We start from the raw sequence: 72089 nt of genomic DNA on the forward strand, positions 1-72089 counted from the left end.
TGATGTAAATTTTTGATGTAATACTGACATATCCTGCACATCCCTTAAGGGTACATCTCAGGAATTTGATGATGATGATATAGTACAAGTTCCATCATTACAGAACACAACCAACTTTTAGAAAAAGTAGAACACTTCCAATACTTAGGCTCAAATATAAATAATACTATAAATGACATAATATTAAGAAAATATAAAGCTCTATATCATCACAGAAATGTAAGAAATATATGGAAATCACCCTTAATCACCTTGTAAACAAACATTAGGTTTCAGAAAGCAATCTCTCAGGCATGGTGGAGAAACATAGAACGTGTCCACCCCCAAAAAAGCAACAAACATCATTAATGACTTTAATACGACCTCCTTAAGACTGTTGCTCTGTTGATCCTGGAAAGATCATATTCGTAATTCCACTATTTTAGAAGAGGAAAACCAAAAACCCTTGATTGCAAGGCAGACGTCAACTTGATTGTGTTAGACATCAACTGAGACATCCTCCTCCATACTTTGAAATCTTAGTTTTATACGCCCCCTCAAATGGACAAAGACGGAGAGGAAGACCAACCAAACAATTCTCGCAGTATATTAACCACCTCATTAGCACAGATACTATATCTCCACAAGAAAGAATTCAACTGACTCAAAACAGAGAAGCCTGGAAAGCTACATATAATGGTTAACCTTTTCTTATTCCTCTTTATTTAGTTCGTTTTCCTATTTACAAATTGTAAATAAACCATGATGATGATGAATCGGGTGATATAAATTTTATATCGTTATTAATTTGTGGAGTATCTCTCTCTCTCTCTCTGTTAGCTTGCGGTATTCTACCAACACGCTTCTCCCTCAGGGCAAATTATAATCCACATTACACACGGGGAAATTTAATGTTGTTCCTGATGTATATTAAGCCGCCCTTAAGGTAAAGTTTACTTTAAAAATATCAAGGATGGTATGACGCTGGATAGGAAGTGAGCATTGCTCTTATTGTTTTGTTTAGGATTCTTTTCAGGGGAAGCATCTGTGATTGTAATAATCTCCACTGCAGAAAGTAATGCTACACTGGAGTAAGAAATTTTCCTACGAGTATTATAGGCATCTAAGGAATCCTGTACTGACAAATTTTAACTAATAGTTTCTGATTATGACATATCTTATTTGGTTTACCAAAACTGTTACACAGGAATTGATGCTGTCAATATTTAGACCTAAGTATCTCATCATCTTATCGAGTTTGTTTCGTTTATTGATTGGCAATGATTTGCTTCCCATAGAAATTTAAGTCGTGCTATCTATCATGTTATTGTTCTGTTAAAGTGCTTATATTTGTCTTATCGAAATTTATTTTGAAGCCAATGTTCGTGAACCCATTTGATAATTTTTTCCGTACCGTGGTCTTTTAATGAGTTGATATTAATTTCGTTGCAAATTAGAAGGGTGTCATCAGTAAAGGAGAGTATTTTGCCAAAGAATTCTGCGGCCACACAGATAATTTACAGAGACTTCAGAAAAAGTACCGGCACTAATCCTTACAGTATTCCATATTTTACAGTTAGTGTTTTCCGAGTTTAGACCGGGTCTAAAACCGTACTGATTGGGTGAAAAAAAAGATATATTGCTTAGATAGGTGTTTAAGCATCTTTAATTAAAATCTCGGTAACAATAGAGAATATCGATAGTATAGCTACAGGTCTATAGTTTTTATTTCTTTATAAAGTGATATTAATTATAACTTAAATTTATTTAAATGTTTCATAAATTTCGCACTTTCGATTCATTTATTGAGGAGTTTGTTAAAAACTTTAACTTGTATTTTGTTATAATTTAACGTTTAACTAATTAATAAGCTCTTTGCTTCTTGCTTGTACACAGCAACCTGAATTTCTTAACAAGGGCAGATTAAGTTAAATTCACTTAAAGAATGGAAAACCATTTAACTGACATCTGTTCCCAATCTGGGTCGCGCAGTGTATAGGGAAATTTATTATATTTTTATTTTCTTTACCCAATGAAAGATATTTCATTGGGTAAACAAACATTGCGTTGTTTATGTCATGCGATATAAACAACGCAATCAAATTTAAAAATTTAATAAATTAAAAAATGTTAAAATTATACACATAATCGATGCCTTCATTCTGCAACGAATCTCATCCCGTGGAGATGCCCCTGCGAGTCTAGCATCACCGTTGTACATTACCGCTATGCAGTGAAGTGCTGAGGAAATGACTTTCGTCATATTAAATAAGCATCACAGAAATGACGAATAAGAAAATAATGATGCCGACGTTACAACGCGTCTGCTCGACGGCTATCCGGTGCTGCCACCTTTAGGGCAAATTCGATTTTCTCCGAGCTCCGTCCTCTCTAAAAATAGCCTCCTCCTTCCTGTGCGCGCGCGGCCCCGAGCTGTAGCGTGAGTCATACGATGTCAGTCGGTTTTCTCGCAGCGGACTGCAGTGTTAAGTAGAGGAGCAGAGAACAATGGCTCTCCGCTGTGTGTTGGTGTACGGGCTGAAGCCGCACTCATCAAAAGAGACAGTGCTGACCCGCCCATGATATTCACCCATGGTAAGTAGTACACTTTATTTAGCAATATTTCTTCGCGAATGTTTTAAGAGTCTTCCCGATGTATCGCGAAGGTTGCTCGGGGTTTAATCAGAGTTCTTAACGGTACTCGTGTCTTCTAATCTGACTCCATATTAGCAGTAACGAAAGGGGAACTCCGATGTCGCTGTCGTAACAGAGGTGTGGTAAGCTTGAAGTACGCCTTGCAAACTGAAGTTTGGGAATTTTGGGCTGCAAAAAGGAGGTTTGTAATGTTGCAATTGCGCGTGACTAAATGACTGTTCAATTCGCTAAATCAACGTGTACTGAACATGCAAATGTGGGCAAGATTAACTATTAATATTCTGGATGATGTGCTGTTTCCGAACATATTTAATAATAGCTGCTTGACCTAGAAAACGAGCTGCACTCGCATACAAACATGTACACCTTGTTTATCCTTGACATTAATAATTTGAAGCCCTTCATAAAATTATAAATATCGTGTGGGTGCTGATGAAGGATACTATTTCGGGTTCTTATACGGGAAATTTTTTCAAGGAGCAGATTTAATCTCTGTAGAAGATAATCTGCATGGAATAATTATAATTCTCTATTAATTTAAATTTATTTAACATAATTTCCATAACAGCTGTTAAGTGACAGATTACTGTAACGTAACAACCATTCAAAGTTCCAACGCGAGTGAATATTATTAAATATCTGAAATTCCTGTTAATTTAATGTTTCAATGAATGCAATTAGAAATAGTAATAATAGTATTACCTAATAGTTTCAGTATACGGAAAGATTTCCTGAAGACAAGTAAAAATTATGTTGACTAACTTTGGTGATCATTAAGCCCATATTTGTGATAAAATATTTTAAAATATACAACGAATATGAATATTTATTTATTCAGTTATTTATAAACAATGTATTAATTTATTGATACGAGTATTTGTTAATCTTTTATTCGCATAAAAATTGATTATTAGTATTTGTTTCCAAATATTTCTGATATAAAATAAATGGTTGATAAAAAGCTAGTATTGCTATGATTTGTCTCTGGGATGTTTCTTTGTTACCATCCTTACAGTCGTTTCAGTCAAATGTGTCAACTTTTCAAGCAAGATTAATGTAAGAGCCACCACACAGCGCTGACCCCAAACTAGAGTATCTTTGTCTTTGTTAGGCCTAAATGATACCAAGCAAATGAGCTATTGAACAATCGCTTATTAGAAAGATAAATACTTGATTTTGGTAGATGCGAAATAAAGCTATGGGTTAGAAATAAAAACATAACATAAGGAGAAAATGATGTTTAAAATTATGCTGATGAATAATGATATGTCTCCAATTTTGGATTATACGTTATAGTCGCAAATATAATATCATCCTTCAATAAGGAATGAAGGATATCTCAATATTTCTCGGATACATCCATAAGTACAAGAGAATAGCGAAGATAACATACAGAGATGGCACCTGATTATACCAGTGTTAATTAACTGTTCCTAAATTAATATGGCTTCTTAAAAACGCACGGGGATGGCAATTGAATAATTTACTCCTACAAAAAACCCGAAGAGCATTCATAAATATCAATAACAAAAAGGAAAAACCTTTTTGTTATTGATTAGACTCGTGGAAGTCAATCCCTGTCATGCAAACACTTGAATGTTAATGATAGACTACGAGCAAAGTGGACGAATGAGAGGGAATCACGAAGCACACATTTCTGTGGTGACACCATCGACCCACCGTTATGTCATGTTGTGCGTCATTTATACTCGGAGATTAATGAGCCAGCAGGACAGCATTTTAATAACGCAATCCTTCTGTGTCCGCCAGCGGTTTTGTAGGATCAACTTGATAAATTGCACCGAGGAAACGGAACTTTAATGACATGCAAGGGGACCCCCCCTCCAGAAAGCTCCGCACATCTCTTTAAGTAATTTAATTAAAATTCCACGCAGATCACGCATTCTCCTTATCTTTTGTTTCGTGTTTGCAGTGCCCTACACCCCCGTGGCCATGTACCCATCACACACCACTTTTCCGTGGAGACCCAAAGAGGAGGTGGAGCCAACCAATTCCAACTACCAGCCCTTCTGGGCAGGTGTTTCTCCTCAGCCCTTTCTGAATATCTACAACTCGAGTGTCTTGCATGAGGCGACTCTGCTGGGGAACGAGACCTACGATGATCTGGAGAGGATCCCTTGTGTCTCCTGGCAACAGCCACAGCATATCCTCTTTCAGCTGGCTAACATTTGCTTCTGCATCTCCTACCTTTCTCCCAACAGTAGATTCGGCATTCTGTTCATGCATGGACTTCTAATCCTGGGTAAGTAATTCCAGGTTGTTCCCATTTCCGAAATATCATTCTTAGGTTATTTGAGATTTTCTTAACAGTGCTATTAAGTGTTAGCACTTTTTTATTAAGGCACACCAGATGTAGATGTTATTCTGGTAAATATGATGGATGTATTCAACAAAACAGTGATTTTGTGTGACCTAACATAGTTAACTGAATTTACCGTTTCTTTGAATAGACTCTAAGGCAGATAGTAACAGGAGTCAAAAGGTCGCAGTTTGAACAAATAACATAAGTGAAAGCCAAAAGGCTAATGTTCTGGCAACCTTAATAATAATGAAGGGGATACAAATCTTTTGATGTTTATCTCTGTCAGTAAGCGAAACTCTAAGAACTAGGACTAAGATATATGAGTTTTATACCGAAAAACTACAAATCCAAGTGTAAGTAACCACTTGGTAGTACAACACCAAGGCAACTCGTATCAAAGGTGGTGCAAGCTCCCTCACTATCCTTGATATTTTCTCATAATGTAAAAACACAAGACAGCCCCTAGGGGATGTAATACTGTAATTACATTATGAGGAGAGGTCACTACCCAGACCGGTTTCAACCTTTTTTGAGGTCTCATCAGTGAGTAGTAGGTAGACCTGGAAGATGGAAGATAACAAGGTTAAGTGAAAAGAACTTACATACCTTCACTATACGAATGCCATAAAGGTGTGTCTGTATATTATATATTATAACATACAATAAAATCCAAAAGGCTATTTTTCTGGCAACCTTAATAATAATGAAGGGGATACAAATCCTTTGATGTTTATCTGCCAGTAAGCGAAACTATAAGAACTAGGACTAAGATCTATGAGTTTGTTTCATACCGAAAAACTATCGTCAAATCCAAGTGTAAGTAACCACTTGGTAGTACAACACCAAGGCAACTCGTATCAAAGGTGGAGCACGCTCCCTCACTATCCTTGATATTGGAAAAATCTATGTTATAATATACAGGCACACCTTTTATGGCATTCGTATAGTGAAGGTATGTAAGTTCTTTTCACTTAACCTTGTTATCTTCCATCTTCCAGGTCTACCTACTACTCACTGATGAGACCTCAAAAAAGGTTGAAACCGGTCTGGGTAGTGACCTCTCCTCATAATGTAATTACAGTATTACATCCCCAAGGGGCTGTGCTTTTACATTATGAGAAAATATCAAGGATAGTGAGGGAGCTTGCACCACCTTTGATACGAGTTGCCTTGGTGTTGTACTACCAAGTGGTTACTTACACTTGGATTTGCCGATAGTTTTTCGGTAGATATGAAACTCATAGATCTCAGTCCTAGTTCTTAGAGTTTCGCTTACTGGCAGGTAACCATCAAAGGATTTGTGTCCCCTTCATTATTAAATAACAGAAGTGTTCAACAGATACGTAAATTATTTATTGAAAATTCTGCTCGATCTTTGGATTTAAGAGTAGAACAATGTAATAGTAAATAGCATAGGAAACCATTACGATGAACAGAGCATCTTAACGAATGAGATCATATGATGTAAAGCCCATTTAACTTCCTTCCAGTCCTTACTTTTGTCCTTAGGCGCGCATATAGTATACAATACAGTATTGGAATAGGAAGCTAATTCAAATAAGAGAATAATTGATCAATTAAAATGGTATGAAAAGGACAGTCGAAAAACAGAACAAAATTCAACTCATTTTATTGAAGGCAACTAAAATAGGATTCTAAAGTGTAAAATTAAAACGAGTTGCCACTTTTGGAAATCTCTTCTAGGGTTTGGGTTAAATTAATTAACAATTTAATGAATTGTTTAATTAAAACAATTAAGTTATAAGTTCTTTTCAAACCTTCCTTAATTTTCATCTAGATCTCAGACTCGAAAACACATTCTTTAGAGAATCTGAGAAACTTCTGAAGAAAAAACTGTTGGGTTTCGTTTCCAGTATAAAAGCTTCCGTTGATAGGTTTCCTATAAGAGTGAATTTTAGCCGAAAAAATGAATGCCATTAGATACATAAAAACCTCATGATAGCAAATAACTCATCTCCAGTTCGGAACGTCGCTTAAATCAAAAACTTTAAGAGTGAATTCGATTTATGGGAGCAATGAATTGATGTTTAGATTTTGAAGAATATCGACTCGCCGGAAATAACTGTTCCTTGTTGGCAACACACCGGAAAGCGATAAGTTAGGATATTATTCCTGGTTCGCTACAATATTAATCACTGAAGAAGTGCCAAAGCGAATATCCCATCATACAGACAGTTCTTGTCTCGCAATTATTTGTTAACGATCATTATTTTGGAGTTGAAAATATCAATTTTATATAAAAAAAACTTGAAATGCTAATTGCAAGCCATTAAGTGAACTGAGCACTCGCTTTTCGTTTCTGCCATCCAGTACAAGGTGATCCGTGAATGAGTGCGTATTGCAGTGGGAGGTTTTTGTTTTAAATAAAGATAATTGAAGGTTGTACAAATTACTTAAGACTAATTCACATACTTGTTTCCTTCCCAATTTGAATTATAAACTCAGTCGTTTTCAAATCATTTTTTCAATGATACAGTTGATGAAGAAAAATAAACTTAAGAATTAAAAAAAAAAAAAAAACAGAAACGCTTCGGACTTTTCAGCAGGTCCTTTGTAAACATATTTGACAAATTCAGCGAATTATTTTACAAAAAAAAATCATAATTCTTAAACAAAAGCATTAAGCTGTATACATCCATCTAAAGTTCTAGAAGTGTCAGCACAGTGGAAGTGCTAACTTACTTTTATCGTGAGTTGCCTTGGTATTGTTCTGTACTTGAGACACGCTTTGTTGGAAAGAAGTGCTTCTTATATTCTCCTGTTTGGAAGAACTTATCAACCTGAAGTAATTGCCCTCGAAAAATATTTTCGATTACGTTGAGATTAATATGCGCTCTTTGCGAATATTAATTGACTCAATATTTGCAAATATTTGAAGTAATTCAACATTTGCGTTCATAAATTATTTCCAAAATAATCTTTATTTTTTCCTTATTGTTCTGCTTGTGCAGTAAGTTGAAAAAAACGATAAACTCGAACTAGGTTGAAGGAGAACAACAAATCCTAAGAAAGTATTGGAGTTTGCTGGAAGGATGAAAACAAGCGGATGATGATGAAGGTAGAGAGAAAGAATGACGAAGAGAAAAATGAAAATGATAAAATGATGAAACAGATATAAATGAAATATGGGTGGTAGACTAAATACGATTAATTAATCTTCAGCTATTAATTTCATTACCAGTTCGGTATCGTTTTAAAATTATTTTATTTTATATAATACGAATAAAAATTAATATTTCGCTGAATTTTTTTCTCCTCTCTCCTTGTTTTCATCCTCTCTGAATCTCTGACGTCGTAAAGTTTCCTTTAATTACGACTTGCCTTTCAGATTAATTAATAAAAAAGACGTATGCGACTTCTCTTCTTCTTATAATTTGATATCGAGTGAGTTTTTGTGGTGTGATTAGGCTACTAATCAAGTCAGCAGGTCATCATGGCTACTGAAAGGTGAATGGAGGATCATCTATAACACGCAATTTTCACTGTAAAATAATAGTGACGCTCCTAAATCATTCTGTGACTTTTGCATTTCCTTGAATTATATTTTATGTAATACGGTTTCAAAAAAAAAAAAACGAGACAGAGAAAGAATGACTATCCACTTGTAAATAAAATTCAAAAACGTACATCAAAATAATAAATGGCATCATAAAAAGGTACACGAGTCTGAGATCTTTTCCTTTGATCAGTGTATTCTAATTTTGATTACACCGGGACATTTCAATCGATAAATAAAACTGAATGGAGAGTATTACTTAATAATGACGTCACTTGTTAGCACTGCAAATTGAATGTAAGGCCGATTTTAGTCAACGAACTCCATAAACGTGTTTTTTTTGTCATTTCAAACAATCCGGATGAAGCGCTACGTAGAGATCCTACAATGTCAAAGCTCTAATTGTGTCCAGAAAAAGGGGATTCATATGAAAGAACAGAAAAAGAATAACCAGATTGTGTTGTCGCGATGTAGTTGCTATGAATATTCGCTTAAAATGCATATTAGATCTTTGTCGATCCGTAGGCAAATATCCACGTGATTCCATTCTGGGTGGATTATAATAAAATATCGTATGTAGGATTTTACAGAACATTGTCGAGAATTTGACATTTCGTTCTGAATCGCCACTATGCTTTAAGAGAATAATTAGGCAACAAGGGAAAAAAGCAACCTGCTGAAGAGGAAATTTGATAGACTTTCCACTAATCTCTCTCTCTGTCTCGTGTTATTGGTTTTAGCCAAACCATTTCAGTGGAAAATGAGTCGAAATAAAAGGATAGTCGCAGAATCGACTCTGATGTCGTGTTGATTTTAGTTTAAATTCGGCTGTTTGTGTGAAATATAAGACAAAACATTGCATAACTGTGTGGGAAGAATGCCAATAAATAGATGCGATACAGGAGAGGGGGTTGGAGGTTAGTTGAATTTCCAATGGCATCTATGCAACTATTCTATTAAGAATATACCGTTATGTTGTAATGATATACTGAACGTCAGCTGCATCTCTTCAAATCTGTGACGACAGTTTAGTTCTTCGCTTTACCTACATTTGGTAGATTGATTTTTACAAAAAGAGATCCGCTCCACGAAAATTAATGTGAACCTATAACATATCCGTACAAAGGGTGGGCTAAGGATTAAGTAACCCGGAAGTTCGCGGTGTGGAGACCAAACATGGAATATTTTCAGACACTTCAGGCATTCGCTAGTCGGGGTGGCTGTGGTGTTTTCTCACGAAGAATGACGAAGTTCATTCTGCCTGATAACAGCTGAAGATAAATGCAATGTGCCACGATGTGATTCGACCTGATTTGTTAAAAAGGAGGAGATGATAACCATTTGCCACCCAGGTCTACAATATTTATGTCGTACTGCTGTTATTAAAGAACTCGAAAGACCGTGTTTTTCTAGATCTTTAAGCTCTTAAATATTCATTCAAACAGTTCATTTAAGGTGCTCTGTTCTTTAAATCATTTAATATATGTTGTTAAAAATTGTTTGGACTTGACGATAATCACAGCCGGCAACATGAAAGGTATGAAACATTACCGATGACTTTCCTAAAAATTGATGAGTTTTTAAAACTCATAAATAAGGAAGAAAATGTTTACTTTTGTTTCTGCTTTAGTCGCGCTTTCTAACCAAAACTTTAACTTTGCCGATCCATTCACACAAACACTGATTATAACAATTTGAGTTTTTCACTATTTTAATTATTAATAAATTTAATGATAGTTCCATTTACGTTGCTTAAATAGAAATCAAGTAGGTACATGTGTTCTTTTTTTTTCAGCAAGAAAAATTGTTTTCTTAAGCTGTTAAATAATAATAATAATAATCTGTTTTTAACGGGATGTTCTCGAAAACCATTAACCTAGAGATATTGATGGATTGTCGAATATTTTAATAGCTCCTTGCACTTGAACTTACAATTAGTTGAAGGGAAATTTCACGTCATGTATATGACAGCTGCAACATTTTTGGAAAATTAATTTACATATCATTCACAAGAAATCGGTGCTATGAGCACCGATTTCTTGTGAATCATGAATCGAAAGGACGTAAATGAATCTAGGAGATTGTACAGAAAAACAGCAGAGTTTATCAATCCAAACAGATACAAATCTGTCGGAAAAAGCATGCACTTAGCAGACATAAATGCGCTGGTTTTAAGATTTAATTGAAACCCCAGTAACGACAACATAAATGCGTTGGCACATACACAAACATAATTATTTACTTGCAGTGCTGTCCGCTTGATAACGAAGTCATTGTCATAGCAACCGAAAGGTGAAATGTTTCTATGGCAACTAAAATCTCCCTTTAAAAAAGAAAGAAAGAAACGACACACGGAAATGTTTTCTTGCGAGAGTTTCCTAAATAACAAAGCTAATCGCCAGGGTGTATCGCCACAGCAAAACACGACGTCGTCCAGGCAACTGAAGAGCGAGATGCTTCTTCGGAAAACAGAAACTCTCCTCTGCTTGCTCGAGAAGTCAGAGATTCCCCTTCGAGCCATTCGTCTCTTATCGATCGTCTGCTCCAGTGAAGCGGAGTTATCTCTCGGCAGCCATCGATACGCGACTGAAAAGAAGGAACAAAAAGATGCAGCTGACGTCTGTTTATGCACCGTCCCGCTTCGACGGTGGCTGGGATGGCACACATGACGCATCGAGCTGACACGCCCACCGCCACGACGAATGCATAGACATCTCAACGAATAACACAAATCCCTCTTCTATGCCTCCCCCCCCCCCATCCCCGAACTTAACATTTGTACAATCTCCAGTTGTCGCCAACGACGCAAACTGAATTTTTCTCTGATGGCGGCTTCTGGGGTGTAGCTCGAGATGATAATCTCGTCCGATGCGTTTCAACCACCTGAATCTTCACGAGTCCATCGAGGCAGCTCTCGGTGTGACCAGTAATGTCAGGCATAATCGAAAACCCATAACGAAACGTCACTCGGGGCCATAACGTCGCCATGACAACCACCGGATGATGTTCACCGAGCAATGCCGTTCATTAAACTGCGAACAGCTTTGCGTTCGGCTGAGTGTAAGCAATTATTTCCCTGAAACTACAGGATTACTCAAATCACGAGCATCCCTTCCTCCTTTGACAGTAGCCTAATTGCGATGACTGTTTGACCTCGCGTGTCATGAAGACGGTCAAAGTAAAACCTCTTTCATTCCTCCTTTCCCCTTTAAAAGAGAAACCTTATCTTTCACTGGGGTTACAAAGACATCTTTCGTCATTTTTTTCTCCGCTGCGATTACGGAAAGGAGAAATTATCATTTTTCCCTTTTACATTCAGGCAGACCACAAGACAGGAGTCCTTCGGTTGCAGTGCGTTCTGAAAGGTCATCACTGGAATCCTTTATAAGGCTTTTCAAATGAACGTAAGTTAATGACACAGTCTGTTAGCCGGGAAAGCACACAGTAACGTGCTTAACAACGTGGCCTTATCGCTTTGGCTGTAATTCTAACCCAACGAATAAATATTACTTGAATCTTGAAGTACCTGACAGAAACGGACCGGTATTCAAAGCATCCATCATGTCTCCTTTGATATTATCACTGGGCCGTATTCGATTACCTTTCTGTGTTATGAAGTGCGGCATTAAAATTTTCTCGAAGAACTGTGTGGAATGCATGGCATCACTTTCACATTATTATTGCTTAAATCTCAGCCCTGATTTTAAAGATGAGATTTACTTCTTTTGTCTCAAATGAAAAATTATTCAAGCAGCGTCCTTTTCTCATTTTACGGTTCTGTTAACCAATATCATTACGAGTATACTAGAAGATGCCCTTTATTACTTTCAGCATTTCGCTTCAACTGCAGAATTATCCAAATAACAAAGCATCTCTTTCCCATCTGTCCATCGTATGGACACACTGAACATTGGTATGGCTGCATAATTTGAGACTCAGAAAAGGAAAGATTCCAATAGAAGTAGAAAGAATGCATGATAGTTCCGTTGTGCATGGGTGGCACAAAGACTAATTGGTCGACCTATCAGTATCACTGGAGTGATGGTGGTAAAAAGTTTGGAGAAGTTGGTAAGAACTCGCATACAGGAATGGACATAGTAAACAACGAATTTACTAAGGGAATGTGTTACGTTTGAGTAACTTGTTGACATTTTATAATAATGTTACTATTGAGTTAGACAGGAGAAATGGACGCAGCATGATACTTTGAACTTTCCTAAGGTTTTTGACAATATACAACACGGAAGACTGTTACAAAAATTGGAGAATATGGGATTGGAATGTAAATTATTAGCTTTGATAAGGGGGAGGAGCTACAGAAATAAGAAAGCGGTGTATGGCGCCTGAGTGTGTAGGACTGTGGACCTAAGATTTAATGATAAGTATGTTGTTTTTTCGACCAAATTACTAATGTAATAAAAAATAACTAACTGGGTTTATGGGTTGTAAAGATTTAATAAACCTACTAGTTTTAGCCACTTAAGCTAGTGGCTTCATCTAGGTTGGGATGAACATACAAATACGCAACAAGCACTAAATATGAATCAATAAATCACTGAAAAATTCCGAATGTGTAGGAACCGTTACACAAGAATGCAAGTACAACAGAAAACGTGGAGCCTGGATGTTGGCACATGGTCAGTCACTGTTTAGCAGGTGCGTCCGATGGTTTACAGAAAAATTAAACTCTGATGTGTTTAAAGATCTAATGAATGACTTCCAAATGTCACACAAAATCATCCATTGGTTTCTGTTTTGGGTACCTTGTGAGTGGATTACCATTGTATCTTCTTTGATGTTGCGGGAGTCGAAGTTGTCTATGTACGGCACGGAGCTCTTATCCCATTCAATGTTGTGGTGAGTGTGGAAGAAATGGAATGCCAGACCTGGGCGTCTTCTCTGTTGTTATTGACGTCTCCAGTATGTTCCTTTGGTCTTATTTCTAAACTTCTCCATGTTTGCTCTGTGTAATTAAGGTCACAAGAACATGGAATATTGTAAACTCCAGAATGTTTGTTGAAAGAGTTGTGGTCCTTTGGCGAGCTAACAGATTTCGTACTGTCACAATGGGTTTGAAGGCCGCTCTTATGTCATGAGATTTCAGGATATTTGCAAATTTTAGCGAAAGTTCGCCAATAAAAGGGATGGAAATTGAGGTCTGTAATGAATGTTATGGATCTGTTGTGGAGAAGGATTATAGAGTAAAATTATTTCTGTTGTTTTTAGTATATTGTTCGAGAATAGAAGGTAATTCGTCTGTTAGTGTTCCTTCATCTCTTATAATAGAGATCGCCCTCTTTTTCAGTGTATATATAATACCTAATTCTTTTTTTAAAATATAGTACAACGAGGAGAAATGTAGATAACGACTTGTATGAGTTGGCTTACGGTTCACACCAAGAGAAATGCCTCCGTCTGCTTTTTTCGTAATTAGAATGCATAAAAGGTAATTTTCCTTATTTTCAACTTCCCAAGTGAATTTGATTTTATGGTGGAAGAAGTCAATAGATGAAAGAAAATCTGTAACTCAGTCACACTGTGTTTCCACATTGTGAATATGTTCTCTACATATCTCCCAAAGTGACGGTTTAGAATTTGTAGATAACAAGGCATCTTTTTCGAACTTTTCCAGGAATAAGTCTGCACAAGGAGAAGATAGAGGGCTTTCCATTCAGTAACGTAGCTAGGGGGAGTACTTTGAACCTTATCCTATACGTCTTTTGACTTTTTGTAGTATTTTTGGTTTGTATTGAGAGGGGCAACAAACTCAGGGACCTCCCCGGGCGGCAAAAGTTCTAGCAACGCCACTGTTCCCATTGCAAGGCCCGAAAGTTGTTTGTAGATTTTCCCATTCCATCGGAACAAATTTGAGTTGAGACAGTGTTGAAATAGTTGAGAGATGTCCTGAGGGAACAGATTATCTATAAGAACCATAACTTCGCCCAGAGGAATATTTGTGAATAAAGATACAATATCCAGAGTAGTGAGATGGAACCAGCGGACATTCTGGATATTGCTGGACATTCTGGATTATAGCTAGCTTGAATATTAATTATGGACATTCTGGATATTAAACTTAATGCAGTCGTGAAAGGAATGCGAGTTAGAATTTTCACTCAGAGTGGTGAGTGACTGAAATGGACTTCCGTTGGAGTTTGTGAGTGCAAGTAATGTGAATAAATTCAAAGACAGGTATGAGGCCTCTGGTCATAATAATAATCCTCTGATACGAGTACTTGCTTTAGCTGATGATATTAATGGTTTATATTAGGATTAACATTTACCAGTCTGTTTTACTTGCAAATTTACAAGAACCCAAAAACGTTTTGGCGTTAACGGTATCCTAGATTATGAAGTTGGCTTAAATAAAGGTTTGAAATCCGTCTGTTATCCCTTTAATTAAAGTAGCAGCAGTATTTTATTCATTGCCCTTTTCGTTTGTATTTTTATCAGGATTCCTCCTCTTCTCCACTTGGGCCTGGAACATTATTTGTGCCCCCGATGTGTTTTCTTGGAATTTTTGTTTCATGGTCCTCAACATGGGCCAGACCCTGTACATCCTGTACACCATGCGGAAGGTGAAGTTCCCTCCGGAATTGGAAGAAATATACCAGACGATGTTTCAACCCCTCCAGGTGAGAATCATTTAATTCTTTTTCACAAAAGTATTACTCAAAAATATTCCTACCAGAAAAAAAATATAATATTGTTTACTTCTAAGAATTAGACATTTCTCTTGCTATAATAGATTCATTTGGTTGTCTTTATTTAAAAAATAGAAATATAATTTATTTAACAATGGATCTTAAATTTCCATTTATAATCTGTAATGTTCTGTTTGCTTTCTTCAAGTGATAAAATATATTTGCGCATCGAACTTCATTCTATTCATAAATCTCTCTGTTTAATTCTTTCAGACCAACTTAATGCACCTCTCTCTCTCTCTCTCTCTCTCTCTCTCTCTCTCCGTGCTTATTTTAACATTTCTGAACAGTTTTCTTTTTTTCAATTGTTAATGGAATCTTATTTGTTTTATAAACTAGCATTCTACCCCATTTGCAGTTGTGTAAATATATTTTCTGTTGTTAAGGATGTAACCGATTTATTGCACCCACCAGAATAATCTTGAAAATTGTAGCATATTCGACAGAATAATAAATAAAATCCTTCACAAAGTTACCAGAATACTTGACAGACCGTAAGCAAATTTTCACATCAGAATAATAATTTGTAACAGAATACGTGAGAATCGAATTCATTTTTCGTATATTTTATTAACTATAACAGCTTGAATCTTTCTATCAAGTTAGCCTGTCGCATTTCCAATAATCCCTGGAAAATAAATAATTCTATATTTCTTAGAGTCTTACTTACGCAACCTTAATTTTATTAACCTTATACAAAACGCCACGTCCTCTTTGAGATTAACTTTAGCCTGTTCTGCTTACATCAGTGTTTTTACAGGGTGTTCGGGATAAATTTGACATATTTATAATTAATTATATTTTTCCGTAAGTTACATGTATTAACACACACTTCTCTTCATTTAAAAGTTTGGACCCTTCTTCATTCATATACAAGATGTCAGAAAGGATGGATAGCTGGAACCCACCTGAATCATGGAAGAGAATAACTTGTATCATGATGATTCGTGCCCGCCATCAAAATAAGGATATTACGACTGCTGCCCAATGCTCCCTGAATACAGTAAAAACAATCAGGCATGAACTAGAGACTTGCAATGGTGACTACGAGGATGTAGCAAGAAGAAAGATCCCTAGCAGACGATCTGATTGCGTTCGTACAGCAGAATTCCTCGCAAATCTGCAGGAACAGGTGTTGAAGAACCCTGGCATTGGAATTCGGGCTTTGTTCGTGGAGTTGCTAACTGTAGTCAAGCCCTGGATAACAAGGGTAGCCAATGGTAGGCCGTATGTATGGCAGCAGGATTCGGCCCCTTGCCACACCTCTGGGAAAAGTCAAAAATGGTTGTCTGAAAATTTCTACGACTTCACCAGTCCAAATATTTGGCCTCCAAACTCCCCAGACCTTAACCCCATGGATTATTTTGTATGGGGCGCAGTTGAAAAAGACACCAATCGCACTTCCAGTAATACAAAAGCCCAGTTAATGGATAAAATTAAAACAGTTTTTGCGGCCCTTCCCAGGGAGACTGTAGCATCAGCTTGTTCGAGGTTCCAAACCAGAATTGAAGCTGTTATCGATGCTAATGGTGGTTATTTTGAGTAAATCTTGTTGATAGTATTGTAAGTAACTCTGCCTGTAATGTTTTTTTGTCAATTCATTAAATTTAATAGATACAAAGAAGATTTTCTTTTTCCTTACGAAACTGTCAAATTTATCCCGAACACCCTGTACATAATTCCTATATATTTTCGTGTTTATTTTCAACATTTAGTGCATTTTTCAATAAATTATAAGAAGTTTCAAACTTCTTGCAATTTATTTTCACTAATCATCCACCAGTTATCAGTTTTAAGTCGTCCCGTGTTTCGACTGTTTGGGGCAACCTTCTTTTGCATGTGTTTCCACTACGTTTCCGCAACTATTAGGATATCTCCAACCCCCACTCTGAACTAAAATAGCACACACAGAGCGGAACTTCAAATAAGTAACTTGATTTCATTTTTAGTGACGTCTGCGGTGCTGCTTAAACTACAAAAATCAGACTCTGGAAGAGTAGACAATGGTATACGTTGCAGAAATTAATCTTGCTGCAGTCTGTTTTCGTCGAAATGAGAGAGACAGAGAGGACCTGGATTCAACAGCATCGCGATAAATTATTATTATTATTCCTGAGACCTCCAGGGAATCCAAAGACTCATCGAGGGAAGGCACGTACTCCACCACTCAATCCACCAACTACAACGAACCGCAACTACATCATCGCCGTCTACCTCTCACTACCACAACTAGTATTTTCACAGACAATCACAACCATTTATGCCCATGGCGGGATTCGAACCCACAACCTTTTGGCTGGAGAGCGGATACGCTGACCACTCGGCCAACCAGGCCGGCAATAAATAAATGCTTGCATTGTCCCAACTGCAAACGAGTTGTTCAGATTTTATAGAGCAGGACCGTTTATCAGTGCTCCGAACCGATAATCTCAGATCTCAGCCGATGAAGTGCAAGAAATCATACTTCACTAGCAAAATCCAAGACACACGTAGAATGGACATTAACTTGACACACGATACAAACAGGTGTTTCTACCCCTATTAAAATGATAATCGTTTGATGAATTTGTCTATTTCTGAGGCTTGGCTCTTTACCAATATACATGTATGCCTTACATTTCTTAAAACTATTATTCTTATTCTCTAAAAGAGAATAAGAATAATAGTTTGAAATCAGCCTTGGTCACCACTCTAAAATAAATAATTAAAAATAAAAATATGATTAAAACAGTGAATTTTTAAACTTTTAAAATTAAGAAATTAAGAAAATACATTGTACATCATGACACACACACACACACACACACACACACACACGCATATATCACAGATATTATGATCTTCTTCAATCTCATTTTAATCGAATAGCAGCCTCTATTGAAGTCTACTCAGCATTCTCTTCCAAGTTGGTGCATATCTTATTAATTCTTTAAGACATTCAGTGTTGGTTATGCGGTTTACTTTACTATATATAATTTTCTTTAAATATTTTTTAGTTTTTCTTCTGTTGATTTCATTTATAGTTCTTTTACAATATCTTCGTTTCTATTTTGTGGTTTTTCTCATTAATCTCGCTAAAGCATTTTACATTTAATATATTAAGAAGCGAGTTTTTTTTTTTGTTTTTTTTTTGTGTGTGTACGGTATATAACTAAGTAATGTTATTCGCTTTACAATGAGCTGACACGAGGACAGAGGATAAGGATATCCTAAATGTCTCGAATAATTACTAAAGAGTGTTAAAAGAAACAAGTGACACAACCATACCAGAACATTTTCAAGAGGAATCCAAAGAGGAGTACATATCAATACTTGAGGTAGAAAAAAAAACTTCAAAAATGTGAAATGTGGAAAGGTGGATGAAATGGGCGATATTTGATCAGAAATGCTTAAATATGTCAAATTTGGGGGTATAAAATTTTACAGTGGCGAAACTGCATAATTTAGAAAGCCTGGTCAAAGGATCGAATTCCCAATGATTTGAGTAGAGTACCCATTTATTAAAAAAAAGGAATAAAAGTGAATCCGAGAATTACAGTCAACAAAGCTGCTATGGGAGGAAGTAAATTTAATACATTTACACGAATTAAGAGAGAAATTATTCAAAATGGCAAACTTACAGTGAAGAAGAAGACAGTGTTCAAAACCATTGGAATTTCTCTATCGAGTTCCAATAAAAGTATGCTGAGAACAAGCTAAGAAAAGTGGCGAAGAGAAACAGAGAAGAACAAGTTGGCCTCAGGTTGTTCAGAATCAGATTTTCAATTAAAACAGAAAGCTCAAAAATCACGGGAATATAACAAGTATCTGTATTCAAGTTCTGCATATCTCGAAAAGGAGCCAACAGAAGAGCAGCCCAAAACACTTGATGATGTAAATGGGACGTTATATTGAGTAATGCCTAGTCTACGTTTCAGTTTTAAGTCAGAAGAGCAGCAGTCATAGGAAGATGTTTGGATGTTAAATAAGATATGACAAGTGTGTGCACTCTTGTATCATATCTGACACAAGAGTACGCCCTACCTCCATTGTTATTCTTCATCTATATGGCTCATATTTTGAAGAAAAATGACGTAAAACCTGACATCAAAATTAGCGATGTTAGACTAAGTGCTTTACTTTATGCACATGACATCCTACTTAAATAAGCGCAGTACAAGTCTTAGGGATTTGCTAATTAGAATAACTGCTGTAATAAATTTGATGTGAAAATCGGCAATAACAAACAAAGAATATTAAAACAAGCAGCTGCACTGTGAAAACATCGACAGCTTCCTGAATGGGAAATTAACTCGTATAGAATAAGCAAAACATTTTAGCTATATAGGCACAATTTTTGTGAAGATGGCAAATTAAATTTGTAAATAGGAACAAAATGAGCAAAGTTGCTATGGCAGGAAGTCAATTGAATGCATTTACATGCAATAAGAGAGAAATTAGTCAAAATGGTAAACTTACGGTGAAGAAGACCAATTTTAACTTATGAATTTGAGAGCTGAGTGAGAAATGAAAACTTGATCAAAGAATGGATATGTCAGGGTTGATTGGCGAAGTGAACAGTTGGCATTAATGGCAGAATCATATTAAAAATAAAGATAATTGGAAGGAACTTGATATTGTTATCATTCAGGAAGGTCCCTTGAACAGAATAAGTAAGAAAAGGAAAAACTTAGCAAAATATGTGCTTAATGCTAAGACAGCAGGAAAATGAGAGGAAGGCCGATGTCTTCAGATTTAATCAGAAGTGCCCTAGAAGACCGAAATATGACATCGGGGAGTAATGAAGTCTTGACAGATAAAAAACCAATTTGGAGGAAAATTGTTAATCGAAAGTAAGTGATTAACTTTTCATGCAGCGCTATTATGATATATCCCCTTCCCCTTGAGGATGCATATCAGGAATTTGACTTGATAACGAGAAATTATCAGCTAGATACAGAAATGAAAAGAAAGAGAGCGAGCGAGAAGGAATACTGTCTAAAGGTAGCATCATTCTCATCATCAAATTCCTGATATGTGTTTGTTCCCTCACGGTGATAGGACAACATGCAATGGGAACGTATGTCAAGCGAATAAGTTCGGAATAGGATTAACCTCTTCTGAGAATGACAATGACGATCTAATCTGTAAATCTAAGAAGAAGAAGAGAAAGGTTATAAAAGACGTTCCCTTTCTTCAAATATTTCCTCTTTTTTCAACATATTATTGCAAATTGTTTTTAGTGTTATGTTAAAACGAAGCAGAGGGCGCTAGATCGATTTTCTCTCTTAATGAATTCCTGATGGTCATGCAATATTTGTGATATTGACTGACTCTGTGATATCTCCGCTCTGTAATGTGACCTTGGTCTAGTTGACCTTAATATGCCCTTCGCTGCACTACATGAGAAAGTATAAAGGTTGGTCGGCGTAGTGTGACAAACAGATTACCCGAGTGTGAGTGTGTGTGTCACATGCCAATTCTTCCCGAAAACCGAGCTTGCACTTTATTCATTTATTAGCGCGAATCTTCTTCGAGATCTTCTTCATTCCGTAAGAATAATGGCCGAGGGTTACTTCCTTCCTCCTCCTTCGTTCGATCTTAGTTTCCTCAGCTGTCTGTGACACGCATGCTGAAGTGTTCAATAACACAAGTGTCCTCACCCCCCCTCCCTTTCGCTCTCTGTCGTGTACACAGATGCGACTTCGCTTCGCCGCACCTGTCTGCGGCACCATAAAGGGGTCGTCGACCTGTACTACCTTTCATTAACAATCAATGTTCCGCCAGGTTTCCAGACTGCTGTTCAAGAAGCTGGTGAGTTTGGAGTATGCGCAGATGATGTCTCTTCATGCAGGAGAAGCATATGCCATGCAGAACCTCACGAGGACCGACAGACTAGGGCTTCTCATCTCGGGAAGGTTAGTAAAGATTTTAAATTATTGCTTTTCTTAACCTCCTGCACGATACTTTGTGGTATGGCAAACGTATTCGAATGATTAATGTAGGAAACATAAATGTTTGTCCGTAATGCCAAGTATCGTTCGCAGAGGACTGTTATTTTGTCGCTTGTAATTCAATTCTTATTTATCTTAGCAATCTTCGGCCAAGCTAGAGAAATGACAAGTTTGGATGAATAAACTTTTATTTCCTTAGAGGTGTTCATAATTTAATAATTTGGTGAGTTCAGAAAGATGAATTGTTTGGCTTAACGTTACACGTTAAAAGCACGACCCCATTCCTCCTCATCATCAATGGTTCTAAAAGGCCATGAATCTCCCACGACCTCCCAAGTATTCTCGATCGTAACCATAATTTCAGGAAATGTGGTTAGTTAATTCAATATCTCTTAGTATACTTTGTAAATTGTGTACGTTCTCTTGGCCGATTTGCTTAGTTGGTGAAAGGCCTGAGTTTCCGGTAGAAAAAAAATCCTGCTTCCACAGAAGACCAACTAACTCACCTTCCATTGAAAAGTCCTTACATTAGTGTTCGCATCCTAAACAGGATTCGACTCCAGTCTACGAATCAAATGGCTTTGAAATAAATGTCAAACTACGGAGGCTTTGCTATTGGAAAGAGGATTTAGTCCTTAATCATAATTGATTTATAATATTTGTATTTATGATTGATTAACTTTATTTATACTTATTTAGTCGTTGAATGAATTAACTGCTTGAAGAAGCTTCTCAAGCAGCGATAGCAGAAGAATCTGAAACATCACCTGAAATAACTGAATATATTTGTGTTCAGTGAATTAGTAAAAGTTTTTATTCCAATAATAAAACGTAATTTTAATGGATATAATCATTATTTTTTTACATTTCTGTATAGTTTTACTTATTGTCGCTAGGATTATAAGACGGCAGTTGATTATATGTAATCAGTGTCGAGTGAGAAAAGCCTTTTGAGAATGCCACTAAAATCATTTTTTTCTTTTAATTGAATTTGATTTAATTGTTTCAAACAATCCCCGTACTTATACCATATTTATATCAATCGAATTGTTTGTTGTTCAAAGTAAATAAATAGTCAGTTGTGAACATGTTTGATTGAAAATGAAGTCTCCTCCCCCAGAGATGCAAACGTAAGTACCGATTCTGTGAAACTAGTTCAGCGGCATCTGGTGACTAATCCTTCAACATAATGATCGAATTCATATTAAACGATATGTGTTTAAATATTTAAATATGTTTAAATATATATTTTACATATCATGATCTAATTAATTATGTCAATGATCATATAGAAAATGTAGTTATTCGTGCTATTTAATGTTGAACTATACTTCGAAAATTAAAAAGCATACGATGTCTGAAAAATATCCCTCTGTAATCGATGGACCTCTTTCGTTTTCAATTAGGATTAACGTGATTACCGATCACCATTTCCTACATCATATCAGCCCGAAGGAGTTTCTGGATTCTCCAGAGTTTGAATCGAGCCGAGCTGGGGTCGAAGAGAAATTTAAGGTAAGCCAATTCAAGTCGTCTTTGAAATGTAGTTCATTTTGATAAAATATCCGGAGGTGAATCTCATTTTATAAGAAGACGCCATCCTCAAGGAAACCAGTCTGAATCTTAATTGTTTAAAAACAAAACCTTCTTCGCACCAGTCACAAATATTCACAATTCTCATTTTCTGTGTAGGTGTCCATCATTGCTGCCACTCCCTGTCGCTACATCTTCTGGCAAAGGCAAACCCTGGAATATCTTCTCATCAAAGAACCCTATCTAGCGAATGTTCTCTCCCTTCTCCTGGCTAGGGACATCACGACAAAGCTGTACGCCATGAACGATAAGGTATGTGATTTCACCCCATCCATAACACGGCGGATGTACTTTTATCATGGTGATTAGATCTAAAATTGTAACTCCCCCCTCTGAAGATACCTGTCACCCCTTCCCACAGTCTTGGTGCTTATCCATTATGTGACGTGCTGGATGCGTAATAAAAATTTTTTTTTTTCTAATAAAGAATAAACTGCAGTTTAAACACTCATCCCAGCGAAAGAATATTTTAATGCCAGCGTGTCGCTTTCTACCAGATCGTCCAACATTTAAACTTTACACCTTTTGTACGTTCTGTTTTCTGCTGAACATTTTCAAATCGCTGCTTGCAGCATCCCTTTGGTTACCTCATATCGATTGCTCGTCTCAATTTCTCCCCACAGATTGTCACGGAGAAAGGTTCTCATCTCGATATACGTCTGCCCAGCATCACCGGATCTATGACGTCACATCCGACTACCCAGGACGGCGGAGATCCTCGATCCTCGTTCCGAAGCATCCCCAGCAAAAGCCCGCACAGCAACAGCATGAGTCACAACCCCCTTGCCTACATCCAGAACTTCCCCCTGAACGGGATGCATCGTGACCAAGAAGTAGATTCGGGTGAGTCATAAAATATTAGCGAAATCGGGGGGTGCGCTCACAGACAAAGCCCGTTAAACAAAAGACATTATCGCTTGTCTCTGAGCCGTGTTCACACGAAACCAATACATTATGGACGGTGGCGGACCATGAATATTCTTCATAAAGAAATATGAGTGTCTCGTTTACGCTTCTTCAAGTTCTCTCGCTCTATATATCGACACGGCAATCATTTCTTTTCTTATAATTGCACTTTTCTATACACATCGATACAATTTCGTTGACCAGAGTATATCATCTTCAATCAAAAGCCTTGTGAACTTCGTTGGGAGTACCAAATGTATGAAAATAAACTTGCATGCATATCAACACTTAGTAAGTAGACTAAGGGTACCTTAATTCTGTTTTACTGCGCACTTCAGGATTTGTTTAATTTTAGGGTTTCATTAACTTATTTAAAATCAAAATGCATTCAGAAATCAGTTACTCGGTAAAAATACTAAATCATTTTTCACCGCGCATTAAATAACTACTGCACACAAAAGGAAATCTGTGATGTATCACATGAGCGAGGTGAACCTCTTCCTCCGCCTTTCTGAGAAAGAAAGAAGGTGGGGGTTTGGTTTATGCAGTCCATCTTAGGAGAGTGCGACATCACAAACATTTTTACCCGCGGTGGGATTCGAACTTGCTGCCTGCTGCGTGGAGAGCAGATATGCTAACCACTGTGCGAACGAGAATTGCTTCAATATTTCCACATAACTCTAAGGTCAGCATGGGAAAATTCAAAACAATAAAAAAAAAACTTTTAATAAGCGCTCCTAATCTAAACGTTTTTGGGAACCCAACACTGCTGCCATAATAAACAGACATTTTGCTCTGATTATGTTTACAGTTGAAAAGCACAAGCAGCAAATCACCATGGTAACCGGGAATAATCCTTCTTCTGCTCAACGATTGGTGATACGGCTGCAGTAAGAGACATAAATTGTCTTGATGGTTATATCGTTTCTCGGATTCGCAAACTCAGTGCAGTGTGAATGTCTTCTCCAAAGACTACGACATTCAGGAGAAAGAGAAGTGTCTACTGAGCGAGCGAGAACACCGTACTGCTTGAATATTTCCACACAAATCTTCTTGCCTCTTGAACAGCTGAATGTTGTAGTCTTTGGAGAAGACACAGTAAGGGGAAGCTGTTTCAAAGAACACAGACAGATGGAATGAAGGAAGAACAGGAGAAGTTGATTCTTTAACACGGGAAATGGACTGGAATGGAAGTAGATTCGGCAATGTCCAGTTCAGCTGCAGGCTAGTTCATCAGAACATTGTCTATGAAATACCCTTAGAAAGGCATAAACCACACACAGAGTGCCTAGTAAGAGAAAGAGGGAGATTAGAATGAATCTGTGAAAAGGAGTCATGAGTTGATCGCATTACCCTCTTCTATATGGTGTGAAATATTCTTAGAAGAGCTCAGTTGCACCACTCCATGTGCGTCTGCAATATTAGAAAGTTAGGCGCAGTTAGGATTTCTCCAGTCAGCACTTATACAGGCGAGAAACAGTCTCGAGTGGAAAATTTAACCTGTTTTTTTCTTTCGAAAAGGCTGTGGCTGAAATCTTCTTGTTTCAGAAAGATTTAGAGACGTAAGTCAGCACAAGAGAATCTCAGCATGGTTAGAGATCTCAGTCAAAAATACAGGAGGAGGAAAAGTGTATTGAAACCTTTCTTGTGACAAATACGACAAGACTGTTTTCGTAACTGAAGTTCGCAATGTTATCCTATCCCTTTGTGAAGAATAGCAAGGAGGTGAGAGTTTCGGGCACTGGTTAGGAAAGAACTTGCTTCTAAAGATTATGTAAATCTTTAGAAGATTGTGCAAAGATTTATCGAATGAAATGAGGGAATGGAATGTACTCACATCGGCATCGCTATGGGTAGAAATTGAGGTCAGTGAGAGAGGGTTCTTTATGGACAAGAGGAAGCCTGCGGATTTTCATCTTTTGGCTTTGCCTGTACAGAATCCTAAAGTATATGCCAACATTGGGTGGAAAATGTGAGGAGAGAACCAATCATTTATGAGGCGACACGTTGTGAACGACCACAGAGGAAGCTCAGATTTTCTGTACAATTTCCAGTGGGATGAGGGAGCCTGAATCTCCCTGGAAATAGTAAACATGATACCACATTACTATCAGAACATGTTACAGTATTTGTCAGTCTTTTCAGACCCCCCTCCCCCTCAAAAAACAAACAAACTTGATGTTATTTTCCTCTCAAAAGACTATTGTATAGCTACAAATAGCCTATAAATCGGAAATTAGTTTTCACACTTGGAATGGTTTAACAGAAACTTCCCTAATGCCACACACTCTCCAGGAGAGGACAGTCCAGTTGAAATGATCTTTCTCACGCACACACAAATCCCCAATTAACTTATCACTGGCTTTTTTTTCTTGATACTTCTACTATCAGTGTTTTCATGGGTGCTGTTCTTCTTGAGTGAGCACCACTTCGTTTCTCCATTTTCATTTAAGAAAACAAGTCGACATTCCTACGCAGTTCAGCTTCAGATTTACGGAAGAACCAACTTCTCTTCCTTCTTTTTTGTTCTTCTTCCTTCTTTTTGAGAATGACCGGAACATTTTTTCTCGCTTTCTTTTCTTCAAAGACCATGACCTCCACTTGCGCATTAGAGACAATAGGAGGTTCCATCTTAGCACGTGTCAACACAATCCCTTTCGTGTTAGTTCGCAGCTTCTGTTGCGAGTGCACACATTTGGCTTCGCTACAATAAAAGTAATTCTGTAGAAGCAAACAAAAATATATAAAAGCTGCGATGAGAAGGAGACATGTTTGTGTTAGCACACACAGGATCTTAAATATGCCACGAAATTATCTTTCTTTGCTGTCGTAGTGAGCTTGAGAGGAATTCGCCGTCCCTCCTAAACTAAGGGATCTGATCTGCAAATATTTCTCCAGATTGCGTACGCATTTGATCTCCTAGAACCTCGTCACTCGCGTCTCTATTACGCTTCGCTTTATTCCCCGACTTCTCGGCAGTTATCATCAACTCACTCCGTGCTTATGACCCACCTCCGTCATCCTCTTCGGCAAAGTATTCCCACGCTTGCAAAGCTTACGTGGAGCTTCAAGCAGACGAAAGCATTCTTTTTCATATCTCCCCCCCCCCCTCCTTGGATAAACGTAATTACGGAAAGGTCACAAAGTCGAGAGAGTAGAGCAAGCCAACCGTGTCCCGCCACGAGCCTCGGTTGGCGTAGCGGAGTTCCCTGGCGGGCTTATAATGACATTTGTCACGTCGCTGGCCACGCACTAAGGAAGAACTAACGCCGAGCGTGTCATGCGTCACCGCGCGTGCCACTCAATAGCGCACAAAGCCCTACGACGAGTTGGGGAGGGGAAGAAGCGTATTTTACAACGAGCAGCGTCAAAACCACAAGTAGTGTCGGATATTGATGCCACGCCAAGCCGGAGAAGTGGCTCCGATATCAGCCTTCCTGCTTAAGGGGACGGTGGTAATGGCGGGGGGGGGAGTATGCGGGAGATAGATGACCTATTATGTTAACTCCCTCTTGTGTAGTGTAGGGGAAGAAAAACGACACTTGAGGAGATGAATGTAAGCTTTAGTTGCGCAAAACATTACAAGCCAGTGCACGACAAACATCGCCAAGTAGAGGATTACAAGTGTTACGTGCCAGAGCATCGCGAACATTTCCAGTCCGAGGATTACAACGATCAAATGCCAGAGCATACGAGCATCACCAGTCAAAGCACTGCATGCCAGGACACGGCGAGAATTAGCTCGTACTCTCCTCACGCAGCTGCTAGAAAATTTATACGCAGAATCAAAGCTGTAAATTATCCCGAGACAGAAAAAAAATCTTTTATTAAAATATTATTATTTTAATTCTAATTAATTCATTATTAAAAAGAACATAAGCATCTGACACTCTTGTTTTTCTTACTGTTGTAGATTTCGATAGCAAAGAAAGGCTGATGGCGTATCCCGTTTCGAACAATCTTCCTATGAAACCCTATCCGATTGCAGGCCGATGTGAATGACGCCACCGATGAAGCCATAGCTCTTCGAATTATAGATCCGGTTGCTAAGCAACCGTGGAACACTACGCTTTGCGCGTCCGTCAGGAGCTGATGACGAAAGGAACTCGGGCCTCCTGGATAATTATTTTTGAAGAAGTGCAAATTTACAATGAACGAAGTGGGGATTGTCGTATTCCTATATTTCGGCGGACGGACTTCTGTTTGGTGTACACACAAAATGATTTTTAAATGTTTTATTTTTAAATCTGCCTTTAAAAGCGATAAAGAAACTGAAGGTCAGGAATGGGAATTTTCCATAGCAAAATAGCCCCCGAAGCAGGGTAAACAAATGTCTAGAGAATTGTCATTTATTTCTTCTACACGAAGCTTAAATGCTCCAAAAGGTGTCTGCCCAAGATGGCAGCCATTTTGGTGACAGGAATCTCGTATTGTACATTACTGGAATGTTGTGCTAATGTGTTCGTCATGTTTGGTATATTCCTGAACGAAACTCTGTATTGTATTGTATTTTAACAAAATCCTTAACTGTGATTGGGGGGGGGGGGGGTTCGAGGGGAAAGGGCGATATGTCTAGCTAAGATGAACATCTCTTTTCGAGTTGCTTTATGTGATGGAATTGCAATTCTTTCAGATGTAAAGGGGAAAAGAAAAGGGGGAGGGGTCAACATGTAATCAGTGACGTCTTTTGTTCGTTTTACAACAAACATTCAGTCAGTGTTGTTTTGATTTCGTCGGTGATATTTTGCCATTGTAAAGTAGATGTAACACTTTTTCTGTAATCGTCATTATTATCAGTACTTCAGCTATGTTTATATTGTATACAAGTGCACAATATATCGATTTAATATGGTTGATAGGGACCCACCTGTTCATACTGTTGTCAAATCCCTCGCACATTTCCAATAGATGGCTGTAGCAAAACAGAAAAAAAAGCTTCAAATGCTAATTACGTATAAGTTGAAGTTATGACAACCAAAGTTTTCTTTCAACTGCTAGACATACGTGCTATTATTTTTATATATATACTCTGCTTAACGGAAATGAATGTACATATTTTCGATATATAAATATATTCCTATATAAATATATATATACACATACATTACTGCTTGGCCGGGGATTGTGCAAAACTCGCACTGAATAGCATAGATCAATATGCTTGGCCGGGTCTGTGCAAATTATACTAACTTCCGGTCAGGAGGTCGGCTCTTTGCCACTACTTTTTTCTAATATTAGTGATAGTTGCATGTCATGATTGTCCAAATCTAACGGGATTTTAGTAGCCTTGAAAGTATGGCTTCTCTTCAGGCCATATTCGTACGTTTACACTGTGTATTTTTTTCTTTTCTCTATTCAAGGTTTCTAACATCCAAATGTAATGCAGTATAAGAGACGTAATGTGTAGCTTTGTAATATTTGTGACTCTTCAAAATGATTCGCAAAAAAGAGGTCAACATTAGCTTGACTGTTGGAGGAATGATTGTAATTCCTTACTTAGAATTTCTGTAGTGTTTTATATTAGTACAACTGCAGAACAAATTTTTACTGTCAGTTGATCTCACTGATAACTTTATTATAGCCTTTCAAGCAGATGGACGTGTCTGCTATTATTTCCACCGTTTCTGTTTATATTTTTGCACAAACATCTTTGGTATTTATCCTTGAAAATATATGGAATCACATAGCTGATTCCAGAGTATTAGAATCAATTTTAGACTAGTAAAAAAAGAAGTTAAGGAAACTAGCTCTAGCTGGGGAAGTCCTTGAAATCTCTAGCTTGTGACTGGAGGACTTTGTTTGATGGTGTAAACGGTGTCAATTAACGCTGTATATGTAGCAGGTCTACAGTTCACTACAGCTCGGTGTTGTGCCATGATTTTGGTGAGGTGTAAAAATATATGAATGTCGTTTCTGTTTGTAATGTATTAAGATTGTAATGGCTGTGTTGTATCTCCGTTTCATGACTCAAGAAGTGTAGCATGACCGACAGAATTTAGCGTAAATGGACAGTGATGTACAAGATTAATATTTGTCGTGTAACTTGTACATGAAGGAGCGTATCTCGTTAGCAGTGTTGCGGTATAATATCAAAAGTATTCTCAATGTGTTTATTTCGCTTAGGATGAGAGAAGTCTCTCCCTATCCCGCGTAAATTTCAAATTCATATCGTATAATCTGTCAGAAGAGACGAACATTATGCGTATAGTCTGTGGTGACTTCGGGTTTTCTTCGTTAGCTGACAATAAATCGATGGACTTTAATTATGAGGTACAAAATTGTAGTTGATTGGTCTTCATCGTATCGAGAAACATTGTTTATAATCCAACGTAGCAACCGAGGATGATAGAAGGCGCTAAATTCTGTTGAATATCAAATTTGTTTTGTAAACTGAAAAGGGAAAAATGAAATAATATAAGAAAGTGTATTTTATAATTGGTTAAGTGTAAAACGGACGTAAAATGACTTTTAACCTGTCAATCATTTAATGTGTCTCCCATAATTAGGTATTCGGAAAGTTTATCGAAAATGCAATTCATCGAACGACAACTCGTCGAAAATGCAATTCATCGAAAAAACAATTCACCGACAGAATTTCGAAAATTTTAACTTTTCGAAAATGTTATGATAAAAGTGATCCATTTAGAACAAAAACTGAACCGTGCAGAGTGAGAAATCAAGGCTACTTTAATAGGAAATAATTATAGAACAACATGGTTTCAAATAGTCTTTCTTGTCCGATAACTGTTTCATGTCTGTTCATGGGACTGATTTGCCTCTTTCCCTGAGCAAAAGCCCAGCCTACGCAGGCTCCGTTATTATTATTATTATTACTAGTAGTAGGTATGCGACTTCAATCTTCTTCTTCTTCTTCTTCTTCTGCAGCTTCTCCCACTTAAGTGGGGTCACTGTTTGTTATGAGTCTCCTCCACACCTTCCTCTCTTGGGCTGTCACCACATCCAAGTTCTTCATCTTCAAGTCCTCTTCTACCAGCTCCCTCCATCTCTTCTTTGGCCGCCCACGCTTCCAGCTTCCTTGCACATCCATCTGCATGACCCTTCTTTCCACATATTCGTCCTCCCTCCTCATCACATGACTTCATGTATGCGACTTCAATACAGCAATTATTATGGGATGAATTTTATTCATCCCATAATAATTCTTTTTGAATTATTGTTGGATGAATAAAAGTTTCAAATGGCGAATCTGATTCAGATTCTCTATTTGAAACTTTTAATCTTGAAGAAAATGTCGAACCGTTCCAGTTTTCAGTTCGGCTATATTTGGGACAACAAAGAAATCACGTGTCCAAATTATGTATTACAATAACTCTCTGACTTAGCGGAATTAGTAGAAGTCGTCAGTACAAGAACCTGTCTGCACGGTTCAGTTTTTGTTCTAAATGAATCACTTTTATCATAACTCTTTGAAAAAAGTTTCGAAATAATATCAGCAATTCCGCTTTGGCTGGATTAATTTAATCAAATTTTAGTTAAAATTTTCGGTGAATTGTTTTTTCGATGAATTGCATTTTCGCCGAATTGTCTTTCTATTAACTGTTTTTTCGATGAATTTTCATGGAACCCATAATAATGCATAAATTTTAATAATCCAAGTGTTATTAATGAAACCTAGTGTGAGAATATTTTAGTGCTTTGTAAATAAACAAACTAGTGCAGCTTCCATTCTTACTGTGCAAGTAAAATTTTAATTGAAATTAAGAATGCGTACCTTTTTGGTCTTCTGTATAAGGCTACGTTTATTAAATTGGCAATATTTTCTTTACGATCTGTGTGTAAATAAACATGTTGAAATATTTCCACATATTATACTGCATCGTATTTTTATCCCGGTAGTAATTGATTGAGAATATTTTGAGCAGTTCTTCTTGTCATAGATGTAATCAAGTGATCACTTCAATAAAGTCTTGTCTATTTCTTTAAAATCCAGTGTTTTATTTCTGTGCTTCTATGACTTCACGGCCTCATCGTAATATAAAATTAACGACAAAGTAAATAATTTAGCGGTGAATGCCCTGCTGAAAAATTTTGTTTTTAGATTGCAGATTTAACTCGTTTGCAAGATGACTGCCCCACCACTTTAGTGTCCCATTTGAAATGCCTCCTTTGAGACATCGTTTCATTTGAGCAAATTGCAGAGCAGTTTCTCCTGTAAACTATTTTCTCCTCAGAACAGATAAATTGACCGAGGAGCGTGTGAATAACGGAGAGAGAGAGAGAGAGAGAGAGTGAGAGTATACTTCTCTCATAACCTTAGTTCTCCAACAGAAAATCCATCCAACCCAACACTGAATTATTTGTGTAACACTAGAAGGCTACGAATGGTTGCGATTCATGAATCCTGGGACGAATTTCCCACGAACCGTTACCCTTGATGGATATTATGAGTTCTTCAAAAGATAGCAGGATAATTTCCTGATAGAACATGATGGAATCACTGCTGGTTTCATAGAGTCAAGCCCTGCACAACCATAGTATTTGGAAATTCTTCATTATAAAGCTCAACCTCATGTTGCACAAATCCACAAAGAGAATGGTAGCGGCGTTCAAACACCATCCATACATCCCTCGAATCTCTCTTGAGATGTCATCATCTTCCGTTTTCTGAAGAAGGAGTTCCAATCCGAATCTCAAGCTCATTCTAACAGAAGCTTGAATTCAAAAATTAAATATTTTAGTTGGGGAATTGAATTTCTTTAACCGGTGTGAGATCGTCACCCACTGCTTATTGGAGACTTCAGTTAGCTCGAAATATTTTCATATTGGGTCACCCGTAGTGCTAATGCCCAACTGTTTATTGATGAAAAAAACAATGGATTCATTGATTAACAAAAGCATTCATGTTTCAATTCTCACCTAAAATACCTAAAATTCCCACCTAAAATACCTGAAAACATTTTACTTCCAGGAGGCTTATGTACACATTTTGAAATTGTTCAGATTCAATCGAAGGGCCCTGTTTGACTATTTGTATAATTATTTTTTTATTACGATGGTATCCATTAGCAAATTTATTACATTTACAGTATATATATTATGTTTTGTAACTTTTTATTTTCAATTCATAGACGTGGAAAAACCAACCGTCTTTTTGTCTTAGTATTTCCACATGCAGGAGTCGCATCAGCATCTTTTCAATCACTGTATATTTGGCATATGCTCTAAATTCTCGATTACTAGGTATGGAGAAATGGCACTTTTTCATACAAAGTTATTATTATTATTATTAAAGGTGGGAAAAGGATATTAATGAATAATCCTTCGGAATTATAAAATATTTTTTGAATTACAAACATTAAAAGTCTAAAATTAGATAGCGGACAAAAATGATAGAAAACAAAGTCGCAATTACGATAAACATTTGCAAGTTATCCCTCTTTTGCTGCTACCTCTTCTGCCTTAGATCTTACCTGTTGCAAAGATGTTCATTGCATCCACCTTTGGTGCTTTTTAATCCTCCCTGCATCTCAGAGCGGTAAGAGGGTGATCGACCCATGGATATGGGAAAAGTGTGTCGATACCACCAGAAGGGACACCACAGGTAAGAAGATCGCATCAGTATTCACCTCTGACACAAGGAATATCAAGAAACTGCGTTTGCAGTCCGTCTCAAGATGCAAATTTGTCTTGCTTGGAAGTTATCCGAGTAAGTCCATTCAAGGAGTGTGGTGCGTGCCTGAAGAAACTACGAGCTAAAAGCAACTATGCGATGCAGAAGGACTCTGTATTTCTTTTGTTTCGGCCTTTTAAAACCTACTGAAAACATAAGTCGAACTCCAGACTTTACGATAGAAAGTGCTTCTACTGTTGAGAAAAAAAATAAATAAATAAAATAAATAAATAAAAACGCGGACTGCTGGGCGTAAACAAACAGCACACAAAATCAGCAATGCAGTTTATTCCATTTCTTTGAATTTATTACTGGGAAAATAGAAAAGGTTTCTTACATTTGCAAGAACGTTGTGATAAGTAAAATGTATACAAATCGTAAAATCGACGAACACGAGGACTTCCTCAATTAAAATAATCACGCAGTGCAAGAAAGTTCCGTCGTGGAAATGGTCAACGATATTAAGAAGAGTATTTAAATGCTGACTTGCCGAAGGTACCATAATTTACTAAAAGATGAGCTGCTGAACTGCTCGACGCATTTAAAACGAGAATTTGTTAAAACCAATAACAGGATAAAGAGGATTTCATCGTAGACAGATTCCTGGATGTAATTTCAACAGGAAATCTGAGAGGTAAAGTTTTAAGACTTGGCAAAATACAAATGCTGCTTGTTTAGAATCAAAAAGACATTCAGTCGTTATACAATATCAAATGCTTCTACTAAAATTAAGGGGATATTAAATCCCACATAGTTTTAAAACCGAATAAGAAACTCAAAGATAGGAATCAGAGAGTTTCTTGCCGAATATAGTAAACTATAAAGTATCCGCGAACACTAGCGTTAGCAAATGCAAGTGATCCAGTACGTAGTACAATCTCGGTTGTACTACGATTGTACGTAGTACGATTGTACGTAGTTACAACCACGATTGTACGTAGTACAATCGTGATTGTACTACGTACTGGATCACTTGCATTTGCTAACGCTAGTGTTCGCGGATACTTTATAGTTTACTATATTCGGCAAGAAACTCTCTGATTCCTATCTTTGAGTTTCTTATTCGGTTTTAAAACTATGTGGGATTTAATATCCCCTTAATTTTAGTAATGTTTTCATTGCCGAAATGAAGCTTATTAGCTCTTTATACTTAAGTAACTTAATGGTTGCACCTACTTGGAAAACTCGTTCGCAGAGTATATAAGTTCTTTTCGCTATACACTTCGGTATTAGGTCTAGCCACTCACTGATGAGGCCTCAAAAAAGGCTGAAACCGGTCTTGGTGGTGACCTCCCTCCATAATGTAATAACAGCATACTTTTCCTAGGAAATGTGTTTTTACATTATGGATAATACCTAAGAATAGCGATCTGAACTTTACTCACCTTTGCAACGAGTTGCCCGAGATTGTACTACGTACTGGATCACTTGCATTTGCTAACGCTAGTGTTCGCCGATACTTTATAGTTTACTATATTCGGAAAGAAACTCTCTGATTCCTATCTTTGAGTTTCTTATTCGGTTTTAAAACTATGTGGAATTTAATATCCCCTTAATTTTAGTAATGTTTTCATTGCCGAAATGAAGCTTATTAGCTCTTTATACTTAAGTAATCAAATGCTTCTCTTTACAAAAAAAAAGTCAAGGCTTACCACATTTGATTGTTGTAAAAAAACAGAAAAAAATTGCAGATCTCTATAGATCAAAGAGAGAGAGAGAGAGAGAGAGAGAGAGAGATATGAAGAATTATTCCTAACATGACGCAGAACGTGAGGCCAAGATAAAGAAAAAAAAAAAATAGAGAAATTGACTTAATTAAAATACGAAAGAAAAATTAATCGCACCAAATGAAGACAGCGACCCATGACTTAGGATAACAGGCAGTTATAAAAGTTGATCATGTCCTCGGCTCGCTAACTGAATAGAATGAACTCAGTGTCTTGGTGCATCGGAAACACTCAAACATACTGGAGTGCAGTCATACGACACGGGAGAAAAATTACCGTATTGATCACGAAAACATAACTGCAACAACAACAAACACAACAACTGTTACAGCATGCGCAGTAGCAAAGCATCACTTCATCGCTTTACATTTGCATGAAAAATCAGAATCCTATCAACGTTTTAGTCTAGAGAACGCTATGAAAAACAATGCGACACTAAGAATTAATAAATAGGAATTATACTACCCAGATTTATACACATACTGGCCACTGAAGTAGAAACTTTTATTTTACGTGTAGGCATGCGACTGTCAATCTCGATCCTCTTGAATTCCCTGCGAATAGTTTGGTGAGATATGAGTCGGAAACCACCTTCATTAAATTCTTCGGTCAATTGCTGCACGCAGGATGTTCTGATCGTCCGTACAAGCCTTCTCAGGCCTTGACGATCTTCTTCCTCATAGACTGTCTTAGAACCGCATTTACACCTCTTAGAAGCAATGTGGGTTATTTTTTCACTGATTAAACAACAGGGATATCTCACCTTTTTGAGAAATCAGCCTGCTCTGCTGTTTTCAAAATCGTGAATCCAGCCAGAAGGGTAGCCACAGTAATCCCTTTATCGACCTCTGAAAGATTCTTTGTTTTTCGCATTGTGATCAACACTGCTGACGAGCAGCATTCTTAAATAGTTGCATAGATAGAAAAATGATTAAAATTTTCTATCTATGCAACTTTCTATCATTCTTAAATAGATAGAAAGTTGCATAGAGCAAAAATAGTTGCTCTATGCAACTATTTTTGCATAGAGCACGTGATTACGCACTTGACCAAGCATTTTGCATATACAGTGCGTAAGTAACGTTTACGTACATCTGCATAAAGGTTTCTAGTTCAATCGCCGGTACTTATTTGTAGATACTTAAACTGAAAGATCTCATGGACAATATAAAAATTAATATACAAAGAAAGGATTCCCTTTGGAAACAACTGGAAGGATCTATAATCAATTTAGTTTCATCCTTTATACAAATGTAAGCAACAAAGTTTGCGCCTGACGTATCTTCAGGACTGAAGGAACTCGTGGTAAAGGTGGACCAAGCTCTCATCACTCCTTGTCTTAGTATCTCCCATGATGCAAAGCACATCTCCTTGCGGACATGTATAATGCATAGCATTATACATGTCCGCAAGGAGTATGTATAATATGTATAATGCTAATAATATGTATAATGCTATGTTGAAAAGATGATGGCTCCCACTGACGAGACCTCAATAAAGATCGAAACCGGTCTGGGTAGTGGTTTACATCACCTTATACATTATATATCTCCTTGCAGATATGTATAATGCATAGCATTATACATATCTGCAAGGAGATGTGCTTTGCATTATGGGAGATACTAAGACAAGCAGTGATGAAAGCTTGGTCCACCTTTACCACGAGTTGCATCAGTCCTGAAGATACGTCAGGAGCAAACGTTGTTTGCTTACGCTTGGATAAAGGATTAAAGTAAATTTATTATAGTCTAACCAAGTGGAAAAAACTTCCAACAACTGGAAGGATCATCAAATAACAAGGCATCAAAAGGCACAAAAACAACAACAGGCCATCTTACAACGAAGGGGGCAAAGGCAAAACTATTACAAAAAGTCAGTGTCTTCACGAAACAAAAAACAGATCTGACATCTTATCAACAATATGTTTGATTTCATCCACAAAGCCATTGACTCGGAAACCACAGAATACAGTTTGGTGAAAGAGGCTTAACCTCTAAAATAGTAGATGAGTAACCTCTAAAATAGTAGATGAGTTCGGCGAGTACATTTTTGACTGCCTTATACAAGTACAGAAAAAAGATCCCTCCCCCTTCAGGCGACGAGGATCATCTCCCCTCAGGATGCAAAACAAACACTATGGTTTCCAACCATAACAGAAGATAACACTGCATTTTTCACAGCACACCGTCTTCAACCAACTTAGGAACACTTGCAGAAAGCAGTCAGATCTCAAGAACAATGAGTGGTATTCAGCAAACCTGAATAGAACTGGGCTCATACCAATAAATAAAATATTTAAAAGTGCCACACAGATTAAAGACAGCATTAATCACACCAATTTAAAACAAGGAATGAAAAGAAAACATCATAATCAATGAGAGAGAGTGGCTATGGCTTTTTTCCGGTTAAAAATCAAATAAAAAAAGAATCGAGATTTGTCGGAACTAATCAACAGCAGCTTAAACGAAAAATAAATTGCGATACTTGTTTTAAAAGATTTACTTAAGATTATTCGACACTGATTAAATGTGCACTTCAATGAGAGAACACAAGTTGGTTACAGGGAAACACCACACGGTGATGTTAAAACGCGACCTATGCTAAATCAGTGATACGTATCGAAAAATCCGCATAACTGCGAATTGTGATGTAGGGTTCGAATTCGTTATGGGCAGGGATGCTTTTAGTAAGTTTTCAAATGGTAGATAACTTTTGTTGTACGGTGTGAGACTACCACCATACTTTTTTGGAAGGCCTTCGGTAACAAAAAAAAAAAGAAGTTTAGTTTGGTTTAAAGTCCAGATCACATAACCATTAGAAAAACTCCACGCTATTAATACTAATAATCTGTAGGTGGGATTCACGTAAAAATTGCGAATACAGTACAATAATGACTAAGGTTACACCATCCGATTTTTTTTTATATTCCGGATATGAAAAACGATAAACTATCCTTTCACCGGTGTGTGTAGTATCAGCAGACATCGAGGATGTCTGCTGATACTACACACACCGGCGCCGAATAAGAAATGTTTATTTACATGCAAAATCAGAATCTTCTCAACGGTTCAGTCTACAGAATGCTAAATATATATATATATATATATATATAAAGTGACACAAAGAATTAACAAATGCAGGAATTATACAACCCCGCTTTGTTCACATACTGGCCACTGAAGTAGAAACTTATTTTAAGTGTAGGCATGCGACTAATGGGTCGGGAACAGCCTTCTTTAAATGATTCTGCCAATTGCTGCAATATATGATATTCTGATTGTCCGTATAGGCCTTCTCGTTCCTTCCACACTGTCTTAAGACCACAGTTATACCTCTTAGACAAGCAATGTGGGTTATTTTTCCACTGATTAAACACTGGGGATATCTAACTTTTTGAGGTAGCGGACAGCCCTGCTTTTTTTTTTTTTGAAAATTGTGGCTCAAGCCAGACGGGCACCCACAATAAGCCTTTTATCGAAATCCGAACGATCCTTTGGATCGTTCGGATTTCGCATATACAGTGCGAAAGTGACGATTTAGTGTCCGGGATGTATACGTGAACCACCAGAAATATAATATCTGATCATGATTACCATCTCACACACAGATGCTGAAATATTTTTATTGCTGTTATTATTGTACAGTATATTATTTGAAAACTTACTTTCCCTGCTTATAGCGGAATTCGAACCCAACATCACAATTCGTAGTTAAACGGATTATGATATTGCTATTCGATCCGTATTTCGGATTTACTCTCTTAATCCTCCTCTTTTACCTTTTACGGTGTCGAGGATAAGTAACAGAGGATAAGGTAGTTATCCCTATGCCTCCCGGTGTGTCCTATGTCTGTAAATGCATATGTGTTCACAGGGCCGGTTTGCCTGTACTGGGGGACGAAAAATCCGAGTTTCCAGGTGAAGAAAACCAGTTAATTCACCTTTAGTCGAACGAGTAAAAGTTGATAAAAGTTCCTCACGTCACTGACGGGAATCGAACCCAGGTATTTCTGACCACAGGGTTTCGTCTCTACAGACTAAGCTACGGAAGCTATTAATAATATATTACTATACATTATTATAGGTATATCTTAAGATTGGTATCTTGGTTACTAATTTAATGAAATAAAACGATGTCATATTAATAAAATGAACTTATTATTTTTTTAATTCCAATTCTTCGTGTTAGAAACTGAAGTGCATCACTTTACTGCTAGAATTAGTAAAAGAAAATGTTGAAAGTTCCTCAAGACATTTATTGTACCAACTTTGTGTACTTGAGGATTAATGAAAATAAGAAAAACTCATTTGTCATCAGTTATCATCATTATCTTCATGCACTTCAAGGATTTAGGCCTATTATGACCTCTTCTGGCCTCAGAAGCAACTTAGGATTCAAGATCTTCGTTTTCATAAATAATTAAATTTTAATTATTTTATTATTTCTTTGTTTCTTCTATGAACAAATAGGACACGTTTTGATGCTTTCTTCATACATTTACTGTGCAAATTTCACTTCCATGTAGCAGTGCAATACAAACTTTTAGTGGAATCAGTTTTTGTACCAGGTAGCTTTCAGTACACAATTTATTACACAGGTTGTACCTGTTATTGGAGTCATAGGGGCACGAGATATGCAAAACATAGCGTCTCTTAATTCAGTTCCACTTTCTTGAGGTATGACCTCTTGTCACAAAAGAGGCGATGGCGACCGGGTAGTGCCGATGTCAGCATAACGTCTTAAGTTGGAGGGAATAAAACCAACTATCTATCCCATTTCTCCTACAAGTTTAAATTTGGAGGAAGGCAAGTCCAGAAGCCTCAAGGCCTTACCACTCAACTACCGATCGCCAAGCTGACGTGAGAAAATTTACCTTCCTATTAAGCCACTAAAGAAGAACATTCAGATGGATTCTTCTGAATCCATCTGAATGGAAATGATCTAGAAATGGAAAAGACGAAACATGATGAATATTGCGACTTAGAATGTAAATTTTTTACGATTATTTAATAATTCTAATAAGTGGCGTACTCTCATGCTACCATGTTTGACATTTCATAAGTGGAAGTAAAATCGCTACCGATTCAATTCGAGCTGCAGGAAGCTTTTTTTTCATCTGATTCCAGAATTTGTTGATCTTGCAATTACTCTATCGTACAATTATTTTCAACATGAGAACTAAAATGCAAAACTCTGTAAAACATCGCTTTACTCATAAGTTTAAATAGGAGTGAAACTGTCGCTGAGTTCATGAACTGCACTAAAGAATGCAGCACGTGCATTCCTGTATGCAACCCGAAAACACTCTACTGTATTCGAGCCATCATGCTAAATTCCTACGAAGAGTTCATAAATTTACGGACTGTCATTTTCCCTGCATTTTTCGGACTGCTAGTCACATAGAGTAGAATAGGAAATAGCAGATGTCGTTTTTATGAAACTGTTATGTAGTTTTGTCAACAATTTGAAGCAATGAAAATGTTTCCGCGTATAATTTTAAGTAAAACGGTGAAAAATGTGAAAGAGAATGAAACCGAGATTTAAGGTGCTGACCTTTGATAAATTGAAATTCTAAACCTCACAGCACGAACAAAATGGCTGAAACCGTGACGACATTGAAATTTGTTCCGACTACTAGCTAGTCTGTTTAGTCACCTGATTACCAGGACACCCAATGAATAGGGAGATTGAAAGCTTTCACGAGCAGATAAGCCAACGAATCCTTCTTGCCATAAATTTCTATTTAGAGTGAGAATATGCGTACAAAATTAAACTGAAATAGCATGCAAAAGGTTTCGAAGAATTAATTACGGTCTGGGCAAAAACGCAATCACTATATACGCACACAGCTGAAGAAATGGAAGAAAATACAGAAAACAAGAGAGAGAGAGAGAGAGAGAGAGACATACACACAGAAACTGTCTCGTGATCTTTCTCTCTTGGGCTCTGTTGCGAACATCCAAAATAGAATCCGCTTTGCGTGAAGACTTCCCATCAGCGCACGACTCAATTAATATTCCTAATTGCATCCTTCCTGAAACCCTAAAATAAAGAAGCCATTTCAATAGCTGAGGTAATTGTGAAGATAGGGAATGCCGCAAGGCGACAAACAGTAGCGAGGAAAGTCAGTAATGAGAAATCACACACACACACACAAAACCCGTGTGTACATTGGGAGTGACTGATGCCGCAAAATTCTTTAGGATTAGCCGAGACACAAACGAACTACTGTATTCTGCTCCTAAACCCGGAAAGGCGTTAATTAAATGACCAAGATGACATATTTCGCGCGGAAGTAATTCACCCTCATTATTAGAGTCCTGAAGTCCAGAGAAGAGGACTGGGAAACCAACAAACACACACTTCTAAGTTTTTCTCATCAACGTCTTTATGAAGATCTCAGTTATTGCATACTGTAATATTTTTGATAAGGTTTTGCCTCCCAAAAATATCGTAATTCATTAATAAGACACTAACAGAGGCCAGGGAGATAATTGTGATTACCTGTATGGAACTCATCTGTTAGGTGCAGGCTTATTTCCGATGACTTTTTTCCGTGTATTAAGTGAACGGTTGATGATATTGCTGAAATAATTTTACACATTGGATCGATCGTGTCAAATGAATGAACAAGAAGATATCTGAGATAATTATGAAATTATCTTTTGAAACCAGTTCGCTGGCTGTATTTATTATTACAATAATATCACGAAAAAATCATTTCAGAATGAATAAAACAGCAGGGTATGATTTTGTGTAGTCTTGCTGTAATTGATGTAAAAGTGTGAGATTTCAACTAATAAAATCTGTGCCTAAATGAACTTTTTCTACTCTTTGTTTTTCAGTCGGTTCCCTAGTTGGTCGATCTCTGGCGCAGTCAAGTTGAGGTTTTTTCAGTACCGAAAGTCGGGTTAACTTCTTTTTATTTTCAAAGGGAGTAACCGAAGCTCTTTAACATGCTAAACAAACTTTAGAAAATAGGTAGGTAGCGATGCTTCACCCTTCGTTGTCAGTCTCTGAGCTCATGGTTATTGATAATTTTCTATGAAAACTTCGAACTTTTGCCACCTGATGATTCCTGATGATTCCCATGTGCTTGAGTGACGTATTACAACTTAACACTTTGGGAGGACCTATCCATAAAGTTCTCTTTAGAGGTTTTGCAGACATACACTAAAACTAATAACGCTGTCGTACTAAATGCTATTTTATTCGTCTATTATATTGTACACTCCCTTTTTTATTATTATGTAATAATTTCTCTTTAGGTATACGTCTTTTTATGATTCATAAATTTCTTTAATAACGTTTCTGCTCAACTGGTGGAAAAGCGCGAAACAGATGCAACCGCTCTCAAAATAATCCCTACTGGATGCTAAAATTCTGTTCCTATTAGATAGGAGTATTAAGAATATTGAAAGAGAAATGAATTTAATGGAGCAAAGTTTAAATCCGGCATCAACAAAAGTAGTTAAATCATATGCTAGAAATAAGCCTGCTTTATATTCACGGCGCAACCTTTAACACGACGTAGCCTTAACGAAAGGGCATTAAAAAGAATTGCGAACACCACTCTCTCTCTCTCTCTCTCTCCCTCTCTCTTTATTCGTGGCAAATATCGCAATCAACATTACCGCCTGTAATCCAAATAGCAACTGAAATCTGCGTGCATCTCTCTTGGAAGAGTAAATAACATCCTGCAATATTATGGTAATACTTCTCGTGGTTTTGGCATCCGAGACCGTAGAATGCCCTGCTTTGACAAAGTTAATCTTTCTCGAGCTATCATCAAATATTTATGAGTAAGTGTGTGTGTGTGTGTGTGTGTGTGTGTGTGTGTGTTAGTCTTGAAGAAAAATATGGGGAAGGCAGCACCGAACCTCTTTCTAAGCGAAAAATGAACTCGACTGAAGCAAAGCCAGTAGAATAGCGTTTCATTTCGATACAACCAGAAATGCGTATGTGAAGGTGATTTGCATTGTGCAAATGGATGCATAACAGATGACCATTGGATACACTATGGTTATCCAACGAATATCCATACTGAACGATCCAAGTTTCTCTTCCACAATTTTAGACTCTTTTCAAGAATTTTATTTACCTTTTTTATAAATACTTACTCTGTGAGTTACCCCATTCTTCTTGAATTTCAGCTTCTGACCATTCCTTTGGGATTATGCAGTGCTCTGAAAACTGTAAAACCTTCGAAAAAAAGCCGATTATTTCTGGTCGAATATCATTTGTTGAAGCTACCTTTTTTGGTATTCGATGGTTTTTCCACCTCAAGCATTGAGTTGTACTCCTGATTACGTGGGTCATTTCATTTAGTCGTCTTCAAATTAATTGCTCCAGATATCTAAATATGTTCATTTTCAATTTTCATATCACCTTCATGACCTCTGATTCCTTTTGCAGTATTCTTTCCTCAAATGCTACGGTTTTTTCAAAGATCTAACATATTTTATCTAAGATTCTTATTTCAAACGCCGTGTATACTCTTGTGTCCTTAACCAGTGTGACGATATAGTCCGTAACATAGTCCGTAAGCCCTTCTTTATTTCTTTTGCCTTCTCACATAAAAATACCAAAGTTCAATAAAATATTTCCGGCTAAGGTCTGATTAGTTTACAATAAAATTTTCATATGGATAAATGGAAAACTAAAATGTAATGGGGTGGGGGGGGAGGGAGGGTAACAGACTTTGCAAAATGCACCTTAAAACATACCAGATGTTGAATTGTCTCACACGATGCCAACCGCTGCAACCATTTCATTTTTCTTCCTCATAATTCAGTTAATGAATCCTCGCCATTACATTCACTAATGTTTCCCTTCAGGGAAGTTCTTCTAAGTGTGTTATTGCGTGAGAAAACGCAATGATTGCAGAGAACAAAATTTGGTAACTTTTTTTTTCAATTTCAAGTTTATCAAAATGAAGAAAAAATATTTTCACTTCCTACTGCTTAGTGGCGGTTAATGTTAGTATTATAAGGAATCTTAAAACTCACAGGAGGCGCCAACAGTAAGAGAATCCAATACATATCTGCCTCATAAATAATGAACAGCGCTATTCCAGAAAATTTAAGTCTTTAAAACGACTTTGCATAAATATGTTTCGGTAACTTCCAGTAACACTTCCCGCAGATCGACCAGATCTGTTTGCTGGAGGGGGGAGGGGTTTAGTGTCGATAGGACCACATTTCAAAGTCATTGAAGAGATTGAGTTCCACGAGTGCTGAGGGCAGATCCACTGAAGTCGTTATCGCTTACGTAACCATTCTGAAGGATACGTGCTCTTTGATAACATGACTTGTTATTCGTTTTGAAAAAAGTAAACAAGAATGGATGCATCTGGTCAGCAAAGAGGTTCAGATATGTTTCTTGAACTGCTGTTAGGAAAACATTCCCGTGACCGTTTAAGAATCCAACATAAAGTAGAAGTTGAAATGCAGATCGTCTCAGAATACATAATAATTCTTGGTTTCGTGTGGTTTTTATCCTTGTCCTTCTATGCATGAAATAAAGGAATCGGGTATTATTATCTCGTGCAACCTTTCTCCAGGCCTTTTGATATCTAATACTGATGTTTTGGTCCCAATCCCCCAAACGCAAGTACATTCTTGCTTTTTGTTGGAACAACTATACAATCTTCAATGGTCCTCTCTTACACATCGATTTGCACAATGCAAATTACAGGTGCCTTCAGATACACATTTGTGGTTGTGTAAAAGATATTTGGCTTTTCGCATGCTTGTTTTAATTTACAATTCCTTCTATCCTTCATCTGCTTCTGCCATTTCTCAGCTCTTTCTCACCATATACTGGTTTCAGATTCTTCTTGCTTATCAGCATACTAAAGATACTATTTCAAGAGAAAATACTAGCAGGGAGAAGGTCTTTATGATACTGTTACTGAACCGTTTGGCTTCGGCCATTATCCCCTACTCGAGTTTACCAGTTATCGCCTTGCTCATTATCACCCACACTTCATCTCAGCCAGTTCATCTACCGCTTATTATTTAGCTAGTGCTTGCCAGCCATGTATTATAGAGATGGGATGGATTCCATTCAACGTGGTAATATATCTGTCTGGTTAACTAAATATCACATAGTTGAAACAAGCATTTTACGATAACCCCAATACGAAGACTCTCAAGACATGTAGATGCATTGGTGCTGTGGGTGAAGGGAAGGCGGAAAATAAGAGAAACGTGTTAGGTAGACTTGTAGAAGGTGATTTTTCTGGAAACGCATGCGCAGAAAGAATGCCGAACCGAATGCAGTTCGAATTTCCCTTTTCTGGAGTGATCGAAGATATTTGGGATTTCTTTTTTGTAAATTGGGGGAGGACATCCTCTTGCATAACATACTGACATGGTTGCAATATTCTGTATTTATTAAAAGGAGAAAAAGATAAAAAATGTTGAGTATTTTAGACTGCATTGTGTATAAAAATGCACAATGCTGTGTGAGATTTTATGCTTAAAATTATATATTCCAGTTATGAGGTTGTGATTATAATTCATAAATTTTCAGCGTTTCTGATTGAGAACCCGATACACGTGACTGTGAGAAAGGACTTTGTTTAGTACTAAAATCTCATGAATAAGAAATACTGAAATCAGCATAACTTTTGCATTACTTTCGAAATGAGTTGCCTTGGTATTACTAGAAAACCTATACTCGAGAACAGCACACCAGTTCCTTCCCTTTCTTAAAGAAAAGTGAACCCATAAACATGCCAGCAGCAGCTTGTCAATATTATTATTATTATTATTATTATTATTATTATTATTATTATTATTATTACTACTACGGGCTACTCCAGGAGTCCTTAGACTCATCGAGGGAGGCCCTAAACATCATGTTCATACAGCTGTTCAACATTCTCACAGTAACTATCATACCTTGCCTTGAACTCGCTCACTGTCTTAGCACCCACAACAGACTCTGGCAGCTTATTCCACTCATTTACCACTCTAAAAGTAAAGAACCCAGCTCTAACACCCCTGCTAACCACGCTCTTGCCCAGCTTCCATGGGTGTCCCCTAGTTCTCCCACCACCAGTCCTGATCTCAAAAATATCATCTGAATTAATCCTATAGAATCCTTTTAGCAATTTGAATGTCTCAATCATATCTCCCCTTTTCCGCCTATCAACTAGTTTCTGCAACCCACAAATCTTCAACCTGTTCTCATATGGTTCATTCCATAGACCTGCTATCATCTTAGTCACTCGCCTCTGGATCCTCTCAACCTCCTCCCCATCAAGAAGGAACCGAGGTGACCAAATCTGGGCACAGTAGTCGAGATGAGGTCTTATCAGGGTTCGGTACAGAGGTACAATAACTTGTTTTTCTCTGCTCGTCAAGGTATTTTTCAACAACCAAGTGAGTTGATGAGCTGATTTAGCTACTTTCGCAATGTGCCCCCTAAACTTCATCTCCCTATCCACCAACACTCCCAAGTCCCTGGCCTCATCAATCTCCACTCAGTTTCCGCTCCAAACGTACCGAACCAACTTTTCGTCCTGTTTTTGCATTCCTTCTACTCGCATCTGCGTCCATCGAGACCGTCTTCTCCACCCAGGACTCGGTTGTTCATTTCACACACTGTTGTTCATTATATATGTATATATCATCAGGTTTTTCCTATCATCTTGACCACCTTTACAGACGCGTTGCCATTTTTCTATAGGTTTCAGAAAACTTTAGGGTACGGGACTGACATACTAAAAGATGGTGAAACACTCGAGTTAATTGGCGTCATGGTTTTATGTAGCACAATAATTCCCAAAGTAATTCGGATTGAAATTCTTTATAAATATCATTTTAATTTTAATTTTGCTTTTCTATGGAAAGTAAAAATCAAATGCATATTCTCAGGAAACCTTTTAAATAGCAGTTAGAGTATTTTTCGGAATGATCAAAGCCCAGTTGTTATCTGCACGAAATAAACAGGAAATACATTTTGTAGAAACGAAAGTTAATTAGATTATCACCCTTCTGACGATACTTTGCACGTCAGCTTCTTGAGATCCAATGGGGGGGGGGGGGTTTAACTTTTTTTTTGCCAAAAATGGTCAAAATGGGAAAAAATTAAGTCTAGCGTCATTTATGGAAATATCGATAAAATGTTTCTGTGAGTGTAGAGTAATCGTGAATGTATGGAACCGAAAATGGAAATGATGAAAGAGAAACAAGAGCGATACAGTTGTAACATCTGAGAATTCCTTTTGCTGCAGTCAGTGTCTTCTGGGGAGAAATACTCGTCTGAATAGAACAGATGTGGACCAGCACAGGTGAGACGCCATTTAGAATGGATTCACAAAACCTTCGATCGAAATTATTAGAAATTTCAAGTTTCAATTTCAAATTCCTAGAAATTACTTGAAATTTCTACCATCACGGTACGGTAAAAAGCTTATTAATTTTAGGAAATTCACTGAATCTCACTTAAGATGTGCGCAAAAGGAATGTAACAAAGCGATCATGATTGACAGAATTCAACAGTTTTTTAAACGTTTTTCACATTCTGTAGAAAAAATAAATAAAATAAAGAAATGTACTTATTTCTATGAGGCTTTATCTTTACGCATTTCATGTTTAACCATCTGCATACAAATGACGTTAAGCTTAAAAGTAGAAAGAATTTCCGACTAATAGTTTTGTCTCTCTTAAAACTTACACTGGATGCTTAAATGCAAAACGATCAGAACGCACATCGTTTTATCTTGAAGATCCTCAGCACTGCAATTAATTAATGACCGAATCTTGTCACATTAAGAGCATAGAAACCGCAGACAAGTCTTAGATTCTAATACTTAATTACAGATCAGGATTTCAATTATGTCGATGAAAATTACCACCTGTTCACTGATGCAGCAGCGAGGAATTATTGATGAAGAAAACCGCACCAATATTTTATAAGAGTATCGAGTTTTCCTGAAGGGAAGTGAATAATTCATATCAGACGATGTTAAGGTAAAACTGCCTTGACACATCCATTACTGTGGTCAATAAAGAAAGAAAAAGGAAAAAGAGAGAAGCCGTATTACTGACCGAAATTCGCATAGTGTGTTTGAAATGGTGGACGTTCTGGGTTTGGTTGTTACTTCTGACTTTCCGAATAAAAACACATGTTTTCGGGAGGGGTTTTGACTGCTCCAAAGATCGAATAACTCGGGAGCCATCGAAAACAAAAACAGACGTAGAAAAAAGTTCCTGTAATCAAAAACTAGGCTCGAACCTGTAACTTTTTTCTTGGAGAGAAGGGTCTACAGTTATTGAAGCGAAATCGTTACGTTTTAATGAACTAATATTAAGGGTTTGTTCACTACTATTTTAGGTGATTCAAAGTAATGTGTGTTTTAAAACACGAATGAGAAATGTCACAAAAATAATTCTTTTAGAATTTCAAAGTTAAACCTGTTTACAAACACGCTTTTTATGGTCGCCTTTACAAGAGATGATAAAACGAACATCAGAGGAGGTCACTTATTGGATAGTACAGTTCATTATTAAAATAAGTTTCTCTAAAATAGCTCCCGAAAATACTAAGATTCTTTACGAAACATTTTCATGGCTAAAAATATTAGCCCATAGTTTCTTTAGCATCCAAGACGAAGCAAAATCTCCACTTTTTCTTTTGCCTCAGGCATTCTTCTCTCTCTCTCTCTCTCTCTGAGAGAGTTTACTCCTACTCCCAAATCTGCCGTACTTTACTTTCAGGTACCGTAAGACTAATATTGCAAATTCGCGGCGTAGAATGCGGGCTTTACTTTTTCATATCAACTAGGAAACCAATTTTAAAAAGAGTCTTTTTTAAGAAATTATAGACGACTGCTAGACCAAATAGTAAATCGCTTTTAGAATACAATAGGATCCGACTACACCAAATGCCAGTGATGTGTGTTCCAATAAAAGTCTAAACCAAATCAGAGAATGCGATCATGTTGCGGACACTAAGATAATAAAACAACAGTAGAAGTAAACTGCAAGAAAACTCTATCTTCCTTCAATAGAATTTATATTTTATATATTTTATATTATATTTTATATTTTATAAAATATTATTTTACTTCATATTTTATGACAAGGTTACAGTCGAGTTGGATAAAGGGAATGGAAAACATCACGATAATGTTGGATTTTTTCTAAGGCATTTAATAGGATACCACACGAAAGAATATTTCATAAACTGGAGAATATAGGGGTGGAATATAATCTCTTGACTTAAATCAGGGGATGGTTGACAGACATCTATCAAAAAGTGGTATACAGTGGGTGTGAATCTACTAGATTTAAGGTAACCAGTGGTGAACCTCAGAGTTCGGTCCTTGGGCCATTATTGTGTAATCTATACATTAATGTCTTCAAGCAGGGTCTATCATCAGATTTGCAATTGCTTGCCGATGATGCGAAAATAGGCAGGGAAATCAGGGATTCTAGTGATATTCAGAAATTACAAAATGATTTGAATAGACTGGAAATCTGGGCAAACGAAAATGGCTATCCGTTTAATGTTAGTAAGTGTAAAGTTATGCACTTCGGCGTGATTAGAGATCCAGCGGCATATTATATTAGCGGGATTATGCTATAAGAAACTGAAGAGGCAAGGAATCTTGTCCTATTCGTGGATAGGAATTTGAAGTTCAAAGGTCACATAGCAAAAGTTGCAAATTCAACTCAGAAGATAATTGCGATGTTGAGGAGAACCTTATATCCCGATTATGGGATGTAGGCTATGAAGACAGAATGGGAAAATGCGGGTCACAGACTGGGTAACAGGAGAAAGAGGGGTGATATGATGGAGGTCTATAAACTTTTGAATGGGTGTTATAGCATTTCGAATTATGAAATTCTTCGTTTATACGGAAGGTCAGGAGAGAACACGGGGGCATCCATGGAAGTTAAGTTTGTTCGCAGTCAAGAAAGAGGTAAGAGTTAGGTTTTTCTCACAAAGAGCAGTGAGCGAGTGGAATAGTTTGTCTTTAGGGATAGTGAGCGCATCTAGTGTGAATGAATTTAAGGGATCGTCAACTGCGGGTGGCACTTGCAGTTGACTCCCTGCGCTTCCATCTCAGTACGGTATCACTGTTCATTGACCTGGGATGGACCAATTTGTCAACAATTCGCCAAACAGATGGGGTCTGCAACATGGAATCCCATCACAGCGCCTCTTTCAAACTACGTCAATTCCCCTCTCGCAGCCATTTCACACGGAAACAGTTGCGATGACTTCAAAGCATTTTATATGCCGGGCTGGTTGAGCGAGTGATTAGAATACCCGCTCTCCAACCAACAGGTCGCGGGTATCGATGCTTGTGATTGTCCTTAAGTGGGTGATGAATTTCATTCCTCGTAGTGGGATCACTTATTGAAGTGGCTTGAGAAAGTTCAATATTTGGTCTCTAGAGCAGAGTATCCGGACTATGGAAATAATAAATTATAAATTATATATGATGAAAATGAAAAACAAAATCCTTAGCCCACTTACGGCACAAATGTACTATAGGTTTACTAATAACTTTTCTTTGGGGGGAGGGCAGATAAAATATGTATACACTGGTGTCCAAAAGCTAAGGACGAACTACAATTTTACTTGCATATGAAAACATTTTCATGACTACAGTTAAATGTGGACATAATTAATTATATTACACAAAAATGTGTTATAAACTTCGTATGGAAATTAAATTGCAATACGTTTTCGGCAAAAGTTACACAAATTTCCTAAAGACGTAGTTAAGGAATTAATGTACAGTGCGTACAGAAAACTATGCGGAGAGACATTTCAACATGGAATATGTCCACCCCAAACTGCGAAGCAACTCTCACAAATTTCGCATCATGTTTAGCACCAAGTGATTCAGGAGTTCTTGAGGCAGACTAGTCCACTCTTCCTTCAGAGCAAAGATAAGGCCTTGTTTGGTCGCGTTTTTTGGTGTAGGGGGGGGGGGGGGGATTTCGAGCAGCAGTGTCTCCTATTGCGTCCCAAACGTGTTCTGTGGATTGAGATCTGGGTAGCGTGCTCACCACTCGATTCAATTAATATCCTCAGTCTCCAGAAGTATAGTATCTCCACTGCTCGTGTGCGATGTGGTGTGGCATTATCATCCGTAAAAATGAATTCTTAGCCTACAGCACTACGGAACGGTCGAACATGACGTTGAAGATCGTTCACCAATCATAGTCCCTTTTCCCAACACTTGTAGCTCCGTGCGTACCTACATAATGTCTCCCACACACCATTACCCAAGCACCCCCCCCCCCCATCTATCCCTTACAAGAACATTCTCGTGACGGTAAGCAGTACCACCTTCACGCCATATGAAGTGTCGTCCAAAATCGCAGGAAAGACTGAAACGACTCTCATCTCTAAAACGTACATTAGCCCATTGGTATCTTGTCCAATTTTTATGGATACAACACCACCGAAAACACGCTCTATGATGAACTGTGGATAAAGGAATGCGGACTAGGCCTTCGAGCGTATAGGCTTAATGTCGTAGACGTCTTGCCGCAGTTTATCGAGATATCCGTATGTCTATGCTTGAATGGAGACGACTTGAAAGCCGACCTGTTGTGATGTGTCGTTTACGTTTTACTGTTATAACCAAACATCTGTCTTCGTGCTCGGTGGTAGAACGAGGATGACCTTTTAGCATACGCTTCAAACACTGCCAAGAGCCTGGATACAACGCTATGCGAGAGTTTAAACTCTCTGGCAATATTAATAATTCTGCGATCTTCTTCAAGCTTTGCAATAATTCTTTGCAGCGTGAAATCATCTAGATGATTTTTTGAGACATTACAAGACATCCAAGTTTGCAACTTTATTCCTTCGCAAAAAGAGTTTCATTCGCTTAGCGCAGCCTTTTGCCTTTTAACAGGTTGAGTGCTATCATGTCACCCATTTGCACGCGATTCGAAAATATGAATGTGAACCATCTTCCTACTCGAAATCATCAGTTATGCAAATTCGTCTGAATTTGTGGGTTTTAGTCTTCAGAAAACGTGTTTTTGTTCACACACACACACATACACACATAAAGACGTGTGTGTATGTGTGTGTGGGGGTATATATTTATATATATATATATATTTTTTTTTAATTTCCTTATAGGAAGTAGGCGAGGCCTTTATACCCTATCTAGCTTTTGGAGACTGAGTAGGCAGTTCAATCTCTGCCAGTAGCCAATCAGAGATAGCTGGCTCATGTCTATCACTAATTATAGGCGGCCACTGACGAAGAGACTGGCACACAAGTGCTGCCATCTCTTGGTAACTAGCCCTAACAGGATATTTTAATGTTTGAAATAATGTGGGTACTACGGTCGATTTTCTTGATTTTACGGGACGAAAATCCCGAGTTTCCGGGAGGAAAACCCTCTTGCTCCTGCCAGAGATCGACTAACTCGGGAACCGTTCGAAGATAGGCTTAGAAAAAGTTCCTCCAGTCGACTAGACTTGAACTTAATTCTAACTTCGAGCGACCAAGCGCTGAGGACGCAAGCCTCACTTCCACTGAGCGACACAGGAAGTAATGGGAAGCAATCCGACCATTGACCATTGACGTTACTGAATGGATGGGTGACAGAATGGGTGAAGCACAAGTGCTTTTCATATTCCCCTTTATCTGTAATGAGAGTTATTTGGGAATGGGAGATTTGTGAGCAATTAAGCTCGCCCTCTGAGGGCAGTTGTGTTAGCTATGATCAGTTGAGAGAAGAATAGCCTTCGGTCTTTTGTGTTTGTAGTAATCAGTCTCATTGTAGTTGACAGCTTGCACGATTAGTGGGTTTGAATGTGAACTTGACTTCAGGAAGAATTTTTCTGCAAGATCACAAAGAAGGGAGGAGATGCATGGAGTGCCGGTTTCTCGGTGAATTTGTGAATTTCTGATGAACCACGGTGCATCCAGAATCATCCTAAGGCATTTGTTTTGGATTATCTGTAATTTTGAAATGTTTGATCTTGAAGTGTGACTCCATGCTGGTGAGGCGTAGGTAATGACTGGACGTATTACCATCCGGTAAAGAAGCAATTTATTATGTAGGTTCAATTTGCTCTTGCGGTTGATCAATGGGTAGAGCTGAGCTATGACTTTGGACGATTTGGAGCAAATGAGATTGATGTGTTTGTTGAAAAGGAGTTTCTTATCCATCAATACCCCAAGATATTTGGTCTCTGATTGCCATGGGATCTTTTGACCAGAGAGCAGGATGTCTTCTTTGTTGCAGATCTTTTTTCTTGAAAACATCATGGCTCAGCTTTTGAGGGGGTTTACTTGAATTCTCCAGTTGGTGAACCAGTTTGCTAGCTCACTGATACTTCCTTGGAGTCTGGTGATTGCTAGGTGAGGGCTGAGCGATCTAGCTAGAATAGCGGTGTCGTCGGCATAAAGAGCCGTATTAGTTGTTTTTGGGTTGAGAGGAATATCTGCCATGTAAGTTGTGAAAAGTATTGGGGCCAGAAGAGAACCTTGAGGTACTCCCGCCAGGATTTTGCGCCTTGAAGAAACAATTCCGTTGAGTTTTACTTGCATGTATCTTTCATTGATATATGAATATATGAGTTTCACTAGTTTAATTGGGATATTGTTTTCAATTAGTTTGAAGATAAGGCCTTGGCAACATCCAAAAATACAGTAGCAGTATGAAGGTGCCAATTAAAGCCATGAGTGATATGTTCTGTTAGTCGGTGAATTTGTTGCACAGTGTTGTGAGCTTTGCGAAACCCAAATTGCTCATTTGGGATTATTTTCTGTTGGTCCACTGCTGATTGTAGTCTTGATAGGATGACCTTTTCAATTACTTTGCCAAGAGGCAAAGCCTGTAGCTTTGGGGAAGTTGTGGGTTATTACCAGGTTTTTTCAGAGGTATAATGTCCGCGATTTTCCAATCAGAGGGAAAGTATTGGAATCTTAAAATGGAATTGGTAATATTAACTAGATGAATTATGGCTTTCCGTGGGAGTAGCTTTATTATTCTATTGGTAATGCCGTCAGGGCCTGGGGCCTTTTTATTCTTCAGATGGGAAATGATATTTATTATTTCTGTTGGAGATGCGGGGATGATGGTTTCTGAATCATCCTTAGGCTGATTTAGTGCATTTTTAACTTTACGATGAACTTTGTAAATAAGACTGATATTTAAGTTTGCATAAGATGGGCTGCATTGATTTTCCAGATTGTCAACTAGGGCTTCTACTTTTTCTTCATCTGTGTGTGCAACTCCAAGATTGGTCTTTAAAGGGGGAAGTGGTTGTCTTTTGGTACGATGAGATTTTACAACTTCCACATGGAGTTATCTTCTGGGTTGATTTCCTTCAGTGTGGTTTCCCATTTGGAGTTCCTGTGGACCTGGAGGGCTTCTCGAATCTGTCTGTTCAAAGTGTTTAAGGTTGCTTTGTCCAGCGGGGCTCTGGTGTTGTGATATCGCTTTCTGGCCTTGTTTTCGGCCCTAATCAGGTCCATTATCTCTTCTGGGATCCAGTTAGGAGCGTGGAAGACAGTGGTTTGAGTGACTGATGCTATTGCTGTGTTAATTTGCCTAGTTAAATTGTTTACAGCTTGATCTATTTCTTCTTTTTTACGAATGACAGGGGGAGGACCGATGTGGATTGGAAGAACCTTAGAGAGCTTGTCCCATGGTATGAAAGAATGATGGGGAGAGAGCTGGTCTTGAAGTCCTAACTTGAGTAGGATGGGATTATGATCTGAGTTAAGCTCTTCTACTGTCTCCGGCTGGTATTGATATTTGATGTTTCTGAGGATAACTATGTCTAATACATCAGAACTTCCTGATGGGCTATAGTGGGTGGGCTCAGTGGGTCCAGCTACTATTGATGAGTTGAGTAATGTGTAGTTGTATAAGGTACGGCCTTTGGTGTTGATTGACGAACTGAACCAGGCCGTATGTTTGGAATTAAGGTCTCCATATGGAATCCGTGGAGCCGAGGATGGAGTCTAAGTCTGCTGTCAATAGTGGAATACTGGGAGGATTGTACGCTGCGTAGATTTTGAGTTTGCCAGCGTTATTAGTATGCACCTCCACACCCGTCACCTCAAGGTTTAGAGTTTGGGGTTGGTCAGCGAGTTGTGGCTTAAATAATTTTTGATAAAAATAGCCGTTCCGCCTCCACTAGAGTTAAGTCTGTCTGTCCTGTATAAAATATAACCTCTTAGTTTTGGATTGTTTGATGGTCTGAGGTGGGATTCACTGATCAAGATTATGTATGGATTGTATCTTTTTGCAAATTCTTGCAGCTCGAGAATTTTGTTTGTTAAGCCATTGGCATTCCATGCTGTTATCATGAGAGAATTTGGTTTAAATGTTTTAAACATTATAGAGAGCTGTTAATATGGATTGGGTTTCTAGGTAGAATCTTTTTTTGGAGGATGGTGAGGTGCTTGCTTTGCTGAATTTATGCAGCATTGTTGCAAGTGACGAGGTTAAAGCTGATGTGAGATTAAAGCTTGTTCGCTCTTGCGATGAAGAAGTCTGGGTTCTTACCACTTCCGCATATGATTTTGGACATGGTTGAGGGTCGAGTGCCTTCCTGTGTTGTCGAATGTGAGGTAATATGATCTGGAGGGCGAACTGCTTGGATGTGCATTGTGTCATTTCTTGGGAGCGTGGTTACTTCTTAATGATCCACAGTTTTTTGGATGGAAAAGGCAACCCTTGTAATTAGAGGGGTGTGGTCCTCTACAGTTGGCACAACAGGCAGGTGTCGATCTGGGTTTGGTGCAGGAGTTGATTTGTTGAGGGAAGCAATCCGCTCGGCTATTCAATTATATATACCGGGTGATTATAAAATAACGTCAAGTGTTCAGAGCCCTCTAACGAGTAATGTATTGGACGAAACTCACCAATATTCGGTAAACGTACACAGTGGAACATGGAGATTCGATTTAATGAACAAAATAGTATCAAAAGTCGCCAACAGGGGAAATTTGGCGCTGCCAAATTAATTTTAGTAGGTGTGACTAATGAATGACTAAATGGCAAATGAGAGACAGCACACATCAATTTCATGACGTTTATTGTTACTTACAAATGAGGTTCAATATGACCACCATTCTGATGTTCCAGGAACTGCATACGGTGCACGACATTTTCCACAGTGGCTCGCAACATGTCGGAATTGATTTGTCTCACGTGTAATGTTATTCGATCTTTCAAAGTTGGAATATCGAGTACATGTCCTTGATACACAATGCTTTTAAGAAATCCCCACAGCCAAAGGTCACAAGGATTGAGATCAGACAATCTCGGTGGCCATGGCGTGGGAAATGCACGTCTAATGATTCTTCTGTCTGAGAAATGTTATCGCAAAACACGCTGTACCTGAATTCCGATGTGGGGTGGTGCGCCATCCTGCGTGAAGATGGGCAAATCGAGACATCCTCTTTGCTGCAGTTGTGGAACCATAAAGTTCTGTAGCATATTGCATTCCTGTTAGCATTGACGGAACAGGTCACTGGTCCATTTTAGCGATTTTCCTCGTAAAAGTATGGACCGATGAAAAAAGATGCCGTGAATCCGCACCACACTGTGACTTTGGGCGAGTGGATAGGCATCTGCAGACACACGTGCGGATTAGTTGCAGCGCAAATCACCAAGGTGCAATTCTTGAACATGACTGATTTTATAGGGGTAAAACTTCAACATCTGATGCAGAATTTTCCACACCGTTGTGTATGCGATATCCGTTTGCCGGGATATTGCTCGTGCACTGCTGGTATCCTGCACATTCGTCATCTCCTGTTCCACAATCGCGGTTGCAACTTGTTCAACTTGTTGGTGATTGATTGGTTTGCGTTCCCCGCCTACCTGCACTGCTAGAGTTCCAGTAGTTTCAAATCGCCGAATCAGTTTTAGTAAGTTTGTTACGCTAATCGGTCCTTTTCGTAAATTTTTCATACGGCGAAAATCACGAAGACAAGCACTGGCATTATTGTTCCGCTGATAATAGAGTTTGACTAACAAAGCACGCTCACGTAAGGTAAGAGAGGCATCGGAAAGCAGTTCGTCTACAAATGATAAGAAATCTCACAGGCTTTCTTTTTATTACATGATCACTCACAAGAAACGCGATAATGCAAATCAATGCATTTTACTCGGTAAAGAGCACCAAAATGTCCCCTTTTGGCGACTTTTGGTACTATGTTTTTCGTTAAATCGAATCCCACTGTGTTCCACTGTGTACATTTATCGAATATTGGTGTGTTTCGTCCAATACATCACTCACTAGAGGGCTCTGAACACTTGACGTTATTTTATAATCACCCGGTATATCATATAAATATGTGTGTGTGTGTGTGTGTGTGTGTGTGTGTGTGTGTGTGTGTGTGTGTGTGTGTGTGTGTGTGTGTGTGTGTGTGTGTGTGTGTGTGTGTAGAAAGTATTTTACCTTGGGTATAATAAATGTTAAAGATACCAAGCTATTTTAAACCTGGTTTTACTCCATTTCCCAAGTAAGCAAACAGACAAGTAAGTCAAGTTTGCGCCTGCAAGTATTGCAAGTCTAGGTGATCCCAAACGTAGTGCAAGACCAAGGCAACTCATGGTAAAAGGTGAATAAGCTCTGATCACTATTCTTAATATTCACCCTTAATGCAAAGCATATCTCCTGGAGGATATGTATGATGCTATGTATTAAAGGCAAGGGGCCTCTACCCAGACCGGTTTCGACCTATATTGTGGTCTCATCAGTGGGAGCCAGGCTAGAAATACCAAGATTTTAGTAATACAGAGCTTATAAAGATTTTACTATAAGGTGTTTTAACCTTATTAAATAAAAATTTCAAGAGGAGAGATAGATGTAGAAAGTATTTTACCTTGGATATAATAAATGTTAAAGATACCAAGCTATTATGGGAAATGGAGTAAAACCAGGTTTAAAATAGCTTCGTATCTTTAACATTTATTATACCCAAGCTAAAATACTTTCTACATCTATCTCTCATCCTGAGATTTTTATTTAATAAGGTTAAAACACCTTATGGTAACTTGTTCTGGTAAAATACTTATAAGCTCTGTATTACTAAAATCTTGGTATTTCTAGCCTGGCTTCCACTGATGAGACTTCAATAAAGGTCGAAACCGGTCTGGGTAGTGGCTCCTTGCCTTTAATACATAGCATCATACATCTCCTCCAGGAGATGTGCTTTGCATTAAGTTAATAGTGATCAGATCTTACTTGTCTGTTTGCTTACTTGGGAAATGGAGTAAAACCAGGTTTAAAATAGCTTGGTGTCTTTAACACACACAAATATATATTATGAGACATTACAAGACGTCCAAGTTTTCAACTTTATTCCTTCATGAAAAGAGTATATATATATAGTGGCCCCTTGCCTTTAATACAAAACATCATACATCCCCTTCTTGGAGATGTGTTTTGGCATTAAGGGTAAATAAATATTAAGATTAGTGATCGGAGCTTGTTCCACCTTTGCCACGAGTTGCCCTGATCCTGCACTACCTGTGGGATCAGTTAGACTTGCATCAATTGCAGGCGCAAACTTGACTTTTAGTCTGTTTGCTTACTTGGGAAATGGAGTAAAACCAGGTTTAAAATTGCTTGGTATCTTTAACATACAGGGTGTTCGGGATAAATTTGACAGTTTCGTAAGGAAAAAGAAAATCTTCTTTGTATCTATTAAATTTAATGAATTGACAAAAAAACATTACAGGCAGAGTTAATTACAATACTATCAACAAGATTTACTCAAAATAACCACCATTAGCATCGATCACAGCTTCAATTCTGCTTCGGAACCTCGAACAAGCTGATGCTACAGTCTCCCTGGGAAGGGCCGCAAAAACTGTTTTAATTTTATCCATTAACTGGGCTTTTGTATTACTGGAAGTGCGATTGGTGTCTTTTTCAACTGCGCCCCATACAAAATAATCCATGGGGTTAAGGTCTGGGGAGTTTGGAGGCCAAACATTTGGACTGGTGAAGTCGTAGAAATTTTCAGACAACCATTTTTGACTTTTCCCAGAGGTGTGGCAAGGGGCCGAATCCTGCTGCCATACATACGGCCTACCATTGGCTACCCTTGTTATCCAGGGCTTGACTACAGTTAGCAACTCCACGAACAAAGCCCGAATTCCAATGCCAGGGTTCTTCAACACCTGTTCCTGCAGATTTGCGAGGAATTCTGCTGTACGAACGCAATCAGATCGTCTGCTAGGGATCTTTCTTCTTGCTACATCCTCGTAGTCACCATTGCAAGTCTCTAGTTCATGCCTGATTGTTTTTACTGTATTCAGGGAGCATTGGGCAGCAGTCGTAATATCCTTATTTTGATGGCGGGCACGAATCATCATGATACAAGTTATTCTCTTCCATGATTCGGGTGGGTTCCAGCTATCCATCCTTTCTGACATCTTGTATATGAATGAAGAAGGGTCCAAACTTTTAAATGAAGAGAAGTGTGTGTTAATACATGTAACTTACGGAAAAATATAATTAATTATAAATATGTCAAATTTATCCCGAACACCCTGTATTTATACCCAAGGTAAAAATACTTTCTACATATATATATATATATATATATATATATATATATATATATATATATAATTGAATAGACGAGCGATTGCTTCCCATTACTTCGAACAGGTCGTGAGTTTTAATTCTACTGCTGATGAAAATTCCATGCTTACTACCTAGATTTCTTAAGTATCGAACCCTGAGGACACCTACAATACTAAAGTGCAGCTCTTCTTATGTTGGATTCACTTTAAAATTGTAGAGGTCATGCTGTTGCTGGATGAAATTAAATGCTTTGGTGGAAGGCCAATAATAATATGTAGAAGAAGAAAACTTTAATATTCCATCGTAACAAACATTAATGTTTCTGAAATATTTCAAGAAACCCCGAAACTGAATTTATTACGATAGCGATAATCTGTTGGATTTCTGAAGAAATTAGGAATTAACTTACAGACGATGTAGATACGTCTGTTATCTAAGAGCATTTAATCGGTTTATCGATTTATTTTGTAACAGACTTCTAAAAACGTATGAGGGTTCATTCACTAAAAAGTGAATAATGCAGAGAATTTTCGATATCCAAAATTATTCTACTCTGGCCATGTACACGAAACAAACGAACAAAAAATGGCTTGCCTGTACCAAACAGACTTTTTACCGATTTGATTTATATGCATTTTATGGTTTTTCTACATGCATGATTTGGAAACATCAGACTTCCGAAAACTTAACTGGTGCTATCCTCTGGGATTTCTTTTCTTCCCTTTGAAATGTTGGAATAAATTATTTTTTACTCCAATTAAAAAACCACTGATACAGTATAAGAAATTTTATTATTATTATTATTATTATTATTATTATTATACTACACGCACCAGCAATTATACCTGTTCATGAATTCATTCACGCTACTTGCACACACAAACATCCAATGGTAATCCATTCCAATCACCCACCACCCTATGAGAGAAAAATCTAGCCTTCACCCCCTTTTTGACAACACGCATTCTCATACAAAGATGCCCTCGCGTCCATTCCCCACCCATCCTCCATAAAATTAAAAATTCCATTTACTAAAATCCTGCATGACCCTTTTAGAAGTTTGTAAGTCTCAATCATATCACCACTCTTTCTCCTGTTTGCTAGTACCTGTATAGCCTACCAATTCTCAATCTGTCTTCATAATCAGCCTCTCTCTCTCTCTCTCTCTCCCTCTCTCTCTCTCCCCACTGTACTAGAATCACCACCGAAACCAGGAAATGCGCACAACAGTCCAAGTGAGGTCTTATGGAGGCCTTGCAAAGAGGCAAAATGACATCCTTATCTTTACCTGTCAAAGTTTGTTTCAGCATTGCTATTATCTTTTGAGTTGTATTTGCAATCATAGTGTATTCATTCCCCTTGCGTCCTTCAATGGTAGCATTGTTATAGAATGTGAGCAAGTTGTAAAACTTGACCTTCCCTTAGTTAACACCCATGCTGGTCATTGCAAAGTAGAGATTCATTGTCAACCCATTTTTTAATGCAAACCCTAACCATTTTCCCGAAATCTTCACCACGAATTCACTCCCCGCCACTCCTGAGATACTTGTTGGTCGATAGTTGGATATATCGGTCTTTGAACCACCCTTGTGCAAGGGATTCCCATAAACTCCTGTGGAATCTTCCCTGTTCTGAGACTCAAATTATATTATATCCCCTTTTCAAAGTAGTTGCCAGTTCAGCTGAACACTCTTTTAGCACACGTGCTGATATCGTATCTCTTCTTTTGTAAAGTACATTCTTGTTGTCATTCTATTTTAACCAACAACTACCATATAATCTAAATAACTCTTCAGGATTCACTAGATTAAAAAATATATATTACCATTTGTGGGATTAAAAGAAATAACTCCAATGATGTGTAAAAAGATTTAGAATGTGTAAAAAAATTACATGCAAGGAAATTATTGTAGACCATCGCACTCAGCAAGGTTTCGTTTCCTTTGGTGCCAGCAAGCATTCGTGATAGCGCTCATTATCACCCAATCGGTTTCTGGTAATATTACATACTAATCAGAATTATGGGGGCTAATTTTACCATTCTTCTTTTCTCGGGTGCATCATTCCGAAGATTGGTCAGTAGTATCAGCATCATAACCGACTAACCCATTCGATTCTTTTTGATCCTTCATATCTCTTATCTCCAGTTCTTACTGTTCAGTTGTTTATTCAGGAAATTCTTTGTCTGCTTCTTGGCTTCTCACCTTCACACACTCCCCGCTATTATTTTTGCAATCAGTCTTCCATGCCTCAGGTGGTGTCCAATTAGGCTTTTTCTTTGATGTCGCCCATTAGTGACTGCTCTCCTTGAGCCATATTTAAAATTTCTTCACTGGTCTTTCTTTCTGTTCAACTAATTCGGATGATCCTTCTCCAGCATCAAAGTTCAAATGCCTCCACCGTTTTAGTGTGTTGTTTTTGTTACAGCCGAAGCTTCATTTCTTCCATTGTAGAATGCCTTTCTACAATGCCAAGATTTTAGTTTTCATATTGACTGTTGACTTCTTCCATCTTCCTTGATTAGCTCCTAAGGTATTTAAAGAAAGTTATCTGTTGTATTGGGTCGTTATATATTATCCACTTTATTTTCATGGGATTAGTAGTTGTGGTTAGTAGTTTTTGTTTCTTAATTAACTTTTGGCTGTACTGTGTGAAAATTTATTCCACATTTCTGAATGTGAATTTCAGTTTGTCTTCGTTATCAGCCATAAGTGTTATATCATCGGCAAATCGTAGCCTGTTAATTCCAATTCCATTTATCTATCTGTTTATTGTTTCTTCGATGTAAACATTAACAGTATTGGAGAACGAGAATAGTAAAAATGTCTCTTATATCTTTACGTAACTTTTCGTTTTTAGTTTCGTTGTTGGTTGTTTCTATTTGGTTTCTTGGTGTTTGTAGAGATTACATATGAGCCTTCCATCTCTTCAATCAGCCTTTATTTCTTTAAGATTTAAAACATTTGGTTCCAGTCAAGACTATCAAAGGCTTTCTCCAGCTCAAGGAAAACTATTGGAGTGTTTTTATTCTTCTGAAGTATTTTTCAATAACTGTTCCTGAACCCAAACTGGTCATTGCCTTGTTAGAAGACAATTCATTTAGCGCCCATTCAATTTCATATTTTAATATGGTCGAGCCAATTTCTTCCACATCAAGCTTTGTTTAATTTTATATGATCCTGTTGTCTACATATTTCCTTTATATACAGCGTTTCAAAGTATTCATTCCATCTTTAAAAATTTCTTCCTTATCTATATAAATGCCCTTCCCCCATGTTCATTTCTGATAATAGTTTTTGTTTATTATTTTTATCGCTACTTAGCCTATTTTTGTTTAGGAGTACCCCTTTTTTATAATGTCATTGGCTTTTTACACAAATTTTAGTGCATTTACTGATGCACTAAAATGTGTGTAAATTTTATATAGACAGATATATGGGAGGAATAATTCGAACCTATCTTTGTAGGATGTTGCTGGCTGTGTTCTTATTCAGCGACATCCGGCTTTGTGGCAATACACATTCATCTTTTGTTAAAGGAAGGAAGCATGATCGAAAGGAAGGACGTTGGAACATTTGGGGGTAGAGAGATGTGGGAGAATTATTGGTGAGGCAAGAGGTATGTGAACCTTTTGAAAAACCCGGGTTTCTTTATATTATTAAAGGTGGGCAGAGAATACTTTAGGAGGGGGGTGAAAATAGAACTTTTTGGGAAAGGATATATAATGGGAAAGGATATATAATGGGAAAGGATAATCGAGGTGTGAGCCGTTTCGACAGTGCGTCGTCTTCGGAGCTCGTGGAGGAAGTGGAGGCTATGTCATTCATGCTTGGTGTTTCTGTCTTTGGTGTATCTCTGTTGTTTTCCATTGGTCGGAGTCGTGACCTAATTTTTATGTTATGGAGCTTCCAACTGTCGGAGATTATGTAGGGCCGGTGGAGATTTATTGAATTTTTGTCCCATTTTATGGCTATCGTTTCCGATATTCTAAGCATTGTTTCGTTTTCCTGTATGTCTACTATTATGGCCTTGTCGATTTGCAGAGTATGTTTCTGTTCAAGGGCGTGGAATGCTATTTCTGTTTTGTCTATATTTTGTATTCTGTTTTTCTTTTGGTTTTTGCGTGTTTTGTGGTTTAAATGTTCCGGAATAGGCATGTTGCAGTCACGAAAGTGTTCTTGTAGTCTTGCCCATAAAGATCTGATATTATTTTTATGGCTATTTATCCTATTTTTGTTTAGGAATACCCCTTTTTTTATAATGTCAATTGCATGGAGGAGTAACGTGGGGATTTTCCCAGAAATAATACCTCTAGTTTTTCTTGTTTTATTCCTTTTATAATGTTACATGCCTTATCGATTCTCTCACTTGGTTAAATCTTCTATTTCTTTGCACTTCTTTATATACCATTGTTCTTTTGCTTATTTACATTTTCTATTTATCATAGTTTAGTTGTTGGTTTTTCTTTACTTTCTTCATATGGAGATGTTTTCTATTTTCTTCTTTCATCTATTAGGTTTAGAATGTCTTCGCTGATCCAACTCTTTTCCTGTTCTGAATTCCCAACGTTTTCCCAATGAAACGTCTGTATTATAGCTAAAGGAAAGGAATACACAAACTACTACTGCATATGAGGAGCTGCAAATGAATTGTGTCTTCCATATGCAATTAGGCATTTGCTTTATTTTTTCCATTAGTAAATTTCACTAACTGGAAATATCCTGATTTAATGATACATCTGTGTGATATCTCACGACTCAAATGGGACTAGCATCAAACCAAGAAGTTAAAATATAAAGAGAATTTGAGTTCGGCGTGTCTCTGCAGTCACCAGCTGACTCGTGCCAATAAATTGCCATTTGCTGAGTACCATGGCTCTATTAACCACAACCCGCATTCAGATGCTTTTGGTGAAGCAGTGTACGTCTTTATGAGAGCATTTGTTTGTCTCCTGCCGTCCTATTAGGCTCTGACAGAAGGCGCCTTTCACGTCTCTCGCAAAACGGTGTACTTTAACTGCATTATGCTTACAAGCGACAACTTCTACTTCGCCCAGAGTCTAACCCAATTTCTTTGAGTTGTCAATTTTCTCCCAAGAAAGCAGCGTGCAAAAACTTCCTGACGTGTATTAATAACCGGTGCACAATGAGAGCTTAACGAGTTTTCCTAAGACCTGCATGTTGAGCAGCTTTCAAATGCCAGGAGGGATCTACTCCATCTCCTCTTCACAAAGCTTTAGAAATCCCCCTCTTCCTCCCTCACACCGGCATGTATCTCCGCCTCGATTTACGGCTGTGGGGGATGGGAAATGGGGAAGGACGTAATCACATCAGTACCACTCACGAAACGAGTTTAGGGAAAGTAAAAATTACTACAAGTCGTAGTGAAAGGAAAAACTCAGACGTCGAAATTAAACATCACTCGAATGGAGTCTCGCTGTAACTGAACGGCAGAAATTCGATAGAAAGAAAAGAGAAACTGCGTCGTTTTATCAGGAAAAGGCGCCACTGCCGTCCTTCGTAATTAATATAATAAAAAGAAGATCACGGGAAACAGAAATCTTGATCAAACAACTATCGAGATTGATTTGGTTTTTCTTTAAACTGAGAAATGCGTCCAAAGTAGTCGCTTTTTAATTCAAGTCCTTTTCATTTGTAAATTACGTGCAAAGGAATAAAATGAGCGAGCTCTTTCGCGACGCGCTCTTATACTACTGATCACTCTTCAAAGGACGGGACACTCATCGGAGTGATTCATCACACCGATCCATCTTCTACCACACGTGGCGTCCTCCAGACTCTCAACATCTCTAACAAAATTGACTTTTCAATAAATCCTTCTCCAGTTCATGGAACTGCAGCTCGCTTACCTCGAATTATGAGACAAACTACGACGCTAGTTACTGGATTTTTACACGGAAAATCTCCATCAGTAAAAGTCGCATTGGAATACATATTCATGGGAGCGATTTTCATAGGCTAGCAGCTGGCACTTCTCAAGGGAAGATCGATGACCAAAACAGAAGTTTATTGATTAAACCGGAACTGATTATCTTAAACTATGATACGTCATAGCGGAAGAACTATTATTTGTCAGTTGTTGACATTATAAGAGCTGCTCAGTCAAGTGCTTTTTTTTCTGATTTAAAATTTGTTCTGTAAACCACTGTTGCCTCCTAACCATTTACAGGATATCCAGAAATAGTTTCCAAGCCGTTCTCTGAATTAAAGAGGAATGAAAAATCGGCCTCATTCTTTGCTTCGGTTCCTTGGTAGCATTGAAATGCTCCAAGTAAAATGAATCCAAGAGAAAAAGTGCCAGTGAATGTGTGGGACTCTGCGGTGGTCCACTTCCCCATCAATCCAGATTTGCCTTTACGGTAGTCGTTTCTTATGGCAGCGGATGAGAGCTAATTCATAGAAAAGAAGGGTGTGATATGGCATTTCAGCTTGAAGCAGTATTCATATCTGAAAATTATTCTTGTTTTTGTTTTTTTACCCAAAAGAATAGGCCACACTTGTTTTCAGATATCTTACAGATCTCTTCTTCTTCTTAGCGGGAGCATATGTTTCGCATCTGTAATGATTTAAGATTAAAATCATTTGAAATAATCTACTATTCTAGATAAGTAAATGAATTTAATTTTCCGCCTGTAAGTACGCCTTTGTATTGACCATCTGAAAATCACTTACTAGAAATCGGGTCTTCCAAAGAGTGGAAACCAAACCCCTAATCTACTGTATCAATGCAGATAGCTTTGTGACTGTTACGTCTATGCATTTCTTTTCTTGAGTATGGAAATAATTAACGAACAATACATAAAGAACGACATTCTATGAATATAAAGTTATAAATGCAGTATCTGTTGTTAATATATTTATTCTAAATCTGAGTACGACTGAAGTAAAAATAGACATCATTTGGACGCCAGACTCTTATGAAGATGATGAGAGAGAGAGAGAGAGAGAGAGAAATGTTCTCTGTATCTATAGGGGGAACACTGCATGAATGATATGTGGCAAATTTTATCGGTTTTAAATTTACCACAAGGAAATTTTCTCTATTCTGAAATTCCGTATCTTACCAATATACCTCTCTCCTTTCAAAATGTCTCAAAGATCGGAGTGCACAAGAAAAGAAATTAAAAACTGCCTATGTATACACGTAAAAAACAGACACGCAAAACACAAAGTACATCTTTGTTCAATCATGTTCACAAAACAGAGATAAGCATCCCCTCCCCTCCCTGCAGGTGTGGCATCAGAAGTAAACTACTCGAATAATACCAGCAGCGACTAACACTCTCTTCTTGGCCAGAGCTACAGACGTACAGACAACAAACATTCCAGTTCAATGGGTAATGTGCGCAGTATGTCGAGAGCATTGCATATAACTGTGCAACACAGGATTATCCATCGCGGCTATGGTGAAACCGAATCTATTCTTTCCTCTTTGTTTTAAATATTTATGTATGGTATGTAGGGATAATAAAGAGCTTTCAAATAACCAGGGGAGTTTCTCAATCCAACGCAAACATCGCTCTTTCACACTTCAAAAAGCCATTCAAAAATAGGAACATTGGTCGTTCGTGGTTTAACACCACTTTTACAACCCACACACTCATTCTTTACTGCAAAAATATCGACCCAATTTATATAAATCCAACTTGTCGTATCACTTATAAATCACTGTTCACATCATCCGTTAAGCCTCTCTCTAATTACGTTAGCCAAGAAGAAAGAATAAAAAGCGCATTTAAAAAAATACAGCATTAGTTCTGCCTCTTTATGGCGCTTCTACTCCATTGGAAAGTTAAAAGTTCGTTACGCCACAGGATGCGTTAATAGTTTCACACAAAATTACGTTTATTGGGCGGCTGAACTTTGGACAACCAAGAATATTCAAATTAAGGTCGTTAATCGGCATTTAATCTTAATGTCCGAAATAGACCTGCCTCCGCCTCTTCGTCTAACGCAAAACTGTAAATTCGGTGTTGATAGACTCCGTCCATGCATTAAAATAAATGAGTTGCATCATTTCTCATCCCCCCCCCCCACAGAAAAATGATGTGAGTAAATGCGCGAATGCTGGCGATCGAGTTATCGTCTTATTGCACACACATGGACTAAGACGATAAGAATTAGATGACCCCTTTAACACAACATCGTCGGAATATTTGCCCTCTCCCTCCAACGCAAACACATCGCTTGCTAGCACTAGGACCGAGCAGACAGGTGATCTCGACAAGATGAGGAGCTCCACTGTTCCAGAGGAAGCAAATTTTCCATTAAGGAACTCCTCCAGCGTAGCAATTGGCACGAGATAAGCATCTTTTCCCAGGAAACCAACGAGATTCGTTTATGCTCTGCTGACCCGCGAATTGATTCCGAGAACAGTTTCCAGCATTGCATTTCCGGGATATCTTGTGGCGAATAAATATTTGGATAGATTCTCCTGTTGAAGTCAGCATGAAGCAGTTCGATGAAGAGGCGCCTGCGTTAAAAATGCCCGACGAACAGCGTACTTCGAAAGGGCAAACTGCTTCCTCGAATTCGCATCCTATTTAGCAAGTACTACTCAGTCGTGCTCATAGTTAATCCAATTTTTATCCATACTGAGGCTTCTCTTTCTATCTGTAACACATTTCATCTTCGTCTGTATGGTTTCGTCTAACATTTGAGCCTATCAGGCCTGCTCAAATAGAATTGGTAAGCATATCATTTCTAGAATAATATGCACATTAGTAAGCGGTGTCTTCTCTTCACAACAATACACAAGTTTGATGCAGGAAACCCATCTTCCTGGGTAAGTATGCTGTAATGGCGTTCTCTTGTCTGTTTGTTCTGTCGTTTTAAAGCCTCTGCATGAGTAGATTATCTGACTACTAAGAAAGTTCTCAGTGGCTCCAATTACGAAATGGACATTCTTTACCACTGTATTCCTCTATAATCTGTGTGCTCACATGAAATAATTCGCGATCCCAAAGTGCTCCAAAGACGCCATAGCTACACCGGCGGAGAGACAGAAAGAGGGACAAATCGATCGTTCCCTTTCGACCGTTGCCTCTCCTACTGTTTATCGCGAGAGTCGCCACCAGAGGGCGCACTAGGAGAATTTAACGACCAGCTGTAGAAGAACGTGAGATTAACGAACAAGCCGCCTGTTGAACGGTTAACGAGTATACCGCGAGGACAACTCCCGGGCTTCACTGCGGCAACCTTCTCTAGATATTGCGTTCCTGTAGGCCACGGCCTGTTCATCCGGCGGCAGGGATGTTCTGGACTCCTGGGTAAACACGCCGAGCCAACGGATGTTGTGGTCTCGGAGCTGCATGCACTGATCATGCGTCAGGTGCTGGGATACCGAGTCTGACTCCGCCATATCCGAGCCGATCGACACATACACACGCCGCTGTCATTCTTGCACCATCAGAATAGCCCCGATAATCTTACGGGCATCGCGATCATGTAGAAGTTCGCTGGTGAAATTACTCGCAATCACTTCTCGAAGTATCGAGACACTCGGTAGACTCTCCCTGGATAAAGTGTTGCAGTGTGAGTGCCGTGCTCAAGCTGGAGAAAAAACCCCTTCGCCTGCTCACTACACTATGACCGTCGTAATTCGAGGCGACTGGCTGCTCAGGTCAACATTATCCGATGGAACAGACTGGCGGAAACTCCGACGCAGGTTTCTGGGTTAATGTTGGAATGAGATCAGTGAAAAGACGAAGCGTCAGGATCCAAAAAGATCCGCACGACTTTTAAAGGTAAGTGTGACGTCTCTTTTTGCATTTCTTTTGTTCGCCTTTTACACCTGCTTGGTCTCACATCCCTCGCGGACATGGCGGTTGTACGATGGTGTGTTTGCTTTGTTGTGACAATCGAACGTTTAATGGAATCGGCCAGAGAACAGGAAAATAAAGAAAACCAGGAGATCCTTTGATTGTAAGCGGATAAACAAATAACATCCGGGTTTAGCTTGACTGTGGGTCATAGTAAAAAGGTGTCAGTCTGCATTGCTCTTGAATTTTTGAGTTGTTTCTCTTTTGTAATACCTGATAATTAGCAGGGAAATATTTTTGCTCTCCTAAATGTTTAGTCATCATGAAATTGCAAACAAGCAGTTTTGAGGTTAATGAAATCAAACAACCAATGCATACTAAGAATGATAATAAAGTCCAATAATTATGCGAATTTAACAACATTATATACAGTTTATATTCAGAGAGTTACTCTTGAAAATCTTATTTCCTGAATTGCTTATTTTTTTATTCCGCCAAAGTCTAAGTAGATCGTTGCACTTCTCTCTTCGATCACATTTTTCTTGTCGTAAGTTACTATCCGAAGATATTAACCAAGTTTTGATGATGATAATCTGATTACCATCTTTTTCTGTCGACAAACATCTTTCTCTCAACAAGAAATTTCATCTGGAAGAAAGCTTGCTCACTTGTTCGTTAAAACCTTGTCATTCGAGTCTTCGAGTAAACCGTGCAGAGACAAGAGAAAGAAGGATGCAATTCTTTCGCTAAAACACGAGCATCTGCTCTAATTACCTGTCACTGCTCGCAGAATTGGAAGTCTTTTATGAGCTCGCTAAAGAATGTCGTAATGGATTTTAGCGAACCTCTTCCATCCATGCTGCGAAAGAATTCTAATAACACGCCGTTATTATTTGTAAGGCGTGTATGGGAGATCGTGTTTGTCTCACGAGAAACGGGTTAGAGTGTTTACTCAAGTGCTTCACGAATAGCGAGGATTATAAAGATGCATCCCCTCTGAAAGAATAAAAACGATTTACAAAGCAGGGGAGGCCCGGTCTCTTTTTATGCTGCTCACGATCCACAAGGAAACTGAACTTTAAATACAATAAAAAATTACGCAATATAAACTGCTGTGTTAATCGCTGTAATATTTACGGAATCTATAAGATGTACTGGAGTGGTTCATGCATCATATTTCTTGGCTTTTTCGATTTCTGATTGCTTTCCCTTGATATTAAATAAAAGCTATTTTAGAAGTCAAATTCTTTCGATTTCGACATGTAGCAATATTAATTGCAACTGTCAATGTGAACGTTCGTGCGCAATCAGATAAAATATCGCTATTCCGTCTCGGTCGCGATGTGTAATTGCTGCTGGTTGAGATACAGGCGAATGAAATACCAGCTGAGCTGTAAGTCATTCAAACCGCATTCTTTGCTGTATCGTTACGATTTCCTAAGGTTAACATTATATCTACACTGAAATATTCATTACACGAATGTAATGCTCATACAGATCATGAAATTGCTACGAATTAAGACTCCCTTTGTTTGTAGTTTAAAAAGGTTGTGATATTTTCTGTCCACTCCTTTTCTTTCCCTGAGTATCTGGTTTTCTCTTCACACGACATCAACTCTGCGTCCAGTAAGAATCATCCACATATACATTCATGGGACAGCACAACTCTGTTTCTTGTATTTCTTAATTCCTTCTCTCCTCCCTGACAAATTCGGCTGTAACGACGAGTGTCTTGGCTTCATATTAACCAAATGAATGGCATGATAGGGTGGTTAATACTTTCTGCAAATGATCCTACATATTTCAGTGTGCATGTGTAAACTGGCTAGTTTGACTATTTTCCTGGATCAGATGAAAGGCCTTTATAACGATTCTTTTTCTAATCTTGCTAATTGAGTGGCTTCCTTTTCAATTAAGTATAAAGTATACAAGCTTAATTTAAATCTTTGTTTCTGTTTTATTTCTGTTTTTTTTATTTTCTCTATCTCTGGATATACTTTTTCAGATTAAAAACAAAATTATGTACGCCTGTAGTGCTAAATATTCTTAAAGATTTTTACTAATTTTTTTAATAATTCTTAAGAACATAATCAGAGCAGTACAACAGCCGGCTTGGTTGGCCGACTGGTAAGTGTATCCGCTCTCCAGCCAAGAGGCTGCGGGTTCGAATTCCTTCTATGCATGGATATTTGTGATTGTCTTCCACGTTAATTCAGCCAGGTATAAAAACACTTTCCCAATATGGACTGGGTCACCAGGGGAGAAGTAGACCCAACCCTCCCACAATGGGAGAGGCCTTCACCCTACAGTGGGTAGAAAACAGGCTGAACATCATCATCATGAACACAACTAAACAATTTACTGTTCTTGTCTTGTACGTATTTTTATTCATTTTCGGAGACGTTTAGTTTCGTAATAAAATATCCTTGGTTGCTGTATTTGTTTACTAATCATGCAAAAGAAATTTCTGAACAAATTTATTAAAATACATCAAAAACTCTGAAAACGGTAAATATTTGTTATTGGAAGTAAAACAATTTTAATACAAATCCATGTAACACTATATATATATATATATCAAGTCTCAAACCATGAAAAATTCCATTCAGAAACGTTATAGATTGCAATCAAATTATTATAATAATATTATGATCCTACGGATAAGTTGATGAGTTAAGATCTTATGATGAGTTCATGAGATAAGATCTTGTGATAAGTACATGATTTAAAATCTTATGATGGGTCTTATATGAGTTAAGTTTCTATAATAAGGTCGACAT

At 37.8% G+C, this 72089-nt stretch overlaps 1 protein-coding gene across 1 annotated transcript; it reads left to right on the forward strand.

Annotated features, from left to right (window-relative positions):
• Window positions 1-2447: 2447 nt before the first annotated feature.
• Window positions 2448-28136, forward strand: LOC150096435 (popeye domain-containing protein 3-like). Its single transcript, XM_090409268.1, has 8 exons — window positions 2448-2574; window positions 4568-4897; window positions 14928-15109; window positions 20945-21075; window positions 22518-22626; window positions 22804-22956; window positions 23328-23547; window positions 27524-28136. The coding sequence occupies exons 1-8, from the start codon at window positions 2559-2561 to the stop codon at window positions 27610-27612; spliced, it is 1230 nt and encodes a 409-aa protein (XP_090265394.1). The 5' UTR covers window positions 2448-2558; the 3' UTR covers window positions 27613-28136.
• The last annotated feature ends 43953 nt before the right edge of the window (window positions 28137-72089 follow it).

The sequence above is a fragment of the Typopeltis vanoorti genome, chromosome 19 (genome assembly GCF_054136105.1).
Source record: "Typopeltis vanoorti isolate ZY-2024b chromosome 19, IOZ_Tvanoo_1.0, whole genome shotgun sequence".
Lineage (NCBI taxonomy): Eukaryota > Metazoa > Arthropoda > Arachnida > Uropygi > Thelyphonidae > Typopeltis > Typopeltis vanoorti.

Bases quoted from the DNA above. Each gene is read 5' to 3' on its own strand.
- LOC150096435 (XM_090409268.1), top strand. The intron at 4,898-14,927 runs GTAAGTAATTCC...TATTTTTATCAG, and splicing joins GCATGGACTTCTAATCCTGG to GATTCCTCCTCTTCTCCACT. The intron at 23,548-27,523 runs GTGAGTCATAAA...TTACTGTTGTAG, and splicing joins TGACCAAGAAGTAGATTCGG to ATTTCGATAGCAAAGAAAGG.